The 72,089-nt window shown below is 28.7% G+C and overlaps 2 protein-coding genes and 1 long non-coding RNA gene across 3 annotated transcripts; 1 reads left to right on the top strand and 2 right to left on the bottom strand.

The window, feature by feature from the left end:
- Nucleotides 1-30,824: 30,824 nt before the first annotated feature.
- Nucleotides 30,825-37,493, top strand: LOC111620700. Its single transcript, XM_023362688.1, has 12 exons — nucleotides 30,825-30,857; nucleotides 31,672-31,728; nucleotides 31,814-31,868; nucleotides 35,791-35,882; nucleotides 35,952-36,065; nucleotides 36,134-36,287; nucleotides 36,372-36,424; nucleotides 36,495-36,621; nucleotides 36,686-36,771; nucleotides 36,849-36,962; nucleotides 37,034-37,135; nucleotides 37,201-37,493. Exons 1-12 carry the CDS (start codon nucleotides 30,825-30,827, stop codon nucleotides 37,252-37,254), a joined length of 1,041 nt encoding a protein of 346 aa, XP_023218456.1. The 3' UTR covers nucleotides 37,255-37,493.
- A 3,056-nt stretch (nucleotides 37,494-40,549) lies between these two features.
- LOC111620709 (ras-related protein Rab-11A-like) lies at nucleotides 40,550-58,274 on the bottom strand. Its single transcript, XM_023362698.1, is given in 4 exon segments — nucleotides 40,550-42,930; nucleotides 44,738-44,818; nucleotides 51,481-51,674; nucleotides 58,066-58,274. Coding segments are annotated over 4 exon segments (627 nt in total). The 3' UTR covers nucleotides 40,550-42,787.
- LOC111620710 lies at nucleotides 55,838-57,765 on the bottom strand. The gene is made up of 2 exons (XR_002755954.1): nucleotides 57,678-57,765; nucleotides 55,838-55,870 (listed from the first exon to the last, which is right to left on the bottom strand). It is a non-coding gene; the product is annotated as an uncharacterized LOC111620710 (long non-coding RNA).
- Nucleotides 58,275-72,089: the final 13,815 nt, after the last annotated feature.

The raw sequence follows: 72,089 nt of genomic DNA, 5'->3' as shown, positions 1-72,089 counted from the left end.
CCTGTTTTGACACAACGTACTCTTGTGGCCAGAAACAGAGGTATAAATCAGATACAANATTGAGACGCCTAATTATATATAAAACAGTTTTAAGACTCTGTAATATTAATTTTTCTCTCGATTATTTCTATCATTACGATGTTTTCTAATTAAGTTATAAAATTAATAAAAACACTATATAATTAAGAGTAAAATTAATTAAAAACTCTGCACAAATAAATACGAATAAGATAATGGGTTAGAAAAATTATGTATTTGAAACACGTAAAGAAAAATGACTCGTGATTTATTTTTGTGTATAAAAATGTTAAAATTTAAAAAAGTAAGTTGATTTCCGATATTGTGAAACGTTTCCTGCTGGCCAACAATTTTATCTGGTAAATGGCAACTTCCGTCCATACTTTCTTTATATAAATTATTTTAATTGAGAAAATGAAAAAAAAAGGCGCTTAGATTTCAAGAAAGAATCATTCGTGATTGCTTCAAATTAAATCCTTGCAACAAAGGAAACGAAAGATTTTCTCTGAGGATTGTCACAAATGATCTTGGATACACTCCACTGATTGACATAATGAGCTTTTAGTGGTTTACATCTTTACATTTCCATCTACTGTACTTTTCCTCTTTTTTTTTTGTTTATATAATAAATTTATTTTAATAAAATATATTTTAGACATTGGAAAGAAACTTGAATAGAATTTTTAATAAATCTCAAGAATTAATAAGTAGATGCATAAATTTCTAAAACATTCTTCTTTAATAAATTTTTTGTTATTTAATTTCTGTGATTTGGAATTATATTTGAACGTATTTCTGTGAAAAGAATCGAAGTGATTATAGTATGGGCCGGTGAATGTATTTGAGAAAGAAGCTGATGTGTGTTTATTAAAATTGTTTGCAGTGATTAAATATTTTTTATTAATAAAAAATTAAGATTTGTTTTAGTTTTTCACATTATTTAGTTTTGTTTTATTTATTGTTATATTTTTTTGTGTGCTCTATTTCTTGTGGAGACGGAGAGGCCCGGTAAAATGAAAGTGTCTAGGGCCCTAAAGTGAGTTAATCCGGCCTTGTTCTACGCGTTGCAAACGTGGAGAAAACCCGGAAAATTCCACGTGGCCAGCCCATCCTGACCAGGCGCGAACCCACGACCGAACTCCCAGTGTTCAGGGAACGGAACCGCTTGGCCGCTGGTGGACCAATTAAACGTTAAATTTAACTGTGTATGCTCCGAGATGACTACACGGGTTGAAAGGGTTGTGGCGCGAAAAAGGACAGCTATGTTGTAGCTCCAGGGAGCCAGAGATGCACAAGTGTTCTGTTCGTGTTTTATAAAGAGTTATCTGGTCAGTCGAGTCATTTATAATACAACCAGCAAATACCTTAGAGGTGACTAAAAGTCGCGGGAAAGGTGTTACTACCGACTCTAAGAAAGCGTAGGTTGACATATACTAGCGTCTGATGAAGTTATCCTTGAGTTGTTTTCCTTTTACTTGTTCGATTCTCACAAAAATCACTAACTGACTAGATATACAGGAATTAGAGTTTGCCGGTTTTTGAGGATTGATTCTCCGCCCTCAAACGCCTAAAGTAATTCTTAATAAATGGTTCAAAAGATAATTGTTTTCTTAGGTGCTATGGAAAATTTCAGATTTTCAATAAAAAGGTTGCCGAAATATAAGCATTGTAAAGTGCAAAAATCATTTAAAAAGCTATATGTCAACCTTCGGATCTGACTAACATACGTTCTTCTTCTTTTCTATATTCGGCACTGCAGACTCTTCTAGAAAAAACTAATGCGTCCAGAAAACAAATTTTAAACTTAGGTCCCTTTCGTTATCAGTAAGGCATTGGCAAAACTTCTGGGTTGATAGGTCAAAGTTCACGAGGGTTCTTCCAGAGCTATTTTACTTTTATGGCTTAATTTCACGCTTATAAGTACAAAATTGTATCGAATCATCATCCAAAAAACAATTGCTATCCAAACAAAAACATCTTAGATGTAAAAAAAATTGCGCCAAGTAAAGAATTATGATAATTTAGATGACAGTCAATTTTTTTTCTTTAGGATTTTTTTCTCGATACAGATAAGCTCGGCACTTCGCGAAGCGGTATTAACAAGATTTTTATATTTTCTACATTTCACTTCAAACAAGATGGCCGATCGCCACCAAGAAGCGCGCACGTACTGTACATCCGAAGACAATAATAGTAGCTAACAAAAAACAACAGTCTAACAAAAAATCATCTTCTCAATATCAGCGACTGCCTCCAATTAAACCCGAAAGACGTTTGCCTTCAATCCTTATCGACCTTTTTTAATGAATACAAAAATATCTACAACTACTAAATCAATTTAACTTTTCTCATCTCTCATTATGACTGCCAACGGTCGACAAACAGTCAACTCATCCACCCCGACATGTGTACTGATTTTTCCAAACGTTTCTTCTAGACCTTCCAAGTTTTTCAACTTGAGAACACCATCTGTTTCTCAACCCAACTCCGCTCACCTGGAATAAATACTACACGGGACGAAATAACCAAAGTAGCTAACGCCTAACTTCACCGCCAGAGGGCGGCAAGCAAGCAAGACAATAGTAGTCAAGATGGCGGGATCCGTTGGAGAGAACAAGTTTAGAGTTCTTGTTCTCGGAGGTAAATATCATTTTTATAATATAATCGTCACATTTATTGTTAATAAACTCAAATTGAGACGCCTAATTATATATAAAACAGTTTTAAGACTCTGTAATATTAATTTTTCTCTCGATTATTTCTATCATTACGATGTTTTCTAATTAAGTTATAAAATTAATAAAAACACTATATAATTAAGAGTAAAATTAATTAAAAACTCTGCACAAATAAATACGAATAAGATAATGGGTTAGAAAAATTATGTATTTGAAACACGTAAAGAAAAATGACTCGTGATTTATTTTTGTGTATAAAAATGTTAAAATTTAAAAAAGTAAGTTGATTTCCGATATTGTGAAACGTTTCCTGCTGGCCAACAATTTTATCTGGTAAATGGCAACTTCCGTCCATACTTTCTTTATATAAATTATTTTAATTGAGAAAATGAAAAAAAAAGGCGCTTAGATTTCAAGAAAGAATCATTCGTGATTGCTTCAAATTAAATCCTTGCAACAAAGGAAACGAAAGATTTTCTCTGAGGATTGTCACAAATGATCTTGGATACACTCCACTGATTGACATAATGAGCTTTTAGTGGTTTACATCTTTACATTTCCATCTACTGTACTTTTCCTCTTTTTTTTTTGTTTATATAATAAATTTATTTTAATAAAATATATTTTAGACATTGGAAAGAAACTTGAATAGAATTTTTAATAAATCTCAAGAATTAATAAGTAGATGCATAAATTTCTAAAACATTCTTCTTTAATAAATTTTTTGTTATTTAATTTCTGTGATTTGGAATTATATTTGAACGTATTTCTGTGAAAAGAATCGAAGTGATTATAGTATGGGCCGGTGAATGTATTTGAGAAAGAAGCTGATGTGTGTTTATTAAAATTGTTTGTTATATTAATTTATTAATGAGTTTTTTTAACAAAACTGTATTTTTTTTTTATTTGTAAAAATAATATTTATTTCAAAATTAAGTTTATAGATCTAGGAATTAACTTAGATTCTGTTTTTAAATAGCAATTGACTGCTGGAGATACAGTAGAATGTACTGTACAGTTTATTATTACTTTTAAAATTATATTAGGAACACTGATATAATGGCAGCATAGTACACAAAATATACTGCATACAATTAGTAATCTTATATATTAATGGAAATACATAATTTGCATAATTAATGTATATAGCAATAGGTCACAAAAATAATAGTGCAGGCATATAATTAGGTCATCAAAAATATGAACATTCAGTTAAATTTATATTTCCAGTTTGTGTCGAAAACATAAATATTAAATTTTAAAAATTGAATTTAAAATCTGTTAATTACTTTTATATCTTTAATTGATTAACTTTATCTTTCCTCAGATATAATTTATGATGTATCTACTGTATATATACTCTTCAATATTCATATATTGATTATGTGAATTAGTTATTCTTGTATTTTTGTATTTTTTTAATGCTTGTGTTCTATTGCACTTTGAATATAAGAACATTACATACATGTATGGAAAGTAATAGAAAAATGTTTCTATTAAGTAAAATATTCCTTTTAATTATAAAACTCCTAACAGATTAAATTGTATTGTCATAAGGATGTTATATGCATATGAAATATATAAAATAGCTGCTGAACAATTATCATAGTGCTTTGTTAAATTTTAATAGTATTAAAAATAATTAATTTATATATTTTTAAGGACTTATGAGAGAATGTTTTTATTATTACACTGGAAAATTAAAAAGGTTGTGCATGTTTTGTAGACCCTACCTATCACTTATCAAAAGTAAAAAATTCTAGTTCTTGTTTTTTGATTGAGCCTAGATGGAAAACATCAGATTTTTAACACTAGTGATATTCTTTGACTTATATATTCAGTATAGATAATAAGAAAAGTTTGAAATTTAGTGGGACATATTGACTTATGTCTGACTTACATTGATGACTGAATTTAGTGTGATTGATGCCTTTAAATTTTGGAAAGTGTAGGTCAAAGAGTGGGATATTGCAAATGGGATCAGATTAGATGAAAACTTTACTCCTACAAGTATATAACTTATATTAAAGCAATAATTTTGACCTAAACATTTTTTTAAGAAATCATCCCCACCTCCAAAAATTAATTTTTTTGGGGTGGAGACTCTCAACATGATCCCCCCAAGCCAATGTAGCTAGGAAGGTGAAACAAATACACAAGGTATAGGGACTAGGGCAGGCATGGCCAATATATGGCCCACGGGCCAGATCTGGCCCATCTAATGAATTTATGCGGCTCGCGATTAGTCTTTTAATACTAGCTACTCAAGTCTGAATAGCACAATGAAAAATTCTGACATGTAAAAAAAAAGGTCAACAACTCACTGTGCATTTAGAGTTAACGCTCCATTACAAACCTCTTAAGTACAGTGTAGAATGTTGATAAAGCATAATAATGTGAAAAATGTATCTGTAATCTCTATGTACAATTTAGTCTCTACGGGGTGACACCACAATGAGATCGTGCACCACTTCAAAATCTTCCTAGGGCAGCCTCTGGTTCAGCTCGTGGAAAAAGTTTTCTTTCCAATTCGGCCCAGGGCAAAAACTGTTGGCCACCCCTGGACATAACCCTTTTTCCAAGGTACTACTGAAAAATGCCACAATGTGAATGTCACTAACTCAAAAGTAGTCACCAAATAGCCAATACTTTTGTAATTAAAATTTAACTGCAAAAATAGAAATGTCACTACAGTAGAACCTCGATTATCCGCCCTAATTGGGGACTGGGGTTGGTCGGATAATTGAAAAGTCGGATAACCGAAAAGTATGAAAAAATCCATTATTAGTGTAGTATATTATTATATCCCATGTAATTAGTATATTAGTATATTGCTATTAACCTATTTTGCGTTGAATTTTCATTGATGTTAAGCCTAACAAAAATTTTTTTAAATAATAATCGTCGCTATTGTATCGTTAAAAATTAGAAAATTAAGCTTCGTTTAAATACTGGCTCCCTTTCATGGTTGAATGAGTATTGCCAGCTAAAACACGTAAAAATAATATTAAAGTAGCCAAGACATAGCCAAATATTGTAGCGCCACATCACTAGCGGACATTTGAAATTTGCCGACTAGGACGGTTGATCGAGGTTCTACTGTATTGATATAAAGTTAATACATACAAAAATTCTATTATTTAGACCAGTGTTTCTCAACGGGGGCAATATCGCCCCATGTGGGTGTTTTTCCATGTTGAGGGGGCGATTAGTAACAATTTATATTTTGGGGGGCGAAAAACAATTTTCTGGGCGATATAGTAAAACATTATATTAAGAATAATTAGATATTTTATTTGTTATATTGTACAATTATTAAACAAAATAACATTATACTAGTCACTAGTCTATTCAATGCAGTACGAATTTGGCCCTCGGCATCAGAATTTTGAAGGGGGCGATGATTCGTTAGAGGTTGAAAAACGCTGATTTAAACCCATATCATTGCTTTGCCGAAAACTTGTTATTTTTGGTAACTCATCACCTTCTCAGTCCACATTAAGTTGAGTTTATGGGACTTTACTGTAATAGGTAGTCTATAAAACACATACAATTTTTCATTTTCTGTTGTAACAGTTAAAAACATTCTCTTTTAGAATTAAATAACAGTAGTAAATGTTGTAGGATTATAAAATAAATGAAGATTAAAGTTTATGAAATTGACAAGTATTTATTCAATGAAATATATTTAATGAATATTTATTTTTTATTTATTTTAGGCTGTGGATTCTTAGGGAGACATTTTACAGAATTTCTCATAAAGAATGAACTTGTTTCAAAGGTAAATTGCAGTTTGGAATATATTTAATTAGATTTACATAAAGTTCTAAAAAGATACTTCAAATATTTGTATAATATCATAGTAGAATTTATAGTTTACAAGAATTTATATAAATGCAGTTTTGTTTTTAACATTGTATTTTAACTTTAATTAAGAATTGTAAGTATTTTTGTCCAAACAACTGGACTTCCTCAGGTTTTAGAAAATTATAACATAACTTTTGAATCAATTCAAATATAATTTAGCATTTGATACAAATTGATACTTCATTTTAATTAAATGCTAAAACTATATCTTCTTCTTTAAAAACAATTTAAATAGAAAAATCTTTGCACAGCACGTTAGATATATGCTAAAAGCTGAAGAAAGACAATGAACATAATCTGATTAGATTTGCTTACTATAATAGTACTAAGTAATAAATATATACATATTTCAATATAAAAGAAAATTTTCACATTTAAACATATTTTGATTTATTAAAGATTACTATTTTTTAAATAGTAAATTAAAACATGAAACAATCAATAACATATGCAACAGCTTGATAATTGATTAGAATATCAAATAAATAGCTGGATAGAGTACAGCTGTTTATAAAACAATTGACTTAAATAAGCAGATTTTAATTACAATGATATCAAATCAATAAAAGTACTAAAATAAGTTTTATGTATGATACATACATAAATTTTACATCTAGCATATTTTAGAAAAAAAAATGATTTTCAAGTAAATTTAATTTTAAAATATTTACTTGAATTTAACAGCTGTTTTAGTCTTCCTTAGAAGGAAGATATTTTTTTCTCATACTTAATACCTGGATATTATTGTTTCTTCAAACACCTCTTCTTTTATTTTCTTTTTCTAAGAATAAAAAGAGCCTTTTAACATGTTCATGAATTCAGCAAAAACCATAATGGGGTAGCTGAATAATGAACAACTCTGACACATTATTGAGGATTTGATCTGATAAATTTAGTACAGAGCCATGTTCAGTAATACAGAATATGTTCAGTAATACCTTCTGTATTACTGAACATGGCTCTGTACTAAATGTATCAGATCAAATCCTCAATAATGAGTAAGAAATTTAATTGACTAGGAGGGTAGAGTAAAAAATTGTTTTGAGTATTTTTGAATGTCATTCTAAGTCAGACAGTTGGTTGGCCATGTTTAAAATGGAAGAGCTAAAACTGATTATTTATTCATTTTAATAATTTATATATATACCAACATTTACAGCTATCTTTCAAATGATACAAAAGAAAAGATGATGTCACTAGCAGAGAAAGAAAGGTGTTAACATATAAAAAGTATACTGACTGGGCTATTAAGAATTTTACAAATGGGTGGAATCAGGAAGTGGTTAGAAACATTTCAGAACTGCACCTTAAGAAGACTTAGCAAGATTCTGCAATACTAAACTTAGCTTAGTATTCATAACCCATATTGAACTAGCTCAGATTACTCATAAAAATATCTGAGAATTTAACATAAAATCTTAGAATATAAGGCATGTGTGAGATATCTCGGACATTTTCATGTCTTTAATATGTTTATTCTATGAATTCCTTATTAAAAATGTGGTGTTTTTATTATTTTTGTTCTTTATTACAAAAAATTGTTACTGATTACATTTGTAATATTTTTTTAAAACAAATTTTTCTTTTATTGCATTATTAATTTAAAGATGTCAGCAAGAAATGTTATATGCTTATTAGTAGTTGTTCTGAAATGTTTGAAATAATACTATCATAATTTATTTTATCTAATTTCCAGAAACATTACTTTTTTATATGAATATAACTATTTATATTTTCTTACATTCTGATCAGTCTGTACATATTTGTTAAATTTTGCAAATCATATACATGTTTAAATATAAACTATATCAGGATGTAAAGAAATATGAATGGGATGAATCATCATTTTTTATGAATCATTTGTGAAGATGATGATTCATCCAGCTGTTGAAAATTAAAAATCAAATACTGTTTAAGATGTTTTTAATTATATTTTGATAATATTTTTCTACTTTGAACATTGTACAGGGTATTTAAATTACATGATATAGTTTTTTTTCTTTGAAATATTTTTATTGAATTAGAAAATGCAAAAAATCACTTTTTCCATGCAAAACATTTCAGTATGTTTTAAATAATAAAAATATACTGGAATAATAATTTAAAGAGGAAACATTTATAATAGTAATTTTAATATGATATCATTTATAGAAAATAATTTTAAATAACAGTAAAATTGATTTAGATTATATTAGCTTATTTATTAAAGTATAAAATAATTTAGAACAAATGAAGATCAATTGTATGAAATCACTACATCAAGATTAATTAATTTCAATTAAAAATGAAAATTTTTTTAGTTTTTGATTGATTGGTTTTTTAAAATATATTTTGCAAATGGCATAAAGATTGTCAAGGTAAAATTATTGAAATAAAATGTATTATTGTGTAATATTCTTAGAAATTATAATTTAGGCTCATTAGGTTATATCAAAACTCTACTGTCTTATTAGAATATTACAAAACAGTAATAAAATTTGGTACATTTGTTATCATATAATTAAATATTTTGCAGGCAGGTAAAGAATTGCCTTTTTTACTTTTGAATGCAATAACAGTTACATTTATTATCATCAACATTATTATTTTTTCTAAAGTTGTTTTGATATTTTTACTTAGGCTTATGGAAAAACTATCTCAAAATAGTTTTTATAAATACAGATCAATAATATCTTGTCTTAATTCTTTCTAAGGGGCTAATTGTAATCCTTTGCTAATTGCTTTAGGAGACATATTTGTTAGCATTTGCTTCTGATAGTTGAAAATGAATGTAATAGGCATTAGTATAATCTGCTTATTGTAATCATGTTGGACTAACCTATGCTGAAAATGAGGTTTATTCATGTGATGTACGGGATCATATAATAGGGTGAAAATAAACTGTTGCCATCTTGTGTTCAATAGAATCTGATAATGGAAGTGACTGTGCCTGTGATGTTATGCATTTTGCTGCTCAAAAAATAATACACTACAGTTTTTATGCATATACCTGGTTCTTGAATGCCTCTCATAAATAAAGATGAGCTTTCCATTATCTCTTACATTTTAAGCTTCATTTTGACACAATACAGTCACTCTATCCATCATCTTCAAATGGCATAAATATGGGTATTGTAGTACTTTGAACTGTCAACCAATGATTCTAAATAAGATCAAATGAAAAGATTCATTAGATAATTTTTAGGACTGATATAAAAGTAACTAATATAGATGAGAGAAGTGAATATGACATATGCAAATACATATGTTATCAGACATTTCTTTGTGGTATTTATTAATTTATTGATACATAATAAATAGGCAGAAAATAAGTAAAATAGATAAAAATAAAATTGGTTTTTAATTAATGAAAATATATATCTTTCTATTAGTGATATGTGCACAACCACATTTCAATGGATGACATTACCTGTAGCAAATGAAGACAGTCTAATAAAACAAACAAACAAAAAAAAAATAGAAATTGGAACCTAAGATCCACTAATCTAAGCCCATGAAACTCTCAATCTGTTTGTAATCATAATTAGAATGTTTTTTTTTTCTTGTAAATATCAGTGGTGCTTGGGTATTGACTACTTTGTCTTGTAAATGGAGAAGAGAGATAAAATGAATTATTTTATCAAATTCTTATGGACTGAATAGTTGTAAATAAAAATCACACTGTATGAAAGTGGAATGTATAGTTAAAAAATATTGTTTTTTAATTTCTTTTATTTTGAATCTGCTTTTTTGAAGGAGTGGATTGCAAATATTAAAGAAAAGACACTCTAAAAGTACCAAAAGAATTTGTGTAATGTATTTTAAAGAAGAATGTTTTATTTACATCCATTTATGAATAGAAGGTTAATGAAACCAATAACTGTAAAAATAAAATTTTTATATTCAAAGATTAGAAAACTACATACACTAGCTCATATGAAAGAAAGCAAAGATAATGAAAGATTAATCAGTCATGATATATTTTTCTAATTGACATTATAATTTAAAGCTGTATATTTTTATTAAAGTTTGTGGTAAGATTCTTACATATCATTCTTTTCACCTGTAAAGTGATTTTTTTGTTTTGTAAGATTATATGTATCATACAGAATGTGAAATTTGGTATTGTTACAAGTCAGCCAAATGATGGAATCCTTCAACTTAAGTCTAATTTTCTTCTTGTCAGTTTTGTCAGAAAAAACCTGGATAAAAGATTAGGTGTTCAATTTCTGTATAGTGTGAATTTGAGAATAAAATCATGGCATCACACAATCTCAGCACCTTCAAAGTCATAAAAAAACTATCAGAGAAAACATACTAGAACAGTTAACTATGAAAAAAAATTACAATGGGAAGTATACTAGCCTCTTCTGATATAAATGAAATGTTCTAGGAAGCAGTGAGATATTTAAAAAACATAGTGGTTGAATTTAAAAATGAGTTAATGGAACTATGCAATGCAGTTGAATTTTGGAGCAAAGGAAATTAAGTGCTTGCTTTCTATTTCATCACATTCAATACTGTATATTGAATACTTTGAAAGATATTAAGCAAATTATTGTGAGGCCCCAGAAATAGCCCCCCAAAAAAGGAGATATGTAAAATTTGTTAAGTTAAACCGTCAAGAAAACAAATTATATAAGTGTCGAGTCAGTGACACTGAACTTTGACGTCAACACTCATAAAGAGTAGCAGGAAAAACAAAATTTTAGAAATAAGAAAAGAAAATTTAAAACTTAAGATGCAGTTTAGAAAGCAAAATGAAACTAGCAAAATATCAAAATAAGCGTTGGTATCATAGTCAACGATTAAACGTGATCAGAGTCTAAAACAAGCATGGCCAACATACGGCCCGCGGGCCAGATCCAGCCTGTCTAACGAATTTATGTGGCCCAAGATCTATCTTTCACTATTAGCTACTCAAGTCCGAATAGCTCAATGAAAAATTCTGACATCTAAAAAAAAAAATAAAATGTCAACAACTCACTATGTGTTTAGAGTTAATCCTCCATTACAAACCTCTTAAGTACAGTGTAGAGTGTTGATAAAGCATGATAATGTGAAAAATGTATCTGTAATCTCTAATCTACAATTCAATCTCTACGGGGTGACACCACAATGAGATCTCGCACCACTTCAAAATCTTCCTAGGACAGCCTCTGGTTCGGCTCGTGGAAAAAGTTTTCTTTCCAATTCGGCCTGGGGGCAAAAACTGTTGGCCACCCCTGGTCTAAAAGATGGTGTCAGATAAACCATCTCCAGCTGACCTTTTCCGCAACTATACGAAGCTCCATTTACACCTGGAGACAGGTGGAAGACCAATTAGAAAGCAATGAGGAAAAAGTCTGTCCGATTAGCAACAAGTCGATCTTGAAAAACTTATGAAAACATCAATTTCAAGGACAAAAGGGGCTTCCATTAGACTACCTGTTGTGTTCGTTTGTCTCCAGTTGTCGTGCTTCCTTTCATCTTTCGTGTACTGTCACTTCAGATCACAAACTTTTCACTCAACGCTCTCATGGGGCCCTTCCAGCGTAGGACCAGATCGATTCCGAAAACAACTTCCAAAGACAACCTAAAGTTCTTAACTTAAGGACCATTGCTAAATTAATGTAAGCATTTTTTACCAGAATAAACGGTTTCTGTGTGAAACACTTGTCTTTTGCTGCCTCCTCAAATTGCCACCCACATATGCGTAGACCTTAGACATCCCGACGGTAGGGAATAAAATTCCCCCAAATCGGCGTCCTTACATTATTCCCAGAAATGTCATTGGAGCCAACTCATAAAGACAATTTATTTAAATATTGTCAATGGATAAAGGTCATATTCATAGCTATTTTGAATTTATTGAGAATATTTGCACACTGTTCATTATAATTACTCCCAACAGATATTTGTATCTATATGAAAATGTTAACTTTTCTTCACTTCTCAAATATATTTTACTCTAATGGGTAGAAAAGTTTTAACTAAAGTTTTTTTTTTTTAACTCAAACTTCATCAAAAGTGTTTTTGTTATCACTGTCATTTTATTTCAATAAAGTTGATTATTTTAAAAAATTTCAACTGCATTAAAGTGAATTTATGTAAATGGAGGGATTATTATTATTGTTGTTGTTATGTTTATTATTCATATATTGGTCTTGATATTAATTCTGTAATATATAGGTTAAAACATTCACATGCTTGCATGGGTGAGATCTGTAAGACTCCAGATATTCATCACTCAGGAACTATTTTAGAAACTTGATCATAATAATGTAGAACTTAATAAATGAGTAGGGTCAATGTGGGTAATTATGAGGCACTTTTTAAGACTTTTGTAACAGCATTTGTTAGGATCAGTATTTTACAAAGGGAAATGCATGACAAGGTCTACAGGTATTAAAATCTAATGGAGTATTCATTTTTTCTGTATGTATGAGAAATGTTGAGCAAAAAATTTTTTTTCTACCTATAAATTACCTATAAATTTAATTTTTACATTTAATGGTGCAAAATATGATGTAGATAAGTTGTATAAATGAAAAGTTATATAATTATGTATTGTTAAGACTATTTCAAAACCTATTTAAAATATTATCAGACAAATGAATAATAGATAAACTGCAATATTTATGAAATTATGAAGTGACTTTGCTTTTTTTTGAGTACTTTCTGAACTTGATGGATGATATTTAAAAAAGTGTGTTTAATTAGCAAAATTGTTGTGAGTTATTTAAAAATTATCTCTTACAAATGAATGACAAAGTTTTAACTCTGTGCCTTACTAAATCAATAAAAAAAAACTTTTGTTAGAAAAAATATTTATTTAAATATTAATGTATTTGAATGAATAATATAATTTTATTTAAAATTATTTTTGCTTGTTGCATTCTATTTATTTAAATTTTAAAACTTAATTTATTGATATGTATATATATTTTTTATTTTTAAAGAACTTTTATTAATTTAATTTCCCTTTTAGAATGGAAAAAATATAAGCCATTTTATTAAAAATTTAATCTAGAATTTTTAATTGCTATGCTCAATCTTTTTGTTTTCTCATTTATCTTTCTTTTCAGTTTAGGTATACAAATTTCTTTGAAGCTTCCTGTATTTGCCTTTCAACATTAAAATATACAACCTGGCTTGTCATTTTCTCTTTTTTGCACAGTATTTAATATAGCCAGGTAAAAGTAATTAAATTCTCTTAAATGTAATTAATAATAAATTCTTTCTTTTAACTTTCCAAAAGTTTTTATATTAACTTTTGAAAAGTTAACTTCTTGATTAGTCTACATTATCTCTTAATTTTATATTTAATGAAAATTCTGATATTATATCTAAAATCTGTTTCTTAACCTTTTTATATCTTTTCTGTCCTTGCAGCTGCAGATAATGTAATTGACAATTATTTATATTTTGTAAATACAGTATTGAAAATACTGTATAACATTTTCTAAAACATACTTTTATTCACAGTCCCATCCAAAATAGATGTCATTTGAAAATATGGTTTAATTGTACCTTTATATATTTATTACAAAAAGTTATGAAAAAATCATGTCATTTTCATGACTACAAAACTGCTATTTGTAAACAGGATCAGTGATAAGAGTTTTATATGATAATGTTTTCCCATTGTGTTTGTTTAGAAATTATTTGTTTTCTAAATTATTAATTATTATCAAAAGAATTTTTTTAAAATGAAATTATGTTAATCTTAGTTTGCTTGTAAATTCGTTTTTAAATGGAAATTGGTCTTAAAATTTAATTATATCAAAATCTGAAAGAAACTGAAGAAGAAAAAGTAAAAGTTGAGATTTGTAGCATTCTCCAATTGTATAAACCAGGGCTATGGAGTCAGAAAAAGTGTCGACTCCGACATTTTAAATTTTTTTTTTATTTAAATGAAAGAAAATTTATTATATATTTATTAATATTTTAAAATCTTTTTGTACTTTGTTATAATTCATTTACTTTAAATACAAAAAGCAGCAATTTAATTTATTAAATATGTAGTGTTCTTTGTGGTATTTGTGTTTAGTAGTAAAATTATTTTGACCCAATTGAATTTCAATAATTTTGAATCATTCCTTTATTATCCCTGCTTTAAATAAGTACTCTATTTTCTGAATTAGCCAGACTAATTGATCAAAGTATATATTTTATATATTTTTCTTTTCTGAACAAAAGACTGAAGTAGCTACTGTAGATCACACACTTTTTAGTTGGACTAACTTTTCTGGAAGAGTGAAATTGAAGTGCAAATGCTGTTGAATATATGTATATGTAGATGTAGAATTTTATCACCTCCCTTCTCCTCTTATTAAATATTTGTAAAAAATTATTCTTTTTTATACAAATAAATATTAATGTAAGTTAAATATTAAAATACTAACTATAAAAGTATTTGGGTAAATGCCCCGGGCTCCTTTCAGAGTTCAGAGTAGGGTACTGTCCTATGAGTGCCTCTGCCCTCCGTAAAATGACTTGGTATTTAATTTTGCCAGACCAACAGTGAAACAACCCTGGTACCAATAATGAAAAAAATGCAGGTTGCAAGCAGCATGCTCCTTTCAAACATTAGCGGTGTGATTCATGCAACATATGGAACCATTCAGAAATTCTAGTGAAGAGTTGAAATGATATTACAATATCTTTATAAAAGTGATAAAATTATTATATTATATAAATAACATCATTTCAGTAATTAAATGTCCATGAAGTAAACTTGATCTCGCACTTTTTATCTTGCGTTACCACATCATTGGTTTTTATAGTGTTGACTCCTTAAGTAAATCTTTCAAAATATTTTTAGTTGATGATACCCATGGGATACTGTTAAACAAGTATAAATTTCAATAATTAAATATTTGTCACACTTGATAATATATTGGGTTCAACTGAACATCTCTTATTTTTTGTTTTTATAATTTTTATACTTTGTAAGACAACTGTATCTTGGTAAAATCAAATAAATTACATTTAATCTATAATCACCAGTTTGTGTAGAATAAAATTTATAAACAAAATTCTAACTATAAAATTGTTATAGAAGAAATTCAGTTTTGTAATTTTACTGACAACATCCATCTCACTAATTTAAAAGTTCAAGTAATAAGTTTTAAAGTTATATTATTTATTTATAGATGAAATAAGGACGTAATAATTTTATACAAATTCTGTTCTATTTTCATAAATAGCAAACTATATTATTATACAGGGTGATATAGCCATGCAGTGATATGAATGGTGCAACATATAATGTTAAATCTACAGTATGACAAACCAGAACTCCTTCAACACATTTTACGGACTGATGATGCACTTTTCCTATCACAGTAAGAACACCGAGCATAGTGTGCTCCACAATGCAGACAACATATATGACACCAAGTACATTTTATCTTAAATGCCTGATGTGGAATTTGGGATGACTAGCTTCTTGGGCCTGTATTTATTGATGACACACTAAATATTGACCATTTTATACCTGTTTGGATTTGATCCTGGGTCACCCAGAGTGGTAGGCTGTCATCCGGCCATCATAGGATAATTAATGGCTTGATGACTTGCCATTGGCAAAAGTACAGTAGGTTTAGTACTAGTAACGTTTAACACTGTTCCATGGCCACCACATTCTCCAGATAAGGCTGCTCTGGATTTTTTCCTGTGGAGTCACATAAAAGCATCAGTGTATGATGTGTTGACACCAGGAATGCTTTGCTCAACGTCTGCATCCTTGTATTGTAACAGAGGCCAGTTGTTTTGAACATCTCTGAAATAAAGCTTGCCTTTTTAATTTCTGCACTGTTATTTTTGCCGTTTACGGTCAGATTATTTGTATATTATACTAAGTCATCAGAAATTGGTTATTTCAAGATTTGCATATTTTCTTATAAAACAAGCCAGTGATTCTATATGATATTTCCTTCCCTTTTTTTGTATATAATGTATGTATATATTTATTAAATAGTTTGAAGATATTTTTTATAAGATTTTGCTTTTCTAATTTTTAAATACAATTATGTAAAGCTATGATTTATATTTATATTTTAAAATTTAAAAGAATTTTCTAATTTCTATTTTTAGATTCGTGTGGTAGATAAAGTTCCTCCACAGACTGCTTGGTTGAATAAATATCATCAAGTTAGTTTTTTAAACTGAATATTTGTTCTTATGTATATATTGTAACATATTTTTAAAAATTAATAAACCAAATATGATCTTTCAGGAGATATTTGCTAATCCACTTGTTGAATTTAAGAGTGCTAATCTAATTAATTCTGGTAAGTATGATCCATATGAATATTTTCAGTTTTAAAGGACAAAATATAATCAATTTAATGTAATTCTTGCAATAAAGTATTTTTTATTTTCCAAATATATATTATATATGTATAGGGCTTTATGAATGCATTTCACAAATTTTGCATTATCTTTGTATAACTGCTGAAAGATACCAAGATAAATTTAGGTTATAGCTTGTCATAAAAGTAATTTGAACTGTATAACAAAACTCCAGTGAAAATTTTTATTCCATAGAGTGGAAGTTATACCCCAAAACTGTCAAGTTTAACGTTTTTCTATTAATTATTGTAATTCTCAAAACTAGTTCCTGATCATTATATCAAATGTTATGTTATACTAAACTAGTAGCCCGGGACGCCCCCTAGTGGGCATTGTTTACAAATTTCCATGAAGCACGGTTCCTTTGACTTTTTTGTTCCTATCAATATGCTCTACAGCTCTGTTGTAGTCCCAATGGTAAGATTAGGTGAAGAGGTGGTGACCCCCCCAAACTGTAGGCCCCTGTGCGAACAATAAAGGAAAAGGACTATACCCCTACTCAAACCCTTCGCGAGATATAAGCCCATGAAATAATAAATTCCTATTACAAATATACTGAATTATTTATATTGTTATATTGACCAAAAAATAATTTATTGGCCAAATGAATAATAATAATTCATATTGTTAAATAAGAATTAAAATTGTTAATTTGAATGTTTGAAATATGACACGATAGGGGCACCTCTAGTGTCCGTTATCAAACGGTTACGGGACAAACAGACAGATACCTGTTGAATGGGTTATATATATATATATGGCTCTATAATTGAAAAATCCAAAAATAGGGAAGTGCCTGTGTAGAAGGTTGTTTCTAGGTTATGTTATTTTAGTAATTATTTTGTTTCAGTTTCATTTAAGGGCAAAATGAGTGAACCAAAGAGAAGCAAAATTTGATTTGGGTGAAAAAAAATTAAAAATTAATTAATCATAAATAATGCAATCATGTTGTGTATTTACAACTAGGAGATAATATGGAATGCTAATTACAATGCAATAAATGAATATTTTGCAGCATAATTTTATGGGGTAGCTTATTAAGCTATTATAGAACAACACAGACAATAGGGTGCAATTGACTTTGTAACAGGCCTGACCAACCTATACAAGGGTAACATCCAGATTTTGAAAATATTCCAGCAACAGGTTTTATAACTTTTCCAGCATAAATATTTATGTTTAAGAAACACAACTAAACAGAACAGCATAGTAGATTATGGCTATTTTTATTAAAATCTCATAGGTTGTACTGTTTAATACATTGTTGTATTACTTAGTTTTTGCTATTCATGAAAAAACAAAAAGCTTAATTTTTGAAAATAGAGAGAAATTTTTAAAAAAAATTGTAAATGTCAATGAATAGTCTCTTTGGAAAGAGAACATTCTATTTGCATTTTTCACCAGATGCACGCCCTCTGGTATTTAAAAACAAAACTATTCTATCTGGTTCATTTGATTCAATCTTGTGTATTATCAGCAGTAAAGTTGAAAAGCGATAGAAAAAGCAATGCTTACTGTTGGTTCCAAATTGCAATTTCAAAGCCTTACGAGAGCCTGATATAAGTTTTCATCTATTCCCACACAAAAAAACGGGAAAAACAGATGATTATTTGGAAATTGATCGGTTATATTTATGAGCTCTGAATTCTGAAAGAGTAGATTAGACTGTTAAGAATTGGCAGTTTTACATGAACAAGTTATGCTGTCAATTTTAAAACATTTTGTTAAAAGTTTAAAATGCCAGTAATTTTGTGTAGGACACAGGGCCGAATTTAAGCATTTCGAAGCCCTAAGCTGAACTCTGTAAGGGCCCCTTACCAACCCTTTGCAATTTTAGAAGTCAATCAATAAAAGAAAAGAATTAAATCACATTATGACTCTGATTTAATACAGATATTGGAAGAAAAAAGACGTGAGGTTTCATTAGTCTTCTGTTTTATAACTAAGTTTAATTAAAAAAATTGATAAAACCAATTTAAAAAAAGATTTTTAATGGAATGGGTATAAAAATTTAAAGATCTTATGTTAATTCTTAGAAAAAAAATTAATGAAATACTACACAAAATAAACAGTGAAGTATANTTATTATTCATATATTGGTCTTGATATTAATTCTGTAATATATAGGTTAAAACATTCACATGCTTGCATGGGTGAGATCTGTAAGACTCCAGATATTCATCACTCAGGAACTATTTTAGAAACTTGATCATAATAATGTAGAACTTAATAAATGAGTAGGCTTAAGTACAGTGTAGAGTGTTGATAAAGCATGATAATGTGAAAAATGTATCTGTAATCTCTAATCTACAATTCAATCTCTACGGGGTGACGATCAATTGTATGAAATCACTACATCAAGATTAATTAATTTCAATTAAAAATGAAAATTTTTTTAGTTTTTGATTGATTGGTTTTTTAAAATATATTTTGCAAATGGCATAAAGATTGTCAAGGTAAAATTATTGAAATAAAATGTATTATTGTGTAATATTCTTAGAAATTATAATTTAGGCTCATTAGGTTATATCAAAACTCTACTGTCTTATTAGAATATTACAAAACAGTAATAAAATTTGGTACATTTGTTATCATATAATTAAATATTTTGCAGGCAGGTAAAGAATTGCCTTTTTTACTTTTGAATGCAATAACAGTTACATTTATTATCATCAACATTATTATTTTTTCTAAAGTTGTTTTGATATTTTTACTTAGGCTTATGGAAAAACTATCTCAAAATAGTTTTTATAAATACAGATCAATAATATCTTGTCTTAATTCTTTCTAAGGGGCTAATTGTAATCCTTTGCTAATTGCTTTAGGAGACATATTTGTTAGCATTTGCTTCTGATAGTTGAAAATGAATGTAATAGGCATTAGTATAATCTGCTTATTGTAATCATGTTGGACTAACCTATGCTGAAAATGAGGTTTATTCATGTGATGTACGGGATCATATAATAGGGTGAAAATAAACTGTTGCCATCTTGTGTTCAATAGAATCTGATAATGGAAGTGACTGTGCCTGTGATGTTATGCATTTTGCTGCTCAAAAAATAATACACTACAGTTTTTATGCATATACCTGGTTCTTGAATGCCTCTCATAAATAAAGATGAGCTTTCCATTATCTCTTACATTTTAAGCTTCATTTTGACACAATACAGTCACTCTATCCATCATCTTCAAATGGCATAAATATGGGTATTGTAGTACTTTGAACTGTCAACCAATGATTCTAAATAAGATCAAATGAAAAGATTCATTAGATAATTTTTAGGACTGATATAAAAGTAACTAATATAGATGAGAGAAGTGAATATGACATATGCAAATACATATGTTATCAGACATTTCTTTGTGGTATTTATTAATTTATTGATACATAATAAATAGGCAGAAAATAAGTAAAATAGATAAAAATAAAATTGGTTTTTAATTAATGAAAATATATATCTTTCTATTAGTGATATGTGCACAACCACATTTCAATGGATGACATTACCTGTAGCAAATGAAGACAGTCTAATAAAACAAACAAACAAAAAAAAAATAGAAATTGGAACCTAAGATCCACTAATCTAAGCCCATGAAACTCTCAATCTGTTTGTAATCATAATTAGAATGTTTTTTTTTTCTTGTAAATATCAGTGGTGCTTGGGTATTGACTACTTTGTCTTGTAAATGGAGAAGAGAGATAAAATGAATTATTTTATCAAATTCTTATGGACTGAATAGTTGTAAATAAAAATCACACTGTATGAAAGTGGAATGTATAGTTAAAAAATATTGTTTTTTAATTTCTTTTATTTTGAATCTGCTTTTTTGAAGGAGTGGATTGCAAATATTAAAGAAAAGACACTCTAAAAGTACCAAAAGAATTTGTGTAATGTATTTTAAAGAAGAATGTTTTATTTACATCCATTTATGAATAGAAGGTTAATGAAACCAATAACTGTAAAAATAAAATTTTTATATTCAAAGATTAGAAAACTACATACACTAGCTCATATGAAAGAAAGCAAAGATAATGAAAGATTAATCAGTCATGATATATTTTTCTAATTGACATTATAATTTAAAGCTGTATATTTTTATTAAAGTTTGTGGTAAGATTCTTACATATCATTCTTTTCACCTGTAAAGTGATTTTTTTGTTTTGTAAGATTATATGTATCATACAGAATGTGAAATTTGGTATTGTTACAAGTCAGCCAAATGATGGAATCCTTCAACTTAAGTCTAATTTTCTTCTTGTCAGTTTTGTCAGAAAAAACCTGGATAAAAGATTAGGTGTTCAATTTCTGTATAGTGTGAATTTGAGAATAAAATCATGGCATCACACAATCTCAGCACCTTCAAAGTCATAAAAAAACTATCAGAGAAAACATACTAGAACAGTTAACTATGAAAAAAAATTACAATGGGAAGTATACTAGCCTCTTCTGATATAAATGAAATGTTCTAGGAAGCAGTGAGATATTTAAAAAACATAGTGGTTGAATTTAAAAATGAGTTAATGGAACTATGCAATGCAGTTGAATTTTGGAGCAAAGGAAATTAAGTGCTTGCTTTCTATTTCATCACATTCAATACTGTATATTGAATACTTTGAAAGATATTAAGCAAATTATTGTGAGGCCCCAGAAATAGCCCCCCAAAAAAGGAGATATGTAAAATTTGTTAAGTTAAACCGTCAAGAAAACAAATTATATAAGTGTCGAGTCAGTGACACTGAACTTTGACGTCAACACTCATAAAGAGTAGCAGGAAAAACAAAATTTTAGAAATAAGAAAAGAAAATTTAAAACTTAAGATGCAGTTTAGAAAGCAAAATGAAACTAGCAAAATATCAAAATAAGCGTTGGTATCATAGTCAACGATTAAACGTGATCAGAGTCTAAAACAAGCATGGCCAACATACGGCCTGCGGGCCAGATCCAGCCTGTCTAACGAATTTATGTGGCCCAAGATCTATCTTTCACTATTAGCTACTCAAGTCCGAATAGCTCAATGAAAAATTCTGACATCTAAAAAAAAAAATAAAATGTCAACAACTCACTATGTGTTTAGAGTTAACCCTCCATTACAAACCTCTTAAGTACAGTGTAGAGTGTTGATAAAGCATGATAATGTGAAAAATGTATCTGTAATCTCTAATCTACAATTCAATCTCTACGGGGTGACACCACAATGAGATCTCGCACCACTTCAAAATCTTCCTAGGACAGCCTCTGGTTCGGCTCGTGGAAAAAGTTTTCTTTCCAATTTGGCCTGGGGGCAAAAACTGTTGGCCACCCCTGGTCTAAAAGATGGTGTCAGATAAACCATCTCCAGCTGACCTTTTCCGCAACTATACGAAGCTCCATTTACACCTGGAGACAGGTGGAAGACCAATTAGAAAGCAATGAGGAAAGTCTGTCCGATTAGCAACAAGTCGATCTTGAAAAACTTATGAAAACATCAATTTCAAGGACAAAAGGGGCTTCCATTAGACTACCTGTTGTGTTCGTTTGTCTCCAGTTGTCGTGCTTCCTTTCATCTTTCGTGTACTGTCACTTCAGATCACAAACTTTTCACTCAACGCTCTCATGGGGCCCTTCCAGCGTAGGACCAGATCGATTCCGAAAACAACTTCCAAAGACAACCTAAAGTTCTTAACTTAAGGACCATTGCTAAATTAATGTAAGCATTTTTTACCAGAATAAACGGTTTCTGTGTGAAACACTTGTCTTTTGCTGCCTCCTCAAATTGCCACCCACATATGCGTAGACCTTAGACATCCCGACGGTAGGGAATAAAATTCCCCCAAATCGGCGTCCTTACATTATTCCCAGAAATGTCATTGGAGCCAACTCATAAAGACAATTTATTTAAACATTGTCAATGGATAAAGGTCATATTCATAGCTATTTTGAATTTATTGAGAATATTTGCACACTGTTCATTATAATTACTCCCAACAGATATTTGTATCTATATGAAAATGTTAACTTTTCTTCACTTCTCAAATATATTTTACTCTAATGGGTAGAAAAGTTTTAACTAAAGTTTTTTTTTTTTAACTCAAACTTCATCAAAAGTGTTTTTGTTATCACTGTCATTTTATTTCAATAAAGTTGATTATTTAAAAAAATTTCAACTGCATTAAAGTGAATTTATGTAAATGGAGGGATTATTATTATTGTTGTTGTTATGTTTATTATTCATATATTGGTCTTGATATTAATTCTGTAATATATAGGTTAAAACATTCACATGCTTGCATGGGTGAGATCTGTAAGACTCCAGATATTCATCACTCAGGAACTATTTTAGAAACTTGATCATAATAATGTAGAACTTAATAAATGAGTAGGGTCAATGTGGGTAATTATGAGGCACTTTTTAAGACTTTTGTAACAGCATTTGTTAGGATCAGTATTTTACAAAGGGAAATGCATGACAAGGTCTACAGGTATTAAAATCTAATGGAGTATTCATTTTTTCTGTATGTATGAGAAATGTTGAGCAAAAAATTTTTTTTCTACCTATAAATTACCTATAAATTTAATTTTTACATTTAATGGTGCAAAATATGATGTAGATAAGTTGTATAAATGAAAAGTTATATAATTATGTATTGTTAAGACTATTTCAAAACCTATTTAAAATATTATCAGACAAATGAATAATAGATAAACTGCAATATTTATGAAATTATGAAGTGACTTTGCTTTTTTTTGAGTACTTTCTGAACTTGATGGATGATATTTAAAAAAGTGTGTTTAATTAGCAAAATTGTTGTGAGTTATTTAAAAATTATCTCTTACAAATGAATGACAAAGTTTTAACTCTGTGCCTTACTAAATCAATAAAAAAAAACTTTTGTTAGAAAAAATATTTATTTAAATATTAATGTATTTGAATGAATAATATAATTTTATTTAAAATTATTTTTGCTTGTTGCATTCTATTTATTTAAATTTTAAAACTTAATTTATTGATATGTATATATATTTTTTATTTTTAAAGAACTTTTATTAATTTAATTTCCCTTTTAGAATGGAAAAAATATAAGCCATTTTATTAAAAATTTAATCTAGAATTTTTAATTGCTATGCTCAATCTTTTTGTTTTCTCATTTATCTTTCTTTTCAGTTTAGGTATACAAATTTCTTTGAAGCTTCCTGTATTTGCCTTTCAACATTAAAATATACAACCTGGCTTGTCATTTTCTCTTTTTTGCACAGTATTTAATATAGCCAGGTAAAAGTAATTAAATTCTCTTAAATGTAATTAATAATAAATTCTTTCTTTTAACTTTCCAAAAGTTTTTATATTAACTTTTGAAAAGTTAACTTCTTGATTAGTCTACATTATCTCTTAATTTTATATTTAATGAAAATTCTGATATTATATCTAAAATCTGTTTCTTAACCTTTTTATATCTTTTCTGTCCTTGCAGCTGCAGATAATGTAATTGACAATTATTTATATTTTGTAAATACAGTATTGAAAATACTGTATAACATTTTCTAAAACATACTTTTATTCACAGTCCCATCCAAAATAGATGTCATTTGAAAATATGGTTTAATTGTACCTTTATATATTTATTACAAAAAGTTATGAAAAAATCATGTCATTTTCATGACTACAAAACTGCTATTTGTAAACAGGATCAGTGATAAGAGTTTTATATGATAATGTTTTCCCATTGTGTTTGTTTAGAAATTATTTGTTTTCTAAATTATTAATTATTATCAAAAGAATTTTTTTAAAATGAAATTATGTTAATCTTAGTTTGCTTGTAAATTCGTTTTTAAATGGAAATTGGTCTTAAAATTTAATTATATCAAAATCTGAAAGAAACTGAAGAAGAAAAAGTAAAAGTTGAGATTTGTAGCATTCTCCAATTGTATAAACCAGGGCTATGGAGTCAGAAAAAGTGTNCAATAAAGTATTTTTTATTTTCCAAATATATATTATATATGTATAGGGCTTTATGAATGCATTTCACAAATTTTGCATTATCTTTGTATAACTGCTGAAAGATACCAAGATAAATTTAGGTTATAGCTTGTCATAAAAGTAATTTGAACTGTATAACAAAACTCCAGTGAAAATTTTTATTCCATAGAGTGGAAGTTATACCCCAAAACTGTCAAGTTTAACGTTTTTCTATTAATTATTGTAATTCTCAAAACTAGTTCCTGATCATTATATCAAATGTTATGTTATACTAAACTAGTAGCCCGGGACGCCCCCTAGTGGGCATTGTTTACAAATTTCCATGAAGCACGGTTCCTTTGACTTTTTTGTTCCTATCAATATGCTCTACAGCTCTGTTGTAGTCCCAATGGTAAGATTAGGTGAAGAGGTGGTGACCCCCCCAAACTGTAGGCCCCTGTGCGAACAATAAAGGAAAAGGACTATACCCCTACTCAAACCCTTCGCGAGATATAAGCCCATGAAATAATAAATTCCTATTACAAATATACTGAATTATTTATATTGTTATATTGACCAAAAAATAATTTATTGGCCAAATGAATAATAATAATTCATATTGTTAAATAAGAATTAAAATTGTTAATTTGAATGTTTGAAATATGACACGATAGGGGCACCTCTAGTGTCCGTTATCAAACAGTTATGGGACAAACAGACAGATACCTGTTGAATGGGTTATATATATATATATGGCTCTATAATTGAAAAATCCAAAAATAGGGAAGTGCCTGTGTAGAAGGTTGTTTCTAGGTTATGTTATTTTAGTAATTATTTTGTTTCAGTTTCATTTAAGGGCAAAATGAGTGAACCAAAGAGAAGCAAAATTTGATTTGGGTGAAAAAAAATTAAAAATTAATTAATCATAAATAATGCAATCATGTTGTGTATTTACAACTAGGAGATAATATGGAATGCTAATTACAATGCAATAAATGAATATTTTGCAGCATAATTTTATGGGGTAGCTTATTAAGCTATTATAGAACAACACAGACAATAGGGTGCAATTGACTTTGTAACAGGCCTGACCAACCTATACAAGGGTAACATCCAGATTTTGAAAATATTCCAGCAACAGGTTTTATAACTTTTCCAGCATAAATATTTATGTTTAAGAAACACAACTAAACAGAACAGCATAGTAGATTATGGCTATTTTTATTAAAATCTCATAGGTTGTACTGTTTAATACATTGTTGTATTACTTAGTTTTTGCTATTCATGAAAAAACAAAAAGCTTAATTTTTGAAAATAGAGAGAAATTTTTAAAAAAAATTGTAAATGTCAATGAATAGTCTCTTTGGAAAGAGAACATTCTATTTGCATTTTTCACCAGATGCACGCCCTCTGGTATTTAAAAACAAAACTATTCTATCTGGTTCATTTGATTCAATCTTGTGTATTATCAGCAGTAAAGTTGAAAAGCGATAGAAAAAGCAATGCTTACTGTTGGTTCCAAATTGCAATTTCAAAGCCTTACGAGAGCCTGATATAAGTTTTCATCTATTCCCACACAAAAAAACGGGAAAAACAGATGATTATTTGGAAATTGATCGGTTATATTTATGAGCTCTGAATTCTGAAAGAGTAGATTAGACTGTTAAGAATTGGCAGTTTTACATGAACAAGTTATGCTGTCAATTTTAAAACATTTTGTTAAAAGTTTAAAATGCCAGTAATTTTGTGTAGGACACAGGGCCGAATTTAAGCATTTCGAAGCCCTAAGCTGAACTCTGTAAGGGCCCCTTACCAACCCTTTGCAATTTTAGAAGTCAATCAATAAAAGAAAAGAATTAAATCACATTATGACTCTGATTTAATACAGATATTGGAAGAAAAAAGACGTGAGGTTTCATTAGTCTTCTGTTTTATAACTAAGTTTAATTAAAAAAATTGATAAAACCAATTTAAAAAAAGATTTTTAATGGAATGGGTATAAAAATTTAAAGATCTTATGTTAATTCTTAGAAAAAAAATTAATGAAATACTACACAAAATAAACAGTGAAGTATATTTTGTTGGTTTGTAAAAAAGTGCTTATTACAAAATCTGACTTCAATTTTTTTTAAAAATGTTTGAGGTCCTTTGAAAGTCAAGGCTTTTTACTTGTAAATCTGGCCCTGATGGAACAATGTCAAAGCTGATGTTTTTTAACACAAAGGGCACAAATATGTATAGAACAATCTCACTCGTTTCGATACCACGTAATGACGTGTCCCACTAACAATAATTGTTCTCCTTCTATAAAATTTCTCAATAAACAGCTACAGGCAGCATATATTATTATATCAGACAGTAATATATGATTAATTTTACATTACTAGTTAGAAGCGACCCAGATAAAGTAGCCATTTTGTAAAAATGCAGCGTCCTCTATAGTTCATGAAAAATGCAAATACTTACTTATCAGTCATTTTGCTTTGTGATTTAACAAATTATTAAATGACAAGTGTTGCTATGATTTATATGAAATTGGTTATGTACAATGGGTGATCGGTTAATGAACATAATCCGTTCCATGACTTTTGTTTGTTAACCAATTATTGAATTACCATAGGTTTTTTATGGGAATTTGATGAATTCGTTCTGGAGACTCCAAAAAATAAAAAATATAAATAAATGTAGNATGTTAACTTTTCTTCACTTCTCAAATATATTTTACTCTAATGGGTAGAAAAGTTTTAACTAAAGTTTTTTTTTTTTAACTCAAACTTCATCAAAAGTGTTTTTGTTATCACTGTCATTTTATTTCAATAAAGTTGATTATTTAAAAAAATTTCAACTGCATTAAAGTGAATTTATGTAAATGGAGGGATTATTATTATTGTTGTTGTTATGTTTATTATTCATATATTGGTCTTGATATTAATTCTGTAATATATAGGTTAAAACATTCACATGCTTGCATGGGTGAGATCTGTAAGACTCCAGATATTCATCACTCAGGAACTATTTTAGAAACTTGATCATAATAATGTAGAACTTAATAAATGAGTAGGGTCAATGTGGGTAATTATGAGGCACTTTTTAAGACTTTTGTAACAGCATTTGTTAGGATCAGTATTTTACAAAGGGAAATGCATGACAAGGTCTACAGGTATTAAAATCTAATGGAGTATTCATTTTTTCTGTATGTATGAGAAATGTTGAGCAAAAAATTTTTTTTCTACCTATAAATTACCTATAAATTTAATTTTTACATTTAATGGTGCAAAATATGATGTAGATAAGTTGTATAAATGAAAAGTTATATAATTATGTATTGTTAAGACTATTTCAAAACCTATTTAAAATATTATCAGACAAATGAATAATAGATAAACTGCAATATTTATGAAATTATGAAGTGACTTTGCTTTTTTTTGAGTACTTTCTGAACTTGATGGATGATATTTAAAAAAGTGTGTTTAATTAGCAAAATTGTTGTGAGTTATTTAAAAATTATCTCTTACAAATGAATGACAAAGTTTTAACTCTGTGCCTTACTAAATCAATAAAAAAAAACTTTTGTTAGAAAAAATATTTATTTAAATATTAATGTATTTGAATGAATAATATAATTTTATTTAAAATTATTTTTGCTTGTTGCATTCTATTTATTTAAATTTTAAAACTTAATTTATTGATATGTATATATATTTTTTATTTTTAAAGAACTTTTATTAATTTAATTTCCCTTTTAGAATGGAAAAAATATAAGCCATTTTATTAAAAATTTAATCTAGAATTTTTAATTGCTATGCTCAATCTTTTTGTTTTCTCATTTATCTTTCTTTTCAGTTTAGGTATACAAATTTCTTTGAAGCTTCCTGTATTTGCCTTTCAACATTAAAATATACAACCTGGCTTGTCATTTTCTCTTTTTTGCACAGTATTTAATATAGCCAGGTAAAAGTAATTAAATTCTCTTAAATGTAATTAATAATAAATTCTTTCTTTTAACTTTCCAAAAGTTTTTATATTAACTTTTGAAAAGTTAACTTCTTGATTAGTCTACATTATCTCTTAATTTTATATTTAATGAAAATTCTGATATTATATCTAAAATCTGTTTCTTAACCTTTTTATATCTTTTCTGTCCTTGCAGCTGCAGATAATGTAATTGACAATTATTTATATTTTGTAAATACAGTATTGAAAATACTGTATAACATTTTCTAAAACATACTTTTATTCACAGTCCCATCCAAAATAGATGTCATTTGAAAATATGGTTTAATTGTACCTTTATATATTTATTACAAAAAGTTATGAAAAAATCATGTCATTTTCATGACTACAAAACTGCTATTTGTAAACAGGATCAGTGATAAGAGTTTTATATGATAATGTTTTCCCATTGTGTTTGTTTAGAAATTATTTGTTTTCTAAATTATTAATTATTATCAAAAGAATTTTTTTAAAATGAAATTATGTTAATCTTAGTTTGCTTGTAAATTCGTTTTTAAATGGAAATTGGTCTTAAAATTTAATTATATCAAAATCTGAAAGAAACTGAAGAAGAAAAAGTAAAAGTTGAGATTTGTAGCATTCTCCAATTGTATAAACCAGGGCTATGGAGTCAGAAAAAGTGTCGACTCCGACATTTTAAATTTTTTTTTTATTTAAATGAAAGAAAATTTATTATATATTTATTAATATTTTAAAATCTTTTTGTACTTTGTTATAATTCATTTACTTTAAATACAAAAAGCAGCAATTTAATTTATTAAATATGTAGTGTTCTTTGTGGTATTTGTGTTTAGTAGTAAAATTATTTTGACCCAATTGAATTTCAATAATTTTGAATCATTCCTTTATTATCCCTGCTTTAAATAAGTACTCTATTTTCTGAATTAGCCAGACTAATTGATCAAAGTATATATTTTATATATTTTTCTTTTCTGAACAAAAGACTGAAGTAGCTACTGTAGATCACACACTTTTTAGTTGGACTAACTTTTCTGGAAGAGTGAAATTGAAGTGCAAATGCTGTTGAATATATGTATATGTAGATGTAGAATTTTATCACCTCCCTTCTCCTCTTATTAAATATTTGTAAAAAATTATTCTTTTTTATACAAATAAATATTAATGTAAGTTAAATATTAAAATACTAACTATAAAAGTATTTGGGTAAATGCCCCGGGCTCCTTTCAGAGTTCAGAGTAGGGTACTGTCCTATGAGTGCCTCTGCCCTCCGTAAAATGACTTGGTATTTAATTTTGCCAGACCAACAGTGAAACAACCCTGGTACCAATAATGAAAAAAATGCAGGTTGCAAGCAGCATGCTCCTTTCAAACATTAGCGGTGTGATTCATGCAACATATGGAACCATTCAGAAATTCTAGTGAAGAGTTGAAATGATATTACAATATCTTTATAAAAGTGATAAAATTATTACATTATATAAATAACATCATTTCAGTAATTAAATGTCCATGAAGTAAACTTGATCTCGCACTTTTTATCTTGCGTTACCACATCATTGGTTTTTATAGTGTTGACTCCTTAAGTAAATCTTTCAAAATATTTTTAGTTGATGATACCCATGGGATACTGTTAAACAAGTATAAATTTCAATAATTAAATATTTGTCACACTTGATAATATATTGGGTTCAACTGAACATCTCTTATTTTTTGTTTTTATAATTTTTATACTTTGTAAGACAACTGTATCTTGGTAAAATCAAATAAATTACATTTAATCTATAATCACCAGTTTGTGTAGAATAAAATTTATAAACAAAATTCTAACTATAAAATTGTTATAGAAGAAATTCAGTTTTGTAATTTTACTGACAACATCCATCTCACTAATTTAAAAGTTCAAGTAATAAGTTTTAAAGTTATATTATTTATTTATAGATGAAATAAGGACGTAATAATTTTATACAAATTCTGTTCTATTTTCATAAATAGCAAACTATATTATTATACAGGGTGATATAGCCATGCAGTGATATGAATGGTGCAACATATAATGTTAAATCTACAGTATGACAAACCAGAACTCCTTCAACACATTTTACGGACTGATGATGCACTTTTCCTATCACAGTAAGAACACCGAGCATAGTGTGCTCCACAATGCAGACAACATATATGACACCAAGTACATTTTATCTTAAATGCCTGATGTGGAATTTGGGATGACTAGCTTCTTGGGCCTGTATTTATTGATGACACACTAAATATTGACCATTTTATACCTGTTTGGATTTGATCCTGGGTCACCCAGAGTGGTAGGCTGTCATCCGGCCATCATAGGATAATTAATGGCTTGATGACTTGCCATTGGCAAAAGTACAGTAGGTTTAGTACTAGTAACGTTTAACACTGTTCCATGGCCACCACATTCTCCAGATAAGGCTGCTCTGGATTTTTTCCTGTGGAGTCACATAAAAGCATCAGTGTATGATGTGTTGACACCAGGAATGCTTTGCTCAACGTCTGCATCCTTGTATTGTAACAGAGGCCAGTTGTTTTGAACATCTCTGAAATAAAGCTTGCCTTTTTAATTTCTGCACTGTTATTTTTGCCGTTTACGGTCAGATTATTTGTATATTATACTAAGTCATCAGAAATTGGTTATTTCAAGATTTGCATATTTTCTTATAAAACAAGCCAGTGATTCTATATGATATTTCCTTCCCTTTTTTTGTATATAATGTATGTATATATTTATTAAATAGTTTGAAGATATTTTTTATAAGATTTTGCTTTTCTAATTTTTAAATACAATTATGTAAAGCTATGATTTATATTTATATTTTAAAATTTAAAAGAATTTTCTAATTTCTATTTTTAGATTCGTGTGGTAGATAAAGTTCCTCCACAGACTGCTTGGTTGAATAAATATCATCAAGTTAGTTTTTTAAACTGAATATTTGTTCTTATGTATATATTGTAACATATTTTTAAAAATTAATAAACCAAATATGATCTTTCAGGAGATATTTGCTAATCCACTTGTTGAATTTAAGAGTGCTAATCTAATTAATTCTGGTAAGTATGATCCATATGAATATTTTCAGTTTTAAAGGACAAAATATAATTAATTTAATGTAATTCTTGCAATAAATATTTTTTATTTTCCAAATATATATTATATATGTATAGGGCTTTATGAATGCATTTCACAAATTTTGCATTATCTTTGTATAACTGCTGAAAGATACCAAGATAAATTTAGGTTATAGCTTGTCATAAAAGTAATTTGAACTGTATAACAAAACTCCAGTGAAAATTTTTATTCCATAGAGTGGAAGTTATACCCCAAAACTGTCAAGTTTAACGTTTTTCTATTAATTATTGTAATTCTCAAAACTAGTTCCTGATCATTATATCAAATGTTATGTTATACTAAACTAGTAGCCCGGGACGCCCCCTAGTGGGCATTGTTTACAAATTTCCATGAAGCACGGTTCCTTTGACTTTTTTGTTCCTATCAATATGCTCTACAGCTCTGTTGTAGTCCCAATGGTAAGATTAGGTGAAGAGGTGGTGACCCCCCCAAACTGTAGGCCCCTGTGCGAACAATAAAGGAAAAGGACTATACCCCTACTCAAACCCTTCGCGAGATATAAGCCCATGAAATAATAAATTCCTATTACAAATATACTGAATTATTTATATTGTTATATTGACCAAAAAATAATTTATTGGCCAAATGAATAATAATAATTCATATTGTTAAATAAGAATTAAAATTGTTAATTTGAATGTTTGAAATATGACACGATAGGGGCACCTCTAGTGTCCGTTATCAAACAGTTATGGGACAAACAGACAGATACCTGTTGAATGGGTTATATATATATATATGGCTCTATAATTGAAAAATCCAAAAATAGGGAAGTGCCTGTGTAGAAGGTTGTTTCTAGGTTATGTTATTTTAGTAATTATTTTGTTTCAGTTTCATTTAAGGGCAAAATGAGTGAACCAAAGAGAAGCAAAATTTGATTTGGGTGAAAAAAAATTAAAAATTAATTAATCATAAATAATGCAATCATGTTGTGTATTTACAACTAGGAGATAATATGGAATGCTAATTACAATGCAATAAATGAATATTTTGCAGCATAATTTTATGGGGTAGCTTATTAAGCTATTATAGAACAACACAGACAATAGGGTGCAATTGACTTTGTAACAGGCCTGACCAACCTATACAAGGGTAACATCCAGATTTTGAAAATATTCCAGCAACAGGTTTTATAACTTTTCCAGCATAAATATTTATGTTTAAGAAACACAACTAAACAGAACAGCATAGTAGATTATGGCTATTTTTATTAAAATCTCATAGGTTGTACTGTTTAATACATTGTTGTATTACTTAGTTTTTGCTATTCATGAAAAAACAAAAAGCTTAATTTTTGAAAATAGAGAGAAATTTTTAAAAAAAATTGTAAATGTCAATGAATAGTCTCTTTGGAAAGAGAACATTCTATTTGCATTTTTCACCAGATGCACGCCCTCTGGTATTTAAAAACAAAACTATTCTATCTGGTTCATTTGATTCAATCTTGTGTATTATCAGCAGTAAAGTTGAAAAGCGATAGAAAAAGCAATGCTTACTGTTGGTTCCAAATTGCAATTTCAAAGCCTTACGAGAGCCTGATATAAGTTTTCATCTATTCCCACACAAAAAAACGGGAAAAACAGATGATTATTTGGAAATTGATCGGTTATATTTATGAGCTCTGAATTCTGAAAGAGTAGATTAGACTGTTAAGAATTGGCAGTTTTACATGAACAAGTTATGCTGTCAATTTTAAAACATTTTGTTAAAAGTTTAAAATGCCAGTAATTTTGTGTAGGACACAGGGCCGAATTTAAGCATTTCGAAGCCCTAAGCTGAACTCTGTAAGGGCCCCTTACCAACCCTTTGCAATTTTAGAAGTCAATCAATAAAAGAAAAGAATTAAATCACATTATGACTCTGATTTAATACAGATATTGGAAGAAAAAAGACGTGAGGTTTCATTAGTCTTCTGTTTTATAACTAAGTTTAATTAAAAAAATTGATAAAACCAATTTAAAAAAAGATTTTTAATGGAATGGGTATAAAAATTTAAAGATCTTATGTTAATTCTTAGAAAAAAAATTAATGAAATACTACACAAAATAAACAGTGAAGTATATTTTGTTGGTTTGTAAAAAAGTGCTTATTACAAAATCTGACTTCAATTTTTTTTAAAAATGTTTGAGGTCCTTTGAAAGTCAAGGCTTTTTACTTGTAAATCTGGCCCTGATGGAACAATGTCAAAGCTGATGTTTTTTAACACAAAGGGCACAAATATGTATAGAACAATCTCACTCGTTTCGATACCACGTAATGACGTGTCCCACTAACAATAATTGTTCTCCTTCTATAAAATTTCTCAATAAACAGCTACAGGCAGCATATATTATTATATCAGACAGTAATATATGATTAATTTTACATTACTAGTTAGAAGCGACCCAGATAAAGTAGCCATTTTGTAAAAATGCAGCGTCCTCTATAGTTCATGAAAAATGCAAATACTTACTTATCAGTCATTTTGCTTTGTGATTTAACAAATTATTAAATGACAAGTGTTGCTATGATTTATATGAAATTGGTTATGTACAATGGGTGATCGGTTAATGAACATAATCCGTTCCATGACTTTTGTTTGTTAACCAATTATTGAATTACCATAGGTTTTTTATGGGAATTTGATGAATTCGTTCTGGAGACTCCAAAAAATAAAAAATATAAATAAATGTAGTAAAAAAAGTATATATGTAATACTGAAATAAAAATGCAAGACTGCATGTATATGTATTAGTCATGTTTTTTTCCTTTTGTGGGGGTTAAAGAATCTGTCCAATGTCGATTGCTTTTCTCTTTTCTTCAGGATTTTTTGGAAGTAATTAATAGTATTGTAATTGTAGAGATCCCCAAACCCCATAAACCTTATTCTGGTTTGGATGCCACTTGGATGATCGTTGTTGTGACATCCTCCTACTTCTTCAAAAGATCTTTAGTAGCAGATATTGACATTGGCCCTCTTTAGTCTTCCTATTTTTCAAAAGAAAACACATCTCGCCAAGTTTCTTGGTATTCTTCATTTGAGAGTTCTTAGAGTTCTGTCATCAGATCAGTTTCCATTATGAGCTCTAAAATGCTCTTTATTTCTCAGATGTGATTTTCATTACTCCATTAGCATCTTCAGACTTCTTGATATATCTTTCATAGCTAAGATTGTGCCTACTATAGACCTGTTCAAGCCATACAGCCTAGCAACATCAGACATCTTGTGCCCACTTTCTACCTTGGCTATTATCTCTTACTTGGTTTCTTGACACTCCTCTTTTAAGATTCCATAATATTATCAGTTTCTTTTTTAAATAAATAGTTCAGAAAAACACTTACAAAAAATCAGAGAACAGAAACCAACTAGCCCACAAAAAATTATTTAAATGCAAGGCCCGGATGAAATTTGGTATTAAAATGTTAATGAATATCTGATGGGACAGTTAATTCCTTTCACCTTTTGTAAATAAACTGCAACAAAAAACTTAACAAGTGCCTGTGCGACAGCCTCTCGAAAACAATAAAAAATTATTTTTCAGAAAGGTAAACAAAAAGCTGGAATTACAAGAGATGATTTCAAAATTCGTAGGAATAATATCTGATTGGTATAGGGTTGAGCGTCTATGTTGAAGTCTCCTGCGCTCCAAAAGGTTTCAAATTGTATCCTGAAGATAAGGGAAAATCAATCGGTATTCGTTATTTTCCGTCGCTTGTTTTTATGTTTGTTCAGTAAAGTGTTTGTTGCCCGATCATAAAAATCTTTCGTGAAAGTGTTCATTATCCAATTTGTTCGCTATCTGTACTCTTCGTTAACTGATCACCCACTGTATATTATTTTCAGAATATCTTTTTTCCTTTTAGCTTCCTGCCAAAATGCATTCTCTGATTCTGAGGGGACATTTGATTTTGTGGTTAATTTTGCAGCAGAGACGAAGACTGGTCAATCGGATGCTGTAAGCATTTCTTCCAAAATTACAAAATTATTTTACTTACGTAATAACAAAGTTTTGATTTTATATTAGGTATACAGGGAAGGAATCGTTAAACTCAGTATCAATTGTGCCAAAGAGTCTTGCAAGCAAAAAGTCAAGAGATATGTTGAAATAAGTTCTGGACAGGTTTATGCCAATGAAAAAGTGTGCATTTGAATAACACCCACTAGTTTTTAAAAATAATTTTTTTGCCAATAAAATGTGGTTTTCAGATGCCGTCTAAGGAAACTTCAAAGTTGGATCCATGGACCACAATGGGAAAACTGAAGTTAGAAGTTGAGAAGGAACTTTCTTCTTTTTCTGATCTCAATTATATTGTACTGAGACCCGCCATTGTATACGGAAAAGGCGATAAACAGGGACTTAGTAAATATTGAAAAGAAAATCATTTTTAAATGAAGGTAAATTTTATATATCATAAGAAAAGTCTAACAGAATTGTGTATTTTAGCACCACGACTGGTTGTGGGTGCAGTATACAAGCATTTGGGTGAAATGATGAAGGTAGGTAGCATTTTAAAGAAGAAATTTCTTCCATTAATTGTTATAATGTTTATTATTCTGTCACGTTAAGCTTCTTTGGACTAAAGATTTGAAAATGAACACCGTCCACGTAAGTGACGTCAGTCGAGCTGTTTGGCACGTTTGTATGAATGGAAAGAAGGGTGAAATATATAATGTTGTGGATAAAGGAGAATCGAGTGAGTTGCCTTTTGTTTTTACATTGAAATTTATAGAATATATTAACATACACAATTTTTCTAGCACAAGGTAAAATCAGCAGTATTATTTCGGATATCTTTAACATCAATCATGATTATTTCGGATCTGCCATGTCAACATTTGCAAAGGTATAAACATTTTTTAACAAACAAGGAAGTGTTGATAATGAATAACAAATGTTTTAATAAAGCAATAATTATTCCAGATGGATCTAAATAATTTAGTGGAAGAAATTAATGATAAACATCTTGGTCCTTGGGCTGAAGCATGTGCCAAAGATGGAATTTGCAATACTCCCCTTAATCCTTACTTACATTCAGTAAGTACATTAAGTGTGATTTTATTATTTGTGTGTCAATAAGTAAAATCTTTGTTTTAAATTGTAACTAGGAATTGCTTAATGATAAACATGTTAACTTGAACGGAAATAAGTTAGATGCCACGGGATTTGTTTATCAGGTGCCTAGTATAACTAAAGAAAACTTGAGAGAGGTAAGCACTTTTATGCCTCTGTTATCAGTTATTTTACATACACAATCTGCTGTTTTTTCCTTCAGGTCATAGATGACTATGTTGAAATGAACCTCTTTCCCAGGTCACTGGCACTGTGATCAGTGCTAGAAGAATTGCTCAATTATTTAAGAACTGTTTCATAGAAATGTTCTTCCTAGTCACGAAAAATTGCCAAGAAATTACAAATGAATCGAAAGAGAATGGAATGTATATTTCTGCTTTTAAATTAGAAATATTTTTCCGAATTTTTACTATAGTATTTTTTTATGAATTTCTCTTTCGTAGTGTTGTTGAATGCTGTAAGATATTTTAAATTTCCAATAAAATTAATTCTTTAGATCTTTGTATTAATAAAATTATGTATCATCAGCTTTACCATTATATAACTGCACATGCAAATACTTCATTTCTATAAAATAATCCTCAAAGTGTCTCTAACACAAACAACTACAAATGTAAGCAGACAAAATGCTGTTGTTTAATTAAATAATACCAATTTAGATAAGTAAAGCAGGACCTCTGGAGACAATCTAGAGGAATTTGCATTGTTACAAAGACCAAACATTAATCTATTTTATTTGATGTAATCATTCATAGAAATTATCTGATTCCATAGTAAACTGTTTACTAGTAATGTTCCATTTCACTTCTTGCTGTAATTACATAGCAGTTTTTTGCATAAGTGGAATAAAAAATTGTTCAGTATTAACAAATGTTTTCAGCACTTACAAAAAAATTGAATTTTCAAGTCCCTTATAAGCATCAATACTCCTTTAAACTATAGAAGTTTAAAGGAGTTTATTTTCTTCTAGTTATCTATTTTTAAATAAAAATTCTTCATATGCCAAAATATTTCACTATTTCTAAAGTCAATGTTTTTAGTACATTGTAATAAATTACAAACTTAAATTTGAAATCAGGTGTTGATCAAAATCTTCTTTTACAAGTTATCCACTCAAAAATGTGCACATTTTCAGAGCAACATTTCTCAAATCAAAAGTTTCTTAAAAAAAGCATTTACATAACTTTGTTTCTACTCCAAAGTTGTTATACATGTGAATTTTCTAAAAGTAAAATGAAATTGGTTCATCCTCATTCAAATATGTTAACCTGTTTATTCCAATTTGACAACATGAATTCTTCCTTTCTCAAAGGACGTGAAATGTCATGCTCGAACAATGATTGGAATGTATTGTTGAAACTATGAATTTTTTTCTTTTTCAAGTGTTTCTGATTTTCTGATCATGCACATACCTTTTTCACTGGCACTTTGCTTGTATTTTGTGTTGAGCTGATGGAGTCTACTTATGGATTTTGTAATAATATAGTGTGCTATCTATAGTATACAAATATTTATTTTCAACTTTGAGAATGTTTACATATGTATTGTGAGATATTTGATACATAACACATTGGAAAAACAAAGGAAACACATTATAGTTTTTACTGCATGTACTCAAAGTTTGTTCCTGTTTCATTTCAAATGCATTCTTTATCATCAGTGTTATTTTTATACATCAAAGGGTTTCAAACTTTGATGTATAAAAATAACTTGTTTCAATCAGTGGTGTTTTTACTAATTTCAGAAATGACTATTAAAGAATTTCTAAAACTTGAAGAAATAATTTCTGCCCAAGAGGAAAATTCAAATGTAGCAGCAGATGGTGTTTTGTTACTCCCTGGCAGTGGTGAAGGGTCTATTATGGATGAGGAAGAAAGTAACAATGATGAAATTTAAGTAACTACAGATGATCTAAAAGGTGAATAAAGAATTGGAACTCCACACAGAAAACCTTGAAGATCTGAATGATAAATATAAAAAAATGTAGTTGTCATTCACAAATAGTTGTAATATGGCATAAAACTGAAAATTCACAGATTCTTCTGAATGAAATGTGACTGTCTGTCTTCTAGTAAGAATAACATTTCCCTAATTCAAAAGCTTTGATTTGATCTGTATATTTTTTCAACAGAAACTAGACATGCTGCAGAGAAAAAGAATAAGAGTTTTGTCTCTGATGATGATTCCAGAAAAAACTTTATTTTTCTATCATTCTCTTTCCAGCGAAAAATTGTACTGGACAAAAGCAGATGATGTAACGGTCTTTTATTGTTCCAAACCAGATGGGTCATAACAATTTCAGGCAGTGAAGCAAAATTCGCTTATAACTGACAACAACTATTTGACTCCTGGGGAAGTAAAACCTTTCATAGATGCTGTGAAGGAATTCAGAATTCTTGAGCAACATTTCAATACAGATGAACAAAATGGTCTCTTAAAATAAGCTTTGGATACAAATTATGGGTACTGAGTTCTTCTTTGGGGTTTCCTTTCTGTATAGACTCACTGTGGAAAAAAATCAATAAGATAAGTTGGATGTTCTTAGTAGTAGTCATGAAAAATTTGTTGACCTGTGTCAAAAATTATACTTGGGCCACATTGTATTTATGGACATCTTCACCTCTGACTTACTGTCTAAATACAAATGGGTTTTTATGCAACCAAAACTGTACAAATGCAGCTTTAAAAACATAAAATTAAAGAACATAGGTTTGTTGGATGGTTGGGTTTGGTAATTGTGGTCTGTGTGGCCACCAATTATAACACTGTCCATCATCTAAATCAAGCAAAATAATACAGCCACTGTCAGAAAAAAGATTCCACAACCACACTTGATATCTATCTATAGTCACATAGGACAATCAGATCTGCTAGATCACTTCATTTTACAGATCAGTAATAAACCAAACAATGATACTGGCTTATATTTATGAACTGCATCTCATTATTAAGAATTACTTTTATGATGATTGTTCCCAATATTTCCAATTGACCAAAATAAACCAGCTACAGTTTACAATTGTCATAAGTTGGTTGATGTTTGCACATGAAACATCTTTGAGAACTGGACCACACAGGACAGCAGCACCAATGGACACTGCCATACCAGCAGAGCAGTGAGGCTACCACAAAGTGTCAAGAAAACACTCAAATGAAATGTATCGTGTACTTAGAACTGGAAATATGCCAAAAAGAAAACGTTACTTGTATATTCATTTTCTCTTCATGAATAAATGTTTACATTTAAAAGGAACAAATAAATAAAAATCAGCAAAAATATTAAATGGGTTAAATGACATTAAACAACAAAAGCAAATTGTTGTTAAAAAGAAAGTTTGAAATTTTAAATTTATAGCTTAATTTCAAAATTTGAATAGATAAATTTGAGAAGTTCAAAAGTTTTATTAAAATATTTTCAAAATTTAATAGTATTAAGTGAGTTGTAAGTGAATTAAATACTTAAAATAAAAAATAAGAGAAAAAAAATCTGTCAATAAAAAAATATTTAGAATTGGGTGAAGAAAGTGATGTAAAAAATACTGGTGTCAAAGTAAATTAACAATTATTTTTTATTAGTGTGAACACATTGTTGATAATCAGGTAGATCTATCAATTTTTCAATCTATTAAATAATTGATAATGATAATTAATAATAAAATTTTTCAATTCCATAAAATAATTATTGATAGATTACACAAGCATATATATATTTTCAATAAGGATGACATTCAAATATATTTTCAATCTAATTTCTTCTTACTTGAACATTCGGGCACATTGCACATTCTAAGCAAAACAATCATTCAACTTATTAGTTATATTGTATGTTTTTTTATATATATATCAGATGTGGCACTCCTTTGCAATCATCCAAAAAACAGCACATTGTTACATTTGTCCCAGCACCCATTCTTATATTTTCTTGCTTTCTTAGGAAGTCAAAGGTTAGATGCTTTTAGTTTTAGAAAGATGAAAAAATATTCTAAAGAAATGGATAATATATCATCATATTTAAAAAGAAATGTTTTTAGAATTAATACTAAATATTAATTACACAGCAATCACAAATAATCCAATCTGTGAAATTTGTTTAAAATGCAGAATTTTAAAAACTTATCTTTAGAAAACCAAATAACTTCTCAGATGAAAAAGCAATCTTTCTTTGGGAATGATTTCTTATTTATTTATAATCAGAATTCTACTAACCAAACAAAATTATTTACAGGGAAAATCAATATCAAATTATTAACAACTAATTATAGAATAGCATTTGTTTGGCACTGCAAGCCTTGTGGTTCCATATTGAGTAAAGAATGTCACAAAAATTAATACCATTTTTATACTGTTGTTAAACTTTGTTTTCAATTTCAATAATTTCTTCTTAATTATTGCTTAAAGCCAGTTTTAAATAAAAATTTCATTTGAATAGTGCAGATTCTGCAGTTATTTGCAATTCAATTGTCTCATTTTCATTAAGTATTAATTAAAACTATTATGAAGTAACAAAGATTTTTGAAATCTGCAATTTTTGATTAAAACATTTTATAATTTATAGATTTTGAAATAAATATTGCAACTGAAATAGTTTGTCTAATCCTATATTTCTACCTACAGTTTTCTTTTGGTCCAAGGTCAGTTATTTTTAAATGGGACTTTGAACAAACTATATTTTATATTTTACATCCAAAAGGATTTTGAAAAATTTTAATATATAGCTTAAACAACAGACTATTTTAAATCCTGAATTTATAAAATGCATCTGATAAAAGTCACTAATACTACATAAGGAAAACTGAAAAGATAAACTAGTTTCTTTCTAACAAACAATCTTAGATGTTCATTTCATACCACACTTTACATTGAATCGGATAATTATTCAATTCACAAATTACAGTGCATCATCAAAATCAGATCTATTCTTATGTTGATTTCTTAAGTCGTTAAATCTTTCATCTAAATTGGATGCAATTATATTTTCACATACATATATATATAATAGTAATAATAAAATCAAAAAAGTATGAATTATAAAAAGGTATCAATTTTGACAAATAGTGACAGAAAACAAGTTTTCCACTGTACAACTATGAACAAGTTTTATATTATATATGAAGTAATCAAATTCCTCTTAAATTTAACAAATTTATAGTCATCTTGAAGAATGTTCATTGTGAAGACCTGGAAGAAAAACAAAATTCAGTACTGAAGCTGTACAATAGTGATAATCTATCCCACTGAAGATGATATGAATCTTACAGGATTTTCATAGAATACAAAAATTTTTTAAAGTATATTTATCTTGCAAGCAAATCTCGACCGATCTCTTGTAGTATTTAAAACATAGTCGAAACCATCCAGATACTAATATGAAGCTTAGATTATTATTTCAAAGAAAATTTGGATACAACAATATAAAGCTTACATTTGGTCTGTTCTAAAAAAAATTTACCACTTAACAATGATGCGTGAATCTTTCGTCTACGGAAATTTCTGTCGATTACACGTGAGACATCAAATATAGCAATCACCATACAATGAAATGGGTTTTGTATTTTACAATTACGAGTAAAGTTAGGACAGTTCAACCATGCAAAAATAATTACGAAAAAATATTCTTACATTAAATGAAAACTCCACCTTTCACCTTTATAAGTGGCAATTTAGAATTGCTCGGGAAACCAAACTGAACAATCTGCTAGAAACAGTACCCTTCATTAATAGTCACAAAAGTGAAAAGTAGAGGAATAATTACTGTGCATTAACTATGCCTTCACAAAAATAATAGCTATCTATGACTGGCAGCATTGTTTTTTACGCAAATCAGAGCTATCGGTTGGAGGAATGGTTATAGGCTTAATGTTATCTCCTGTTGGTGACGGATCATTATCAGTATCATTTCTGATCTGCTTTTGTGAAACTATACGGTAAATTTCTGAAAAATAAATAAAATTGTATGAGAAGACTTTAATAAAATAAACCACAAGCTAATACAACAGCACTTTAATATTAAATTTATAAAAATTAAGTTATCAAATAAGTTTGTTAGAAATACAGAATTTACATTTTAAAATACAGTGGTGCCTCGTATAACGTACACCTCAAATAACGGACGCTGCGAACAACAGACTTTCTGTTTGGCTGTTATGTGAGGCGAACAACAAACTTTTTGCGAACAAGTGCGAATAATGTTTTCACTCTTTTACCATTAATCTGCTATTTTTATAATATATTAGTATTATTAGAATATATTATTAGTATATCTAAAGTACAGAGCTCCCGTTGGGATTCAGCTTGCTTCCTTGTTTATTACATACATCACCTCAGTGCAGAGTATTTACATTTATTCAAGTGTTGTGCAAATCATGGCTTCTAAAAAAAACAGAAAGGTGATTTCAACTGAAACAAAGAAGAAATCATCAAAAGGAGCGAAAGTTGACAAAAACTTCCTTGTCGAATGGGGAAGAGGTTCAGGAGTTTACCAACACTCATTATCCAAAGAGCTGAGGCCAACCGGATCAATGATCTCTACAATGACACCCTTGCCAGTCATTTCTGACAGGTGTTGAAGAAGAGAAACAAACCACCTTGGACATGTTTTTCAAGAAGCTGCAGGCAAAAAACAAAGGATGGAACACGAGGTGTTGACCCTGCAAGCTCCTGTAGCCTCTCCTGAATCTGACTCCGATTAAAAAACAATAAAAAGAGACCTGCTGCAATGTGTAAAAAGTCTATCTGTATGAATGTGTGAAGAAAGTGTTCCTCCACCTCCTCCTCACATCATCTGACTACCCGGCATAATTGGTGACTGCTCCATTTTCATTTTTTTTTATGATACAGTATGGTTATTTTATGCTGCGGAATGAATTGTATGTTTTAACATGTATTTCTATGGGAAAATGCATTTCATATAACGGACGTGCACCTGGAACGAATTAAGTACGTTATACGAGGCACCACTGTATTTAACTAATAAAGATTACAATCTATTCTTAATAATTATACATCACAAAATGTTACCTTGCATTTAATTTACTTTAAATATATTTGATTCATATTTTCTTAAAACTAAAATTTATTTACTTCACTTTTTCACTTAGTAAAGTTTTTTAAATTTTAATTAAAACATTTTTTAAAAAATGAGAGAATTATTTTTGAATGATTGGAAAACAATCTTTTGTAAAAAGGTTTCCTTATTCTAGACTAAATTAATACTTTTCAGATAGATCATTACATTTAATTATTTATTCAATGTACATAATAAACTAGACAAGAATTTTATATTTAAGATTAATTTTATTTTCGTGAAAAAAAATTAAAATCAGCAAAACACTGGTTCTTAGATAATTTAATTTTCAATAAATTTTAAAAACTTTATAAAATGCATTTAAAAACAAATTTCTAATCTCTGTTAGACATAGGAAACTTTAAAATCTCAAGATATGAAAACTATCCAGTTGTTAACTACATAGTAAATTGTAACATGGATTGATTATATAATGCAACAGTTTCTAATGTGTTGGTAATAAATATAATCAATGAGTGAACAAAGTATCAAAATTTTGGATATGAAACTAAAAATTTGCATTTATGATTAAGAAATTTCGAAACTTTAAAATGTACATTTATCTTCTTAAAATTACTTCAGACTAAACACTATAATATATAGTTATTTTAAGTGATGTATGTGGTATGAAATGTAAGTTTTAAAATGTGACTTTTAAATATTTTAAAAAACTTACCTGTTAGTATTTGTTGGAAGGCTGCTTCCACATTTGTAGAATCCAAAGCAGATGTTTCAATGAATGATAAATTATTTTTCTCTGAAAATAATATATATATTCTAAATATATAGTTTCATTAAAAATTTGATATCATCAAATATATGAAATTCCTTATAATTATTATTAAATGCTATAAAATAAACATAACTATAGTAAATACATTGTGATAGTTATCTGTTTAATATATAATATCACTAGTACAGATTTCTTCCCAATTGTTTATTCTGAGAAGTTTTTCATCAACATGTAAAAATAAATCACCACAAATTATGGATGGTTGAATATTTACTAAAGTTATTCATATTATAAAAATGAATCAAAACAGATTGATTTTTTTTCCTCCCATAATAATCACTTGGAATATAACAAACAACCATAGTCTTTTCCAAATATTCCCCCATAGAATTCAATCACTATCATTGTCAATCCTTAACGATTTTTAATAGCCCATCCTTTAAGATTTTTTTAAAAATTGTCTCTGACCACTGCTATTATGAATAGGAAATGGGTTTCTCATAACTTCAACTTAGGTGCTAGGGATAGGAAAAGATTCACAGTACCAAATCTGAGCTGTACAATGGATGTGGGATAGGCAACATTTTCTCTTGGCCAAAAACTCAATCATCACATTAGCAATGTTCATATGCACATTGTCACAGTACTTATGATCCAAAAGTGAGTGCAAAACTAATTAGTAGTACTATCCAATAACTGTTGTATGTGTTGGCACACCCATGTCAGAACACTATTTGGTAATCAACGAAAGTGGTAATTATCGTTTAAAAAAAATTCACAAAAAATTCTTCTTTAAACATAACTGTATTAGTGTCCTTCATCTGTTGTTTCTTCATACACCTTTAGGATATAACAATTTCACAAGCAGAGATGACCTTTCTTTTTGAAGCTACTATTCCTTGCCTCAAAATGTAGACATTAAAAAAGTTCCATCTGGCAGTGGCTTGCACACTAAAAGATATAATACATTTAAAAATTATATTAGTTGGGACATAAATATACTTCAAAAAAATTTTTTAAAGTATGTTTATGCCCTGACTAATATTTTAAAAAGTGGTGATTATCTTCTTGCCAGCTGATGGAGCAACTCTGGTCTTTTTTTTAATTGGATGGTGATTTCCACACTGTGCTGAAACCTGTATGCTTTCAGGATTGAAGTGAAATAGCCAGTTTCATCACCAGTGATAACTAATTGCAGAAATGTAACAGCTAGATCAGCTATCAAATGTACTACTATTGGTATATTTCTATCTGGATATGTTTCTGCTAAGGGATCTAAAAAACCAGAAAATCCAGTGAGAACAAATGTGCAAATAATTGTATGTATGAGAGTGAGTCAAAAAGTAAGTTGCACTCATACCAAAAATAAAAGTATGAAACATAGGAGCCAAAAATTTTTATTTGTGTGAATGTACAATTCAAGTGCTATTTTTTGATATGATCACCAAGTTTATTTAAACATGTAACAGTGTGGCACAAGTTTTTCCATTCCTTCTTGGAAATATTCCTGTCCAAATAAAATAACCATTCTCGCACTGCATTTGTGATGTCTTCATTGGACTAGTATTGGCAATTTGAAAGGTCTTTTTTTATGGAGTCGAACACAAGGTGCAAGGTCTGGACTGTAGGATGTTCCCATACTGTTCATTTGATTTATTCCAATAAGTCCTTCATAATTCCCACTGAATGAGGTGTGACATTGTCATGCAAATGCTTTCTCACTGTACACTTCCCTCAACTGACACTGAATTTCAGTGGGATTACACCTTTTTGCCCATAAGAAACAAGTTGCTGCATGACCTTCCAATTTAGACTCATCATCTTTCATAATTGAAACCTCTGCAATCATGTAAACAAATCTTGCATGCCTTGAGCCTGAAGTATTACCAGTGTTACCACTAGATTTCATCTAAATATCAATAAAAAGTTCTTGCCAATTGCAACTTGCTTTTTGACTCTCCCTCATAATTATATGGACATTCCCAAAGGAAATGAACACACTGGCAACTTCATCAATGGTAATTTTGTGATCTTCTCCAAAGATTATACTTGTGGTATTAAAAAGTTTTTCAAACAGTCAATCTGTCAATGAGTTTTTCAAACAGTCAATCAAAATGCTGTAAATGGTGAAAAAAGGTTATCTCACTATATGTCTTACTATTTCATAAGCTTCTGTAGCTATTTTTTTATAAATGGAAGCAAAATTTCAGTGATGTGTATTTGATCATAGAAAGCACATCATGTTCAACTTCCATTTGTCTTAGGTGAGCAGCAGATTACATTTGATATAAAGCCAAATAAAGTATCATAGATTCTATGTAATTTTTTGGATAGATGCAGTGAAAAACATTTATTACACTGATATCAAAATTTAAAAAATTCATCACATATCTGAAAGATAGTTTAACTAACATGTTTATAAAAATTGATGCCATATTATAAATAATTATTCAAAATGTTGCAAGATAACATGATTAGAAGTTTTCTTGTATAATTAGTTTTGTATCAAAATTTAAGATAAACAAACTATTCACCATCTCAAGACTAAATTTATAATATGACAACAAAAAACAGACCTATCATAGGAATTTAACATTTTAATAGCTATCTATAAATTCAGCTGATTATTTTCCCCAATTAGAAAATTAATCATTTATTTATTTAATACAACAAATGAACAATTCCATCAAAAACATTACAATACAATAGTGTCATATTGTAATGTTTTTGATATAGAAATCATTTAGATAAAATATGAAATAATTTTCAAAGAGAAAATAATTGCAAAATAAACACTTATTTTCATTCATTCTCAAAAGCAAATATCAATTGTCATCAAAAATAAAACATACATGATAATGTTAGAATTATTAATAAAGTAAATAGCAGTTAATAACAAAATCAGATATTTATTAATCTGTGAAGCAACTTTCCAAACACTCATATATACTACACATTATAAACAATGCAAACGAAAAGCACTTTAAAAGTGTTATCAGAAGATATTTTTTCTTCAATTTTGTTACGATCAACTCCTAGTATATGCCATTTAAGAACTAACAAGGAAAGGACACTGTTAAGGGACAAAGGTGGCAAAACCAAACCTGATCTATCTAAAAGAACTTAAAGCTATGTTGACACAAAAATTCAGATGCCATCACTGAATGAGTAAAAAATTGTTGAAATAAAAACAACATAATGAAAAGATTTCAAATTCAAAAGTTTTGTTGATGTACAGAAAGTGCTAGGTGCAGTGTGTGTAACTGAACAAGTAAACAATGATCAAAGCAAAAACACCTTTCACAACGAGCACACTTCATAAATGCAAATGTAGAACATTCATTTTCTTTGAATTTCTTAGAGAGATTACATTTAAAGCAAAATGCTAAGGGTGTTTCAAATAATCCAGGCCTTTCTAACAAATATCACATTTTAAAAATGCATACTGTATCAGATTTTTGGATCATAGTGCCAAGAAATGAAAACAAACTTTTGCTTACTTTTCAGAGATTACTTTTGCAACAAACTTTTGCAAACTTTTCAGAGATTACTTTGTGCTTACAAACTTTCGTTTGTAAGCACAAAGTAATCTCTGAAAAGTTGATGTTTATCAGCATTTTCTTGAAAAATATCTCTCTACTATGTTGGCCATGGCACCTAAATTTTTGTGCATCAATACATCTTTTTAAAGTTTGGTTTTGCTAATTTTATCCTCAAATAGCATTCTTTTCTTGTAAGTACATATTGGCATAAATGCTAACCTGAGAGGAAAGCCATCAGGATAGTACAGGATAATATAGTACTGTATGTCATGATTGGAGAGCAGGGGTAGATGGTGACATTACTCCCCATTAACCTTACTTATAAAATGATATTGCTCCAATTTTGAGAGATTCATAAACTATCTTACTTTAATTTTAAAATAAGTTACAAGGTTTTCAAATCATCATCTGAAACAAAATTATAAAATAATCAAATTTATGAAATTAATTTCTTTATGTCGTCATTAAATACACAGTATAAATAGAAAAAAACCGAACTTTATCACAATTATTCCAAAAATTTTAAAATACAGATTTTTAAAATAAATTAAAATTGATATTTCTCATTCAACATAAAATTTGTTTAATTGACAATCATTTGTCTACATCATCTACACATTTCACTTGGGTTTTTTTCTGCACACCCAATTGTGACTTAAGTACAGTAGACTCCCCTATAACATGGAAGATAATTCCGTTTTATATGAATTCCATGTTTTACAAGTCACTTAAATACATGAGCCAATCACAGCCCAGCATGTGTGCAGTTTAGGGACTACAGCTGTTTGAAAGGTTTTCTCCATAAAATTAATCGATTTTAGACTAATCTGACTCAATATTTCCAAAACACGTATAATTTTTTGGGAATAATCCATATAAACTATGCTATAAACAAAAAATTGTAGGATTACTTATCGAGTGTGCACCGTTCAATGACACCATTGCTTAAGCTTGTTTTCATCATGCAGTGGTGCATTGAACGGTGGGCACATGTTTCCTGACAAATTATTTTTTGAGAAAAATTTGCTGAACTTTGGAGACATCATTAATATAAATATAATTTTTATGGCCGTTAAATAATAAATGGTTTTAGTAGATCCACTGCTCGTTTAAACTCAATGGTTTGTGCAATATCCGCTATTGGTCTAGATTCGACCAATCCTGTCACAACACGAGTCGGCAATGACGTTTTACCGCATTTTACGAGTATCTTTTAGTGTCTTTATATGAAAACGGTCGCAATTTTTTTGCCGTTATATACAAATTCATATTATATGAACCCATTTTATAGGGGGTCTACTGTACATCATTTTTAGATTCAACCATAAGTTAGTTTCAGACAGATTTTAGCACAAGACTCAGTTATGCATATGAATAATTTTTAGAGAGACTTAGTTGGTCGCTTACAAACTGAAAACACCTGGTGATGCATTCCACATCATTGGTATAAAATTACTGACCAGTGTAAAACTCATCATATTAGTAATTCTATGCAGAATAAGTGTTAATTAAAATTTACACTTCCATTTATTGCATTAGTGTGTTTATTTGAGAGTATAAAAGATTGATCAATAGTTTTTAGACAATTATCTGTAAGTCTTACTTATGCATGGCTTCAATAGAAACTATGGAAAATCTGTAGTGATTGGCATCTCTGTATTGGTATTTTGGAATAAGAGTACCTATTTTTGTTACTTTAAAACAATTTATAATTTCTAGCTCTAAAGCTATGTTTTTTAGCTAAATCTGTAATATTTTAGTGAAGTAATTAGCAACATTTATTTTCATTCATCCTGTTTTTATGCAATAAAGAAATAATAAATTCTAATTGATTTTGGATGACTAAAAAAAAAAAAGTTTCTTTAGTCATCCAAAATGCATTGGAAAGACTGCACATTATCTGATTAAAATGAAGCCCTAAATTTTCTCCTCTCTTTATCCAAAATAGTATAGATAAAGACAGAATTTTAACTTTTGTTTTTGCTTTAGCCATTCATTTTTGATCATGTCAGCTTGATTTGATTTTTGTGACTTAAATATAGTGCCCTTTATATGAATAAAATTCAAAATTAATGGATTGTTACATATTTTAGCCAAAAAACTTGGATAAAGCTAGCATTAGCCAATTAATCCTAGCTTTATCCAATTCATGGATTATAACAAACTAACACAATATATAATAACAGTGTATTATTGCATAGGAGGCATTAGCAAATTGCTAAATAAATGTATTAAGCAAATAGTTTTGCTAAAAACATTACAAATGCCTCTTATGTGATTAATGCAGACTCAAATAAGAAATAATCAAAGTTTCCTTCCAGAACCACAGGTCCTGATAAGTTCATTCCAATTAGGGGGAAATCACCACTGTCATTAAGGTCTCATTGACAAACTGGGTTAACAGTGTCAACCTGGTAGAAGTCAATTGGCTACTGCATAAAAATGTCCAATACAGCCCTCTTCGTGTCATTCTACATCTGCAACAGTTCTCCTTTCAGTTCTTTTTCAGAGATCAAAGGTATAAAAATTGCACAGTGAGATATGGATTTTACAGCCTCAAAGGTTTCCCCATTTAAGGATGTTCAACTTCTGCTTGATGGCAATGTCAACGTGAGATGGCATATTGTTGCAATCTTTATAGAATCTTGCATATTATTTCACAACAGTAATTTTAGACAGGCATGTATTCCCCACAAATCTTCATTATCCTGTGTGAATAACCATTGGTTTATGTCCTTCTGCAGCCAAAAAACAGAACAATGGCACATTGATATGATTATTTGGACATTTGATAGCAATGATATAATGAATTAGTGTACCACATGTTCCACAGTTTTCTGAGTGTAACAAATATCTTACTGATCACATAGCTAGATCACTCACTGGCTTTGTATCAGCTCATTCAGGACACTGGACACATCATATGCATGACTAATGTAGTCAAACTTTTTTATTATTCCCTTATATGTTTTTATAAACATAAAAAAGTTTCATTTTAATTTTATTTTTCTGTAGGTTTGACATTATTCATACAAATCTGAATATTACTAGAAGTAAACATCAACATTAATTCATGTTTTCAAAGCATTCTATTTCTAAGTAAATGCTAAAATATTTTAAAATCATGTTAAGTAAAAACATTACCAGCAAAAGTTCTAGCTTCATCTGTTGGTACTGCTCTTAAATGACGAAGATCACTCTTATTCCCTACAAGCATTATTACAATATTTTGATCAGCATGATCTCTAAGTTCTTTTAGCCATCGTTCAACATTTTCATAGGTTAAATGTTTTGCAATATCGTATACCAGAAGGGCTCCAACTGCACCACGATAATATCTAAAACAGATAAAATATTTTAATAATTTAAAAAAATAAAAATTCAATACCTTTATAAAATTTAAATTAATATTTATATAAGAGAAAACTTAGCTTTATAATTATAGAATTAGCTTTCCAAATTTACAATACTTGATAGCTTCTACATATATACATATTTTTTGAACATTGTATATCCTCTATCAGAGAATACATGCAATGAACAAGGTAGTTATAATTAAGTAGTAGGTTTTCAGAGTTCTCTGTAGAAAGAAATATTGGGCAAATCTCAACCTCATTTAGTATATATATTGTTCCAAGTATGCAGTTTCAACTTTTTGGAAAAAACTTTACTTCAAAATTCAGCCACTAAGGGAAAATGTGGTGTGCTCTCTGTATTAAGAAATATTGGGCAAATCTCAACCTCATTTAGTATATATGTTGTTCCAAGTATGCAGTTTCAACTTTTTGGAAAAAACTTGACTTCAAAATTCAGCCACTAAGGGAAAATGTGGTGTGCTGCTGTCCTCTTAAACAGCTACTTTGTAAAATATACTTTAGCAGATTAGGAAGACCACAACAACATATCTTAAGAGGGCATTTATATTTTCTAGCAGGGATCATCCATCAATCAATTTTATGTAATAATATAGAGGGTTTTTATAATTCACATACATATAATTAGGAATAATTACTGAAAATTTGCAATGACTGACATCTTAAAATTCATAATAATTTTCTCTCTCTAAATCAGAATTTACAAAACTATCTACTTAATATATGAAACTATTTATTTGTCGAAACCGTGTCATCGTCGTCTTGTTTCTTCTAATTCAATGTCATGACTTGGTGAATTTATCGACACTTGGCAAATAATTTCATCTTCCACTTTTAATTCATACTTTAATTCATATTTAATTCTCTATGAATTAAAAGTGGATGATGAAATTATTTGCCAAATGTCGATAAATTCACCAAGTCGTGACATTGAATTAGAAGAAACATATGAAACTATGTTACATAAAAATAAGAAAATATTAAAAAAATTTCTTCCAAACCAATTAATCAAGGCACAATTATGTGTATAAGTGGATCAAATTTAATTTGTAATAAAACACTTGTATACCATTTAGACTTAATTGATATAATAATTTGAAGAGTTAATATAGACCTTGTGCATGACATATTTCACATTATAAAAATGTCCATTATAACTTTAAGCACAATGTACCAGTATAAGTGTAAAAAAAGTTTCACATTAGAAGTTTATTTTATGAAATAGCAGAACCAATCATATTTGATTCTTTATTGACATCAATGCATTATCATAATTATGCACGACCACATATGAGTCTGGTGTTTGTCAGCCATATTGTTTTTGCTTTCATATATGTGTTTGCATTCTTGCTTTTAGATAACAATTAAATAATTATCAGATGATAATCTTCAATATCTCCAGGAGAAAAAGTGAGAGCTAAAGCTCTCCATTCATGTTTGTTATATTTTTACATCATAACAAGCTTGGATGCACAAATATATTTACCAGACATTATAATTATAAACACCATGTGTTTATAATTATGTCTGGTAAATATAATGTAAAATACATCATATGTAAAATGTAACAAAGAATGCACAACTCTTATGATCCCATATAGTAAAAAGTATAATATTGATATACAGTAGACCCCTCTATAACGCGGGTTCCTATAATGCAGATTCCTATAACGCGGCAAAAAAATTGCAACAGTATTCGTATAAATACGCTAAAAGGGATGTATAAAACGTCATCACAGACTCGTGTTGTGACAGGATTGGTCGAATCTGGACCAATAGTAGACGAGCAGCCAAACTACTTACACACTACAGAGAGTTTAGACAGGTAAGTTNATCTTTCAATTTTTCAATCTATTAAATAATTGATAATGATAATTAATAATAAAATTTTTCAATTCCATAAAATAATTATTGATAGATTACACAAGCATATATATATTTTCAATAAGGATGACATTCAAATATATTTTCAATCTAATTTCTTCTTACTTGAACATTCGGGCACATTGCACATTCTAAGCAAAACAATCATTCAACTTATTAGTTATATTGTATGTTTTTTATATATATATCAGATGTGGCACTCCTTTGCAATCATCCAAAAAACAGCACATTGTTACATTTGTCCCAGCACCCATTCTTATATTTTCTTGCTTTCTTAGGAAGTCAAAGGTTAGATGCTTTTAGTTTTAGAAAGATGAAAAAATATTCTAAAGAAATGGATAATATATCATCATATTTAAAAAGAAATGTTTTTAGAATTAATACTAAATATTAATTACACAGCAATCACAAATAATCCAATCTGTGAAATTTGTTTAAAATGCAGAATTTTAAAAACTTATCTTTAGAAAACCAAATAACTTCTCAGATGAAAAAGCAATCTTTCTTTGGGAATGATTTCTTATTTATTTATAATCAGAATTCTACTAACCAAACAAAATTATTTACAGGGAAAATCAATATCAAATTATTAACAACTAATTATAGAATAGCATTTGTTTGGCACTGCAAGCCTTGTGGTTCCATATTGAGTAAAGAATGTCACAAAAATTAATACCATTTTTATACTGTTGTTAAACTTTGTTTTCAATTTCAATAATTTCTTCTTAATTATTGCTTAAAGCCAGTTTTAAATAAAAATTTCATTTGAATAGTGCAGATTCTGCAGTTATTTGCAATTCAATTGTCTCATTTTCATTAAGTATTAATTAAAACTATTATGAAGTAACAAAGATTTTTGAAATCTGCAATTTTTGATTAAAACATTTTATAATTTATAGATTTTGAAATAAATATTGCAACTGAAATAGTTTGTCTAATCCTATATTTCTACCTACAGTTTTCTTTTGGTCCAAGGTCAGTTATTTTTAAATGGGACTTTGAACAAACTATATTTTATATTTTACATCCAAAAGGATTTTGAAAAATTTTAATATATAGCTTAAACAACAGACTATTTTAAATCCTGAATTTATAAAATGCATCTGATAAAAGTCACTAATACTACATAAGGAAAACTGAAAAGATAAACTAGTTTCTTTCTAACAAACAATCTTAGATGTTCATTTCATACCACACTTTACATTGAATCGGATAATTATTCAATTCACAAATTACAGTGCATCATCAAAATCAGATCTATTCTTATGTTGATTTCTTAAGTCGTTAAATCTTTCATCTAAATTGGATGCAATTATATTTTCACATACATATATATATAATAGTAATAATAAAATCAAAAAAGTATGAATTATAAAAAGGTATCAATTTTGACAAATAGTGACAGAAAACAAGTTTTCCACTGTACAACTATGAACAAGTTTTATATTATATATGAAGTAATCAAATTCCTCTTAAATTTAACAAATTTATAGTCATCTTGAAGAATGTTCATTGTGAAGACCTGGAAGAAAAACAAAATTCAGTACTGAAGCTGTACAATAGTGATAATCTATCCCACTGAAGATGATATGAATCTTACAGGATTTTCATAGAATACAAAAATTTTTTAAAGTATATTTATCTTGCAAGCAAATCTCGACCGATCTCTTGTAGTATTTAAAACATAGTCGAAACCATCCAGATACTAATATGAAGCTTAGATTATTATTTCAAAGAAAATTTGGATACAACAATATAAAGCTTACATTTGGTCTGTTCTAAAAAAAATTTACCACTTAACAATGATGCGTGAATCTTTCGTCTACGGAAATTTCTGTCGATTACACGTGAGACATCAAATATAGCAATCACCATACAATGAAATGGGTTTTGTATTTTACAATTACGAGTAAAGTTAGGACAGTTCAACCATGCAAAAATAATTACGAAAAAATATTCTTACATTAAATGAAAACTCCACCTTTCACCTTTATAAGTGGCAATTTAGAATTGCTCGGGAAACCAAACTGAACAATCTGCTAGAAACAGTACCCTTCATTAATAGTCACAAAAGTGAAAAGTAGAGGAATAATTACTGTGCATTAACTATGCCTTCACAAAAATAATAGCTATCTATGACTGGCAGCATTGTTTTTTACGCAAATCAGAGCTATCGGTTGGAGGAATGGTTATAGGCTTAATGTTATCTCCTGTTGGTGACGGATCATTATCAGTATCATTTCTGATCTGCTTTTGTGAAACTATACGGTAAATTTCTGAAAAATAAATAAAATTGTATGAGAAGACTTTAATAAAATAAACCACAAGCTAATACAACAGCACTTTAATATTAAATTTATAAAAATTAAGTTATCAAATAAGTTTGTTAGAAATACAGAATTTACATTTTAAAATACAGTGGTGCCTCGTATAACGTACACCTCAAATAACGGACGCTGCGAACAACAGACTTTCTGTTTGGCTGTTATGTGAGGCGAACAACAAACTTTTTGCGAACAAGTGCGAATAATGTTTTCACTCTTTTACCATTAATCTGCTATTTTTATAATATATTAGTATTATTAGAATATATTATTAGTATATCTAAAGTACAGAGCTCCCGTTGGGATTCAGCTTGCTTCCTTGTTTATTACATACATCACCTCAGTGCAGAGTATTTACATTTATTCAAGTGTTGTGCAAATCATGGCTTCTAAAAAAAACAGAAAGGTGATTTCAACTGAAACAAAGAAGAAATCATCAAAAGGAGCGAAAGTTGACAAAAACTTCCTTGTCGAATGGGGAAGAGGTTCAGGAGTTTACCAACACTCATTATCCAAAGAGCTGAGGCCAACCGGATCAATGATCTCTACAATGACACCCTTGCCAGTCATTTCTGACAGGTGTTGAAGAAGAGAAACAAACCACCTTGGACATGTTTTTCAAGAAGCTGCAGGCAAAAAACAAAGGATGGAACACGAGGTGTTGACCCTGCAAGCTCCTGTAGCCTCTCCTGAATCTGACTCCGATTAAAAAACAATAAAAAGAGACCTGCTGCAATGTGTAAAAAGTCTATCTGTATGAATGTGTGAAGAAAGTGTTCCTCCACCTCCTCCTCACATCATCTGACTACCCGGCATAATTGGTGACTGCTCCATTTTCATTTTTTTTTATGATACAGTATGGTTATTTTATGCTGCGGAATGAATTGTATGTTTTAACATGTATTTCTATGGGAAAATGCATTTCATATAACGGACGTGCACCTGGAACGAATTAAGTACGTTATACGAGGCACCACTGTATTTAACTAATAAAGATTACAATCTATTCTTAATAATTATACATCACAAAATGTTACCTTGCATTTAATTTACTTTAAATATATTTGATTCATATTTTCTTAAAACTAAAATTTATTTACTTCACTTTTTCACTTAGTAAAGTTTTTTAAATTTTAATTAAAACATTTTTTAAAAAATGAGAGAATTATTTTTGAATGATTGGAAAACAATCTTTTGTAAAAAGGTTTCCTTATTCTAGACTAAATTAATACTTTTCAGATAGATCATTACATTTAATTATTTATTCAATGTACATAATAAACTAGACAAGAATTTTATATTTAAGATTAATTTTATTTTCGTGAAAAAAAATTAAAATCAGCAAAACACTGGTTCTTAGATAATTTAATTTTCAATAAATTTTAAAAACTTTATAAAATGCATTTAAAAACAAATTTCTAATCTCTGTTAGACATAGGAAACTTTAAAATCTCAAGATATGAAAACTATCCAGTTGTTAACTACATAGTAAATTGTAACATGGATTGATTATATAATGCAACAGTTTCTAATGTGTTGGTAATAAATATAATCAATGAGTGAACAAAGTATCAAAATTTTGGATATGAAACTAAAAATTTGCATTTATGATTAAGAAATTTCGAAACTTTAAAATGTACATTTATCTTCTTAAAATTACTTCAGACTAAACACTATAATATATAGTTATTTTAAGTGATGTATGTGGTATGAAATGTAAGTTTTAAAATGTGACTTTTAAATATTTTAAAAAACTTACCTGTTAGTATTTGTTGGAAGGCTGCTTCCACATTTGTAGAATCCAAAGCAGATGTTTCAATGAATGATAAATTATTTTTCTCTGAAAATAATATATATATTCTAAATATATAGTTTNTAACATTATTTTAATATGTATCACTTAAGAAAATTTTAATAAAGATATTTAACTTAATTATGAAAATATAGTAGCATGTTTTTTTAATTTTTGGAACCTAACCCTCCTTTTCGTACTAGTTCTTTGATTCGCATAACACGGCAATTTTTTGGAACGTAACTACCGTGTTATACGGGGGTTACCTGTAATTCAATTTACAAATACCACAAAATACAACTATAATAATATTCTCATTAAATGACCACAAAAACTCAATTGAGAAAGTACTTACGCACTAGTGATTGCTCTGTATCGTTCCTGCCCAGCAGTATCCCAAATTTGAGCCTTTATAGTTTTCCCATCTACTTGGATACTCCGTGTAGCAAATTCCACTCCAATTGTACTCTTGCTTTCCAAATTGAATTCATTTCTTGTGAATCGTGATAAAAGATTGCTTTTTCCTACTCCAGAATCTCCAATAAGGACAACTATTTAATACATAAATTATTTTTTTATGATTTTCATTTACTAAATTATTTTATATATTTACGACAATACTATGGTTAAACTTTATATGAAATTTAATTTTCAAGAGTATATGCTATTTCTCATATATGCAAACCTGATAAAACTTTAGAGATAAGCTTTTTAAGAAAACTTTAAAACTTATGAAATCAGCATTTCATAAGTTTTAAAGTTTTCTTAAAAAGTAAATTATTATTAAGTAAACTCTTAATAATCAGCATTTCATAAATAACATAACAATCAAAATCATAAGCCATAACAAATCAAAAATTATAGTATTAGATTGAATATGAAATTTGTCAAAATTTTATACCACATTTGGATAATTAAGCTGAACGGTGCACAATTGGTAAGTAATTCTACAATTTTTTGTTTATAGCATAGTTTATACAGATTATTCCCAAAAAATTATACATATTTTGGAAACATTGAGTCGAATTAGTCAAGAATCGATTAATTTTATGGAAGAAAACCTTTCAAACAGCTGTAGTCCGTAAACTTAACACGTGTTGGGCTGTGATTGGCTCGCATATTTAAGGATTCCTACAACGCAAAATTCTTATAAAGCAGAACGTATCTACTGCGTTATAGGGGGTATACTGTATAGCATTAAACGAAAAATCAAATAAAAATTTGCAATCCTGCCTTTTTGAATATTGAACATTGCAGTCTTTAATAGCAGAACAGTTCCATAGGAAATCTAATATCCAATCTAAAACATTACATGCAAAAATGCATTAATTTATGCTTTAGTAACTTTATGTATACACATACACATTTAATATTTCAAAAGCAATTTTATGATTATGGCTAATGATTTTTCCTGAAAGTTATTAACTGCTTTGGCAATTGAAATTTAAGTTTGTTTTTATAATAAAAATGTAACTACAGTACAAGAATGAAAGATGTTTGACAAATCTTTGCAGTTTCTTTTAGCATAATATTGTTTTTGATTTAGAGTTGATGTATTTAGAAAACTACAACTGGATTAAAAAATATCTGCTGTCCTCTTAAACAGCTACTTTGTAAAATATANAAAGTAGACTAAATTACTTTAATATATTTTATTTTTATTTTTTCTTACCAGGAATCGATAAATGAAGAAAGTTATTCGAGATTTGAGAAAACGTCTTCATTTTCTAAAAGGTTGGTTTGTTTAAATAAAAGCTAACATTCAAATTATTGACATTTCTTTCCTTATACAAACATAAAGAGGGGAGTAACAGAATTTTTCGAGACGGCAAAAGAACGAATTTAATTTGAAATGTCGAAAATGTAATTTTTGTTCTACTCTCGAGAGAATGTGTATTTAAAGACTAATTTAATGAAAGATCCACTCTTACTACGCGTGAAAGTCATTTTATTAAGTACCAAAGAAAGGAAAACAAAAGGAAAAAAAAGAATTATTAAAATACATTGAAAATACAAAAAAAAACATTACCAAATTAATAAATGAAAATTAAAAGTTAAAAATTAAACTACTTAATTTTCTAAACGTATTAGAAATTTCACGACATAAAGTAAAAATTATAATTAAAAAAAAATCAGGTAAATTTAATTAATACGAAAGATTTTAATGACGTTGATAAAAATATAAATTAACAAAAGATAAAGTAAATTAAAATGCTTATATGATAATTAACTTCATTAAAGGCGATTATGTAATAAGTATTTCGTTTAAGATTTGATGAACAGCTAAGTTCAGGGCATTGTTAAAAGTCTTCGAGTCGGTGGAGAAAATGTGAAATTATTCAAAGACCACAGCATTAATTAACGTACTTAACAATAATAGTAATTCTAATACAAGTACTAGAGAAGTTAATGTAGTGCTTGTCTGTCTTTAACTCATACACTACATTAAAACACACACATACTCTCTCTCTCCTCAACACTAGGTTGGTAAATAACGTGGTATAGTAATTAATCAATTAATTCGTTATGTGTTGCAATTTTCAAAAATTGCAGGCCTATAAATTACCACTGGCTGTCTGTCCTTCCTTAATCTCGAGAATGGTGTCAGATAGATGAAATTCGAGACCTGGTATGGAAAACACAGGGGCAGAAGGCCACGAATAACTGTATAAGAACTTCCGGTTTGGTCTAGAAGTCACGTTAATTCAATTCAAAATTTTTCTCCTGAACCGAGTACGATAGATGACCGGCATGATTCTACTGTTAACAGGTAAAGTATGATGTACAGGGGCAAGACTAATAAAATTGAGAGCATTGTGACGATGTTAAGATAAATAATTGCTGGTTTTATTTTATTTTTTTTAAATAATAATAAATTCTATTCATGATTTTCATTCCCTTTTTTCCTGTTTTCTCTTTATAAATGGAAATTTTCACCATAATTTAAAGTATTAAAGTACAGTAATATCTCAACACTGGGTTAGTTACAAGAGTTATTAATTGGGGATGCAATTTAAAAAAATTATAGACCTATAAATTCGCAGTGTCATCTGTCTATCTGTCTGTCCTTCCTTAATCTCGAGAACGGAGTTAGATAGATGAAAGACGAGACCAGATATGGAAACCATGGAAATAGGAGGCCCTAATTAACTATATAAGAACTTCCTATACAAACCTGAAGTCACGTTATTTCAATTAAATATTTTCCCCTGAAAGGAGTTCGACAGATGATCGGTACGACTCTATTGATAACAGGAAAAGTATGGTGTACAGGGGAAAGCCTCTACTAATTTGAGGTGAAGAGCATATATTTAAATTAAATAAATTAAAAAATATATATATATATGATATGTGCTCACATTAATAATTTGAATTTACGTAAAATTCATTGTATTTAGACTGTTTTTTCCTAGCAATCACAAAGCAAGATATTAATATCAAATATAAGTAAAACGGCAAAGTTGTATTTGGGACAAGACTATGTCTCGAAGACTTACTACTAAGCTGGATCACTTTGATGCTCATGGTGAATCTCGTTCCCATTCTACAATCTTCTTTGGTATTGTTGATTTTGAGCATGATCGTTCAAACTTCGTTGGCCTAGGCCATGGCCACAACTTTGTCCAAGATGCATTTTCAGTGAAATTAACCTATCTAATGTCAAAATTTCTCTCCTTATGTGTCGCCCTGGGCTGAATTTTTGTCCATGCCTAACAAAAATTTCCCATTTTCGAAAAAAATAATCATGGCTATTGTATCATCCGAAATTATTTATATTTATTTTGCACAAACAACATATATATATAAAGAAATGTAAAAAAAAAATTATATTTCGGGAAGTTAATTTTAATATAAAATTAAAACAACTAGTGCCATCTAGTTTCAAAAACATTCCAATGATAAAATGAGAATCTCGGGTTAACCGGTCAAGGTCAGTACGTCACGACCAGAGATATATCAGGAATAACACAGGACAGGTAAATGTGTTTTTTCAAAGATTTGTTTGTCAAAATTTGATTTTGCAACATTCATATTTCCAACATGCAACACATGTGCAAATCTTGCACTAGTGCCTGTTTGTAGAAAGTGTGTTGCCATTTTATATTTTATTTTGACTTGGTTCTCGGTCTCCTGAGTACTTACAAGTCTGGTTTTATCTATGCTCGCATGATTTGGTCACCTAATACTCTGTGCCAAATTGCAACTTCTGAAAAGTACTTCTTCATACCTCTAAGCTGGTAAGCCAGGATGGCACCACAATTTTATAAACAAGACACAATTTTAAACATTATTGACAAGACTGCGTCTTGTCAATAATGTTTAACATAAAGGTATAGCTTTATAATTTACCTCAATTTTTGTAATTAATATCTTCAGGTAAATATTTTATTAAAAAAAGCAAAAATAGAAAATTTTATATACAGGTAACCCCCGTATAACACGGCCCTTCTATAGCACGGATTCACTCTAACACGGTTTGAGAATTGGTACCATCCCCCGTATAACACGGTACTTTTATAGCACGAATTCACTCTGACACGGTTCGAGAAATGGGTAAAACTCTCGTACAACATGAAATGTAATAAATTTTTACATATTTAAGTACTAATAGTTCACGAAAATTATTATTTTCGTGAACTATTAGTACTTCAGTGTGTAAATTTTCTTTTCTCATCTCCATACACATGGTCCTTCGCAAAAATTTTTTCAATTTTGCCATATTTCGACGCTTCTGCTTATGGTGTTAGATGTTTTTCCCTTATTCCATAAGTGCTTAGCACCATATAAGGAAATTTATAAAGATCTTTTAACTAGAAGCAAGCAATCTAAAATTACATACACTTTTTGCAAAAGGTAAAGCATGAATCTAAAAATAATGCAGAAAAACGCTCAGAGGATAACAATAACTTGCCAAAAATAAAATGCTCTTGGTTAGTAGTGCTTTTAGTGATGACAAAGAAAACATTGTTTTAATATGTATCACTTAAGAAAATTTTAATAAAGATATTTAACTTAATTATGAAAATATAGTAGCATGTTTTTTTAATTTTTGGAACCTAACCCTCCTTTTCGTACTAGTTCTTTGATTCGCATAACACGGCAATTTTTTGGAACGTAACTACCGTGTTATACGGGGGTTACCTGTAATTCAATTTACAAATACCACAAAATACAACTATAATAATATTCTCATTAAATGACCACAAAAACTCAATTGAGAAAGTACTTACGCACTAGTGATTGCTCTGTATCGTTCCTGCCCAGCAGTATCCCAAATTTGAGCCTTTATAGTTTTCCCATCTACTTGGATACTCCGTGTAGCAAATTCCACTCCAATTGTACTCTTGCTTTCCAAATTGAATTCATTTCTTGTGAATCGTGATAAAAGATTGCTTTTTCCTACTCCAGAATCTCCAATAAGGACAACTATTTAATACATAAATTATTTTTTTATGATTTTCATTTACTAAATTATTTTATATATTTACGACAATACTATGGTTAAACTTTATATGAAATTTAATTTTCAAGAGTATATGCTATTTCTCATATATGCAAACCTGATAAAACTTTAGAGATAAGCTTTTTAAGAAAACTTTAAAACTTATGAAATCAGCATTTCATAAGTTTTAAAGTTTTCTTAAAAAGTAAATTATTATTAAGTAAACTCTTAATAATCAGCATTTCATAAATAACATAACAATCAAAATCATAAGCCATAACAAATCAAAAATTATAGTATTAGATTGAATATGAAATTTGTCAAAATTTTATACCACATTTGGATAAACAAGTTTTGAAAATGATAAAAGTTTGAAATGAAATAAACTATGTTTTAAATTAATTAATACAGAATGAATGACATTTCTTCACATTGAGAACTTTTGACAAATTACTTTTTTCTAAATTTTATTACTAAATTGTGTTTTTTATTAAGAGTAAGGTAATCAAATATACCTGGTCAAAATTTGTGAAACAAACTGTATAGTCCTGTGCAAAATGATGTTCAAATTCTCTATATGAGCTGTCTTATCTGAAACAGATCAACTATAGCAACGGTCGGCAACTGGTAGTCCGTGGACCATTGATGGTCCGCGAGAAAATTTGGGTGGACCATGGAAAAATTTGAACATTGATCAACCGAAGGTTACGCGAAATATTATGAAGGAAATGCAAAATGCTTAGTTGCTTTTTTCACTCATTAGGGTTTTTTTATTTGAATCTAAAACCAAAAACGAAGTAACTGTTATCAATAAATAATGAACAATAAACAATATTGTGAGTGCAATTGTCGTCCTTCATGGAAAAGCGCAAAAAATCCATAAACTTGTTTCAAACAAGCAGCAATGAACTTTAGGCTTGCATTAATTTGTTATAATTAAACATGCGAGTTTCATATTAATATAGTAAAATTGAACTTTTACAATCATTATTCTCCAGATTTTGTATCGTTTAAAAAAATTCATGATAATGGTTGGCGGAATTAAAATGTGACTTTAGTGGTCCATGAGGTGAGAAAGGTTGCCAACCACTGAACTATAGCATCAGAAATGCAAATGCAAAATGTAGTAATGAAAAACAGATTTATCTATTTTAATGAAAGAGGAGTGAGAAATACAGTTAAGGATGGAATGACCATACCACTTTAATTAATAGAATTAAGAGAGAAAGTATTAAATTGTAGCTACAATAACAAAATTATATGATATCCATTGAAAATAATACTCATGCCATTCAGAACATTACCAATGCAGAGGATACTATTAAATGGTATAAAACAAAGCTAGTAAAAAATGTGTTCAGCAACTGATGTAATTGATCTTTCTTGATGCATCTCACATGCAGTATGATAATGTCTTTCAAGACTGGTTTATTGAGGACAAATTGCAAATTTGGCATACATTTTTTAAAAGTGTGGTTTATTGAGAAGGCAAGATAAACAATAGGAAATGCATAAATAAGCACTCTCGTTGGTGAAATTATGCACTATGTGCAGCATCTGATATGTGAAGGCATTCCAACTTGCATTAAAGTGTAGGGGTTGTTACAGTTTAGTCTCCTGTCTTGCATTGTACGAGCCTCCTATGATGCAAAATATTGTTTTATAATGATTTCCCTATTTCATGATCTTTCTTTGTACTTCACTAATTATTGTTGATTTTCTTTTCAGAAATTTATATTCAAGTACATTCTATGTTACTTAATTCTAAATTTTTATTTTCAAAAGACCCATACAAAATGGCTATAACAATTCTGGTTAAGTCAATGTTTTTGAATACCTTACTACAACTACATGGAGAATGTGTCAGTGTGTGTTGAAGAAGAAGATGATGATGATAATGGTAACAATGAAAAAAATATTTTCAAAGTTTGGATCAGAATGCCCTATGATTCACTTAAAAATACTCAAAAAGTAGCCTGGCGATTCACTTGATGGCAATAAAATATCATTCTGAGTTAATATAATCAAAGTATATTTTAAATTATTATTTAAAGGCTGGAGTTGATCGTTAAAATTCTATGATTCAGAAACTTGATCTACTGAATCCACAAGCCCTGCTTTTTATAGTTATGTATACTTGATTTTGTTAACCTTATTTTACAAATCTATAATTATGAATATAATAATACTTTTGTAAACAATACTTATTTATATAATTACATGAAAAATGTTCATTTAATTCATTAAAGTAGAAATTTAACAATAAGCACTGAACTGTATAAGCATTCTGGTAAGCATATGAACTGAGATAAATGTGAAAACAAGCAAGTTAGAATTAGCTTCTTCCTACCAAAGACTATTCTGCAACTCAAATCAACAGCAGCAAACAAAAAGCATATGAAAAGATAAACAATGAGCAACTTCTGAATCAATGCAAATTCCAAGAAAAGGTATCATGTAAAAAAAAAATAATAATAATAATAATAGGTTAGTGGCATTACGTAATTCTATCAATAGTATCATATCATACACTTTTGAGGGGAATAATATTTTGGTGTGCCATNAAGTTAGAATTAGCTTCTTCCTACCAAAGACTATTCTGCAACTCAAATCAACAGCAGCAAACAAAAAGCATATGAAAAGATAAACAATGAGCAACTTCTGAATCAATGCAAATTCCAAGAAAAGGTATCATGTAAAAAAAAAAAATAATAATAATAGTTTTATTGTATGTTCAAAATGCAGAAAATTCACATGGAAGACAAACACGTCACTAAAGTTTGTCAACTGTATCAGCTGAAAAACAGATAACTACGTACACTAATTAAAACCTTGATAATCCCAGCAACTAATTTAATGTAAATTTGACAAGTGTTGTAAACAGTAAATAAATGTTGGCCTGAAGCAGATTTTGTCTAAGATTGAAAATGTTTGTTGAATTTACATTAAATGATTTACTGAGATCGTCAAGGTTTTTGATTGGGATACTTAACCATGTTATATTTTACATTGTATCTTATATGAATTTTTATGCATAACAAGAAAATTATATTTATTGTAATTCATACAACATAAATGGTTCAATCTTTTATATACTTTCTTCTAATCATAATAAAAACAAATTATAAAAATGAATATTTAAATATTTGACTGTGTTATAAAATTTATATTTGTAACTAGTCAATACAAATTAAAATTAACAAAATTACATTAAATGTTAATATAAACATTCCCAGTAATGACACAGTAACTTTTTAATGAAAATAATTACATAAAAGTGAAAATGTATTGAATTTTTCAGGGGAGACAAGTGTCCTGTTAGCTGTTATGGTTATGTTATGTAATAGATTGAAAGTACAGACATTCTAGTGTTAAATTCAAGTGTTAAGATGAGTGTTCATTCATCTCTTGGTATATAGAGCAAAGAAATGCTCTGTGAGTATTTCTTTGCTCAATATATAGTCCCAATGGCTTTGTAACATGCTGTTACAAATTTGTGCAAGTGCAAGTATGCAAGTGCAGTAGAATGTGCTAAAAAATATGAGTGTTTTCCTGCAGATTCTATTTCACTTGCATATTTAATTGAAGTAAATCATTGTGATAGCAAAATTCCCAAGAGTGCAGATGCATCATTCCATTGTTTTTATAAAACAACTTCATAAGAAATTGTGTTCTGGCAAGGTAATGGCCATAATAACTGATAAGAATGAAATTCAACAGTTGTTACAACTATTATACCCAGAACACAGCTGCAACACATGTATTTATGCAGAATAAACACCTTTTTGTTTCTTACAGCACCAGGAGTGGCAAGTTGCAAAAGACATTTTTTAAAAAGTACCACATCCTGAAATTTCATTATACCTAATTTGGTTGCATTTCTATTCTTAAATCTCTTTGTAGGCAATGTTTAATAGGGATTTTAATTACAAATTACCAAATGTTTTAGCAGCAGTAAGAACTGTTTAACAACAGAAATGTTTTCTGAGAAATACATCATTAAGCAAACACCAGCATGTACCTAGATAAAACGGTTTTATGTCTACTACTTACTCATATAGGCTATATGTAATACAATAAGTACTTATAGATCTGAACACAAAAAAGTATAGGTGGACATGAATTTTTCAGCTCCATCATGATCTTACAGGACCTCTGTCATATACAGTCTGCTATTAAATTACACAATCTGCAGTAATATTTAGTAGTACTTTAATAATTCATATATTTCTGTGAAGTTTTGATATGAGCTTTTAGCTAGTCAAATATATTGATGTATTATTTTTGTAACTAGAAATATGGCAAACAAGCTGAAACTTCTACTCAGATTCAGAGTAAATGTTCAAAATAAATATAAAGTAGCTGAACATTTCAACATGTACAATTTATTAAAAATAGTCTTTTTCAATAGTAAGATGATTTATATACAGGATTCAAGAAAATATACTGTCACTTATGGAGTTTATTTCAAAGCTCATTTCAAACAAAATACGTCCTATATCTTTGGCCCTATCCTCAACAGTTATGGAGTAATTCACTGTGAACAATGCAAACATAATCTTAGCTAATTTGAAAGTTGAAAAAAAGTGCATTTTACTTTAATAAATTATTGTAAATAACATTAGAAATAAAAGTTGTTAGATCCATTTTACATCACTGTTTACAAACTTAAGAGTTTACAAGAGATTTTTCAAAAATGTTTTTCCATTTCAACAGACTTGCTGCACACTTAAGAACAATGTGCACTGTTCTGCTTAGCTACACACACTTATCTATGATACAAAATGGATCTATAACAACTTTTATTTTCAATGTTATTTAGAACAGTTTATTACAAAAAATACATTTTATTTTCAACTTTCAAATATGCCAAGGTTGCATACTGTTTATAGTGACTTACTCTAACTATTGAGAGAAGAATCTAAGTTTATAGGGCATGGTTTGCTCAAAATGACCTCTGAAATAAGCTCTAAGCAGCAGTACATCCATCTGAATCAACCTATTTGTTGTTGATAAAGTCAACTCTAAAATATTGGAATAACGAAAACAGAACAAATATTCTGAGAATGTTATTAAAATTTAATTTCTTTGTATTTTAAATATTTTAATTCCTTTTGTTATTAATAACATGATTCAAACTTTTGTCATATGGATATATAAATTAGTATAAAATAATATTTATTACTGTCAAAGACAGTAATGTTTACTGCCATTTTGAAATCCTCTGCAAACTTTCCTAGATCAATATATTCTCAATACAGTCAAAGTTCTTCTGGACTTTGAGCAAGATTTGTCTTTGTTCAAAGTCATTGTAACAAACTATTTTTCTACACAGGAACTTAAAACTTATCCCAGCTTTAAATCTTGTGCACAAACTCATAATATTAAACAATTCTAACATGAAAACTGATGAATAGGTAAGATACAAACTCAAGTGATACCTTAAAACCTTTAAGTACAGTATTCCACTTCTAAAATGTAAACAATATTCTCTCTCTTAATCTTTTTGTTTTCACGTAAGACAAAAATGCATAATTTATCATATGCAAACTCATGGAAGCATTGGCCAAGTGGTCACAGACATCATCCACATGTGCAGTAAAGTTACACAACACAGATTTTCTACAAGCTTATAAACAACATGTTTACATATTTATATTTTTGTTAACTAGTATATAAGAATTGCATTTAGTAGCTTTTAACAACTAAAATAATCATCAGAGGCAAATGAGAATAAAAAATATTGTCTAATTAATGCTGCTTCAACTTTAAATACAAAATAGAGCTGTACCCATTAATCATTTGCTAATTGTTCCATCATACTAAATCAGCTTCTCCACTGATTAACTGTCAAGTGACAATTCTCCAATAATTGGAGTAATTGGTAAATGAAAATTCCATTGGAAAAAACACATTTCTTTTTGTGATTTTTAAATTAACATTAAAAAATGAATGATGGATGTTTAACAAAACAATAACTTTATTAATAATGATAATTCAGAATAATATTGGAAACACATCCAGTTCAATTATAATCTATCAGCTTTCTTTATATTTTCAAACTGAAATGTTCTACTTTGGTGCTAATAAATTTTTAGAAATAAGCAATTTTTTATGAAAACATTTCAATCTCATTCATAGCTAATTATTACACCTAGCCAATTAATTTTCAAAACTACTTGTATTTTTAAAAGAAATTTTTTGTTTTTAAACAAGTAGATTGTTATTACTTAGTCAATTATTTAATATTGTTAACTAAATTGCACTTGAAAGGATGTCTGATGTGTGGAAGTAATTGTAACATAAATCAATTAGTTTATCAATAATGGAAAAATTTGACAATTAGAAATATTAGTCACAGCACCTATTTGCTTAGAATGGCATCAGTTTAGAACTGCCAAGAGAATATAATTTACAATTCACATTTAAAAAGATACGTTAAATTACTAAAAAATCTCTATAAAAACTGAATTTAAAAAAATGAAATTTTATGTTTTAAAAGATAGCTGATAACAATTAGCTAATGATTAATTGTATGATTAGACAATTACACAACCCCAATTATTTATATATTGTTACTTGACTGACTAAATAACTGTCCCATACTTAATGTAAAGGAAAAAACTTTTATTCATTAAAAAAAATTAGTTATATTGTGTATTTTTTTGTTATTTAAACTGAACAAATTAAAAACAAAACATTGTTTTAAAAGTATTTAAATTATTTTAGAATATTAAATGTTTTGTAACCTCCAACTGAGGTCCTGCAGCATCCTAGTCTTAGAAGCACTGGTTTAATCTACCTTAGAAATACTAATATATAAAGCAAACTTGGTTTAAGTCAAATGGGATTCAGTGTTCAGTGAAATATTTTAATATACTGATAATATTTAATATTCCCAACTTCTAGGGCTATATATATACAGTCGACCCCCTATAACACTATTGATTATTCCGTTTTATATGAATTCCACGTTGTACGAGTCACTTAGATTTTACAAATACGTGATCCATTCACTGCCCGGTACACGTATTTGTAAAATCTAAGTGACTCGTACAACATGGAATTCATATAAAACGGAATAATTAACAGTGTTATGGGGGGGTCAACTGTATAACAATCTGTAGATTTTAAAATATGATAAATGTTAAAAATTTTATGTACAGTATATAAAGACAGTTTTTGTCAAGAAAAAAGTCCTGCATGCTATATGTGAAGTTGCAATCTCCCTTAGGATAATAGCTTACCCAAATGACCTTCATTAGGTTATGTCCTACATGGCAGCATTCAGCAACTATTGTCCGTGCGTGCGTGCGTCTGTCTGTCTTTCCTTAATCTTGAGAATGGAATTAGACAGATGAAAGCGAAGACCAGATATGGAAAGATTAGGGGCAGGAAGCCTCAATTAACTATATACAAACTTCTAGCACAAACCAGAAGTTATGTTATTTCAATTTAAAAATTTTCCCCAAAAGGGATTAGATAGATAACCTGCCTAACTATTGCTAATGAAAAAATATGATGTATAGGGTCAAGACTATTTGAGGTGGAGAGCATTGATTTTAAAATAAAAAAATTATTAAAAATATGATTAAAAATTGCAGCCTAGCATTGTGATAATGTCACAATAAAAAAAATTGCTCATTTTTTATCTATATGTTTTTTGCATTAATTAATTAATTTACTTGTATTAGTTTATAATTATGATTTTTTAGAATTAAAATGAGCATTTTTGGGGTTTGAGAATGGATTAATTCATTTTACATTATCCCTTATGGGAAAAATTGCTTTGAAACTCAAACACAATGTAGAAACAAACTGAATTCAAGTTCCAAGGTATCATTGTGATTGTTTCATATCCATTAGCCAATAATCTAATAATTCACTCAGAGAATACAATTGGTGGACCAATTTTATACCATTTAACTAACTCAAAGAATAGAGAGAGAAGTCTAATAGAATAAAATATATGATTTAAAATTCCTAGAAGAATATTGTAAATATGTATTACCATTATCAGAAAAGAAACAGTATTAAAAAAAATGTCAATGAATTTAGAAAGACAAATGAAATATTTCACCTCTACTTCAAGATAAAAATGTCTTGAAACTAACACACTGTATTTTTCATCCTATATTTTGTATCTAAAATTAGAATGCAAGTTATAAATTGAATGCATTAGCTACTACAAATAATATTTAAAATAAAAATGCATCCTATAAGGCAAAATGTGTCAAAAGAATGCCCTAAAGCAGGGGTGTCTTTATGGTATTATTATGTTTTTATTGTGTCCAACCTGCGGCCCAATAAACGTGTAAACAAAACAGACAAATTTTTTAATTTTTATTTATTTATTTCAATGGTATAAATCAAAAGAGAAGTTTCACAAAGCCATAAACCTTTATACATAGTTTATTTTTGAGTGGAAAGGAAATATTTTCAAATACTTGGAAATGTGTGAATGAGGAAGGTATACTAAACAAAGCTGGAGTTGTGACTCAAAGGAGTATAGAGTCAAATTTGGGGAAAGGAGAGAAAGGCCAAAAGATAAAAAGTAATGAGAAAGGTTAAATAGACCTTCTGTTATGCACATACTGACCCTTAATTTTCCAACCTTCCTCACTTCTTTACCTTTTGTCCTTTCCTTGCTTTTGGGTCTATAATTCTTTGAGTCTCAATTCCAGCTTTATTTAGTGTTGCAAGATTTGGCTACCCTTTTATTAGTTTGGCGTAAAAAATATCATTTGGCGCATTGGCTACTTTTTGGGCTACATATTATTTATAAATATATTAGTCGAATAAAAATGCACTTTAAAATGGTGTTTTGTCATTTTTTATTAATTAGAGACCCAAATAAAACAAATATTTGTGTTTTTCAAATAAACGTTTGTCTCCTTTCTAATAAATGAATTTATCTATTGTATTTCTAAGTAAAA

This window comes from Centruroides sculpturatus, unplaced genomic scaffold (genome assembly GCF_000671375.1).
Source record: "Centruroides sculpturatus isolate CEXI.00-Female unplaced genomic scaffold, Cexi_2.0 scaffold243, whole genome shotgun sequence".
Taxonomy (NCBI): domain Eukaryota; kingdom Metazoa; phylum Arthropoda; class Arachnida; order Scorpiones; family Buthidae; genus Centruroides; species Centruroides sculpturatus.
Note: the sequence above shows the minus strand (reverse complement) of the source record. Positions and strands in the feature narration are given on the sequence as shown.

Excerpts from the sequence above, each read along its gene's own strand:
- LOC111620700 (XM_023362688.1), top strand. The coding sequence starts at position 30,825 with ATGAATGGTGCAACATATAATGTTAAATCTACA. Across the intron at positions 31,869-35,790 it reads TGCTAATCTAATTAATTCTG|CTTCCTGCCAAAATGCATTC; the intron begins GTAAGTATGATC and ends TTTTCCTTTTAG. Across the intron at positions 37,136-37,200 it reads CTAAAGAAAACTTGAGAGAG|GTCATAGATGACTATGTTGA; the intron begins GTAAGCACTTTT and ends TTTTTCCTTCAG.